Source organism: Capra hircus, chromosome 25, assembly GCF_001704415.2.
Source record: "Capra hircus breed San Clemente chromosome 25, ASM170441v1, whole genome shotgun sequence".
NCBI classification, from domain to species: domain Eukaryota; kingdom Metazoa; phylum Chordata; class Mammalia; order Artiodactyla; family Bovidae; genus Capra; species Capra hircus.
This window is the reverse complement of record NC_030832.1, coordinates 31,446,481-31,518,569: the sequence shown is the minus strand read 5'-3', so window position 1 is coordinate 31,518,569 and position 72,089 is coordinate 31,446,481.

Genomic DNA, 72,089 nt, shown 5'->3' with positions numbered 1-72,089 from the left:
CTTAGCACAGCAAGAGAAGCCCTAGGTTCCAGCCCCAGGTGTTCACATGGCTGTTCCTAGTGGTCCTACTTTGCCGGGATTCCCTACTGCCCACCAATAAGATGGGAGTGTCTGTCTCCCTTGCAGATTCTTGGTTTGTCTCTTCAGTGGCAGTCACCTGCCTGGAGTCTGTCCCAGTGTGCTTGTGCATTTCCTAATTACAGCTTCCAGTTTTATGATAAATGCGGGGAGCTTCTTTTATAGAGCTTACAACTCCTGACAAGAATACAATAAAAGTATGAAATGAACATCTTATTCCAAGAGGAGGATTACAGACAAGAGGACTAGTTGACATGAATACATGTTGGAAGTCATCCAGACAGGAGGAAAATTGAATACATTTCCTAGGTAATGCCCAAACATTGCTTATTTTATGCTGCTGAAAAATGTGAAAATTATATAGTGAATTGTCTCTTACTTACACAAAGACACATCATGGTGTAATACTGACATCGCTTTGGGTTGTATTTCTTGGGGCATGAAATTGAAAGCATTCATTCAACAAACATCCTGGCATCCACTTTGTGCCAGATGCTGAGGTCAGGACAGTTGTGAACACTGCCCTAGAGGTATTCATGAAGGACACAGATAGAGAATGATTCTAATTGTGTGTGTCATCAAGCCACTTCTGATTGGACCAGAAACCACAGAGGGGAGAGTAACCCACTCAACCAGGCAATGATAAGCCAGCTGGGTATGAAAGGTCAAATAAGATTTACAGAGCAGATAAGTAGGAAAGACATTCCATGCAGAAAAAGCAACTAGTCAAGGCCAGTAGAGTGAAAGAACATAGCAAATTCAGCAACAATGTTAGTTCATTCGATTGAAATTTAGGGTCAAGTGAGTAAGAAGAGGAAGAGGAGGCTGATAAAGTAGGTAGGTAGGGTTTATGTCATGCAAGGCCTTAGATGCCTTGTTAAGGAGTTTGGGGTAAATAATTAGGAGGTGTGGCACATTTGAAATTTTTGAGCTGGAAAAACTAAAATTATGATAGGAATATAAGTTGCTTGGCAGAAGACAGAGAGGCAGGTTGACTCAGGAAACTGAGGGGTTATTTCAGTAGTCTTGGAAGGCATTAATGAGGGCCTGGCTGCCAGGCAAGGCAGTGGAAATGGCGAAGAGAAGATGGTTGGGTTGTAGAGTTGTCAGGGTCTGGAGAATTGGTGGATGGAGCAGAATGAAGGAGAAAGGAGGATTTGGAGGATGTCTAGGGGTTTTGCTTGGGCAATTTGGTGGATGAAATTGTTAACAACTGCGTGGTAGGTTCATTGTGGGCTCAACATTTTAATATTGGAATGCTGAATATTTGGAGCCTAGAAGATACATGTTTGAAGAATTTAGAAAAGGCAGTTCTGAAGTTTAAGAGAGAGGTTAGCAGTAGATTATAATTGGAATCACCAACTCAATGGGCATGAACTTAAGCAAACTCTAGGAAATAGTGAAGGACAGGGAGGCCTGGCATGCTGCAGTTCATGGGGTCACAAAGAGTCAGACATGACTTAGCGACTGAACAACAAAAAAAGAAAGCATGAGAGAACAAGATGACCCAAGAGAGACTATTGATTTAAACCATGGAAATACCTATTTTGAGAATGGGTAAAAAATAACAAACCCAAAAACAAGATGGAGAAGGTATCACCCCAGGTGTAGTAGAAGGAGTAACCAGAATATATTGATTACAAGGATGGTGGTGATACCCAACAAGGAGGGCCAAGTGCCCACAGCTCTGTTGCTTTCCACACATGACCATTTTCCACAGATCACTCCTGAGAACAGTTTAGATCTCCAGATTTTCCTTTACTGAAGTCCAACTTCACTTTCCTTGGGCCAGAAGTGGCCTGACATTTTTAGGTTTGTTAAGATCATGGCATCTGGTCCCATCACTTCATGGCACATAGAAAAGGAAAAAGTGGAAGCAGTGAGGGATTTAGTTTTCTTGGGCTTGAAAATCACTGCAGCCATGAAATTAAAAGATGCTTGCTCCTTGGAAGGAAACCTATGACCAACTTAGACAGCAGAGACATCACCTTGCTGACAAAGGTGTGTATAGTCAAAGCTATGGTTTTTCCAGAAATCATGTAAGGTTGTGAGAGTTGGGCCGTAAAGAAGGCTGAGCATTGATGCTTTTGAATTGTGGTGCCAGAGAAGACTCCTCAGAGTCCCTTGGACCGCAAGGAGATAAAACCAGTCAATCCTAAAGGAAGTCAACCTGAATATTCATTGGAAGGAGTGATGCTGAAGCTCTAATACTTTGCCTAACTGATGCGAAGAGCCCACTCATTGGAAAAGATTCTGGTGCTAGGAAAGATTAAAGGCAAATGGAGAAGGGGGCAGCAAAGGATGAGATGGTTAGATATCATCACCAACTCAATGGACATGAAATCAAGCAAACTCCAGGAGACGGTGGAGGACAGAGAGGCCTGGCATGCTGAAGTCCATGGGGTTGCAAAGTGTCAGACATGACTTAGTGGCTGAACAACAACTCCTTTGAGCTTTGGTCCTCTGCTCAAACCTTAGTAAAGGAGTCTTCAGACTCTTCCACAAAAAAGGCCTTATCTCCTAAGGTAAGGATCTGATCTTCCTATTTCTCATCCAAGCACTCACCCAACAGTCACATGACTATAAGTCAGTGGTTCTCAAAGTGTGGTCCCAGGACTGGCAGCATCAGCATCTTTTCTTATAATACAAATTCTTGGGTCTCAGACCAGATCCACTGAATCAGAAACTCTGGGGGTGGGGAGCAGCAATCTGTGGTCTAATAAGTCATCCAGGTGATTTTGATGCCTATTCAGATTTGAGATTCATTTTAAAAAGGAGGGAGGGCTGTTGGTTGTAGCCTTCTAAACAGAGTTGCTGAACAAATGCACTAAGACCCCTGCCTTTCATAATGGATACATGGAGTCTGAAATGAAAAGAGTCTGATGTTTTCCTTCTAAATTACATTATGTTTCAATCATAGATGATATCTGGAGTCTAATATATGCAATGAATATTTCCGAGTCTTCAGATCCTTATTATCAGTTAAATGGAGCAAAATTGACAGAAGGCAGGGTGGTTGGCTATTCCATTATCAATCACTGTTAAAAAAAAAAAAACTGTAGCTTTGTAAAGTAAAATAAAGTAAAAGAAAAAAAAAAAAAACAGCTTCATGCCAAACTCACATCACAGGAATCCGCTTATTCATCTTTTGGCAAAATGATGGCTATCACAGGCTTTCATATTTCTATACTTTACACTAAGGCACATAACATATCAATATATTTTATATTTCATTATTCCTGGTAGCTAGGTCAGTAAAGAATCTTCCTGTAGTGCAGGAGTCCAAGGTTCAATCCCTGGGTCTGGAAGATCCTCTGGAGAAGGAAATGGCAAACCACTCCAGTATCCTTGCCTGGAAAATCCCATGGACAGAGGAGCCTGGTGAACTGAAGTCCATGGGGTCACAAGGAGTCAGGAACGACTGAGCAACTAACACTTTCACTTACATTAATATACAACCCCATTCTGCAAGGAACTTGGAGACACATAACTATAATACACATTAAGATAATAAGCTAAAATGTAATATTCAGATAAGACGCTAGTCTTGGCACAGAAGCGTTCCTGGGAGTCTCCTCCCATGCCAGATGTTAACTATTCTAGCTGCTAGAGGTAGGGCAACTGTTAGGTGACCCAGGGGAGGGACTGTAGTAACAGAAAGGTACTCTGCAGGGGCAGCGACTATCAGTCGCATGGGCTTACTGTCATTTTACTGGAAAGGAGCATTAAAATGATCATAATGCTCTGACATTAAGAGTTTCATAATTTACTAGTGATGAGATTGCTCATGCTGTGCCATTTGAATGTACCTGATCGACCCCACAGTTCAGTTCCCTTCCTGTTCTCCATCCAGAAGACTCCACACCTAAATACTTGAACAGAGAACCTGAAAATCTCCATCCTGTCTAGATGCAGTTCTTTTCTCAAATATGGATTATTTAACTATATGGGTCTACATACAGTTTCAGGGCTCCTCTGGTAGCTAAGATGGTAAAGAATCTGCCTGCAATTCAAGAGACCTGGGTTCGATCCCTGGTTCGGGAAGATGCCCTGGAGAAGGGAATGGCAACCCACTCCAGTATTCTTGCTTGGAGAATTCCATGGACAGAGGAGCTTGGTGGACTATAGTCCATGGGGTCGCAAAGAGTCCAACACGACTGAGCAACTTTCGCTTCACTCACACACAGTTTTCAGTTCTGGTTTTTGCATTCTGACAAATCCACCCTTCATATTCTTGTACCTGATACATAATTTGCAGTGTTAACTGTTTTTACTAAAAAAATGGAAGCATGAAGGTGAAAAGGCACTGGAACAGCAAACTGAGCGATCTGAGCTGTGGTCCAGACAACTGCACAAGCAGAATATCTTCAAAGTTACTTCCTTTCCTTAAGCCTCAGTTTCCTGACCTCTGAAATGAAAATATATAAACGTATCATTATTCTCAGCCTTTAGTAGCAAGGATTAAATCAGCAAAGAGAAGCAGAAAGCCAGCAATCTGTCTGGAAATTTCAGTCCTATCCAAAATGTCTGTTACACTCGTCACAATTTTCTGGAAGATTAAGGTGGGGGCTCCACTTCAAGTGAGCGAGAGTTGACTTACAATTTAGTTCAAGGGCCATGAGAAATTCAAGGGTCTAAATTGCTGTTTCCTTGAAATTATTCCATTCTGGTGAACTCAGATGAAGTGAGGCAAAAGCAGACTCTCGTGGAAACCCCAGTGAAGCAAAACTGCTGATTCTCATGCACCTCCAACACAGCCCTGATAAATCTGCTGACACCACCTAAGTCAGAGCCTTGCACAAGGTTAACAGGAGCCCGTCAACAGGGAGGAAGATGGAAAAGTGTCTCTCGACCTATCCTGGGAGCTAACGCAGGTCATTTTTCTATCAGTCTTTGAAAACAGATCCAGTCTGATGTCACACCCTCATGTCACCCTGTCCAAAGTGAAAGCTGAAACGTCAGTGCTTAGAATGTAAGTTTTAGTCTTTTAGAATGTTTCAGATGAGCAGTCAAGGATACTTCAAGGCCTCCAGAGAAGGGGTGGGGGTGTCCTTAGGGGAGCAATGAATAATAAGGCAGCATTTCTTGAGAACTAAGTGCCATGCAGTGGTTGTACTTTACATATGACATCCTGTTTAAATCTACAGTCAAAGTCATTAGTTTACAGTTGAGGAGACAGAGGCTTTGAAAGAGCTTAAAAATGTACATCTTGGGCTTCCCTAGTGGTTCAGCCATAAAGAATCCACCTGCCAATGCCAGAGACACAGGTTTGATCCCAGTCATGAGAAGATTCAACATGACAAGGAGCAAATAAGCTGGTGCACCGTAACTATTGAGCCATGCTCTGGAGCCCAGGGACCACAACTACTGAAGCCTGCGGACCCTAGAGCCCATGCTCCACAGTGACGATTGCCACCACAATGAGAAGCTCATACACTGCAACTAGAGAGCAGTCCCCATGCAGCAATAAAGACCCAGCACAGCCAAAAATAAATGAATAATAATTTTTTTAATGTGATAGTATATTCAAAAGCAGAGACATTACTTTGCCGACTAAGGTCCGTCTAGTCAAGGCTATGGTTTTTCCAGTAGTCACATATGGATGTGAGATTTGGACTGTGAAGAAGGCTGAACGCTGAAGAATTGATGCTTTTGAACTGTGGTGTTGGAGAAGACTCTTGAGAGTCCCTTGGACTGCAAGGAGATCCAACCATTCCATTCTGAAGGAGATCAGCCCTGGGATTTCTTTGGAAGGAATGATGCTAAAGCTGAAACTCCAGTACTTTGGCCACCTCATGCAAAGAGTTGACTCATTGGAAAAGACTCTGATGCTGGGAGGGATTGGCGGCAGGAGGTGAAGGGGACGACAGAGGATGAGATGGCTGGATGGCATCACTGACTCGATTGACGTGAGTCTGAGTGAACTCCGGGAGTTGGTGATGGACAAGGAGGCCTGGCATGCTGCAATTCATGGGGTCGCAAAGAGTCGGACATGACTGAGCGACTGAACTGAACTGAACTGAACATCTTGTCAGAGATTCTTAATTAACTCAATCAAGAGCAGCTGATATCATCCGGAAAGGAAAGAACAGATCAATTTGGAATCTGATTTTACTGATAAATGCCAGTAGAGTTTTTGTCTATTCTTTCCTCTCTGTTGGGTCAGAACACATTTGACAAACTCCTCTACAGAGGTTAGCAACATTTCAGGGATGTTTGCTAAATAGCCTCTCATTACTCAAAGGGAATAAAGAAAGGCGACCAAGAGTTCCTGATGCAGCGTGAACTCCCATGAGAGACAGGGAACGGGAAACAGGAAGTGGACTTTCAGGAAAGAGGAAATGAAGCTGGGAGATTATCACATGCAGGAGTATCATGGTATCAAACTCATTAAGAAACAGGTTACAGGTTTGGGTGAACTCCGGGAATTGGTGATGGACAGAGAGGCCTGGCATGCTGCGGTTCATGGGGTCGGAAAGAGTTGGGCACAACTGAGCGACTGAACTGAACTGAAGAAACAGGTAAAAAATGGACACAATTTTGGGAATTCAATTTTTAGAAAAGTCCTGAATATTTTGATAACCAAACCACATGGGGGAAAGAATTGAAGGAAAATAAAGTAGGGCTGTAATGTTGAGATCCGAACTCCCCAGGTGGTGCCGTGGTAAAGAATCTGTCTGCCGATGCAAGAGATGTGGGTTCGATCCCTGGGTCTGGAAGATCCCTTGGAGAAGGAAATAAAAACCCACTCCAGTATTTCTTGCTTGGAAAATTCCATGGACAGAGGAGCCTGGCGAGCTACTCCATGGGGTCGCAAAGAGTCGGACACGATTGAGTACATGCACACAACGTTAAGATCAGGACTTTTCCACCTACAAAAGGGGTGTTAGAAAAGGAGCCTTCACCCGTTGAGGAGGACTGAGAAGAGGGGTGCCGAGCCTCTGTGGTGGGCTACGTCATCCTCCCTGATATGCTGTATATTCCTGGTCCACGAGTCAGGAGAGAGGCTCCCAGAAGGTGTGAGAGAAGAGATGGGCTTCACAGTGGGGAGTGGAGACTCTCCTCTCTTCTTTTAAGATTGGAGTCAACCTGGAAGGGAGGGTTCTGAGCTGCTCAGGAGATCCCCTTGGGCAGCGCTACTGTAGATAAACATCCCTCCCTAATTGCCTGGGTTTTCTCAAAGGGATCTTAGCTGTGACAAGTGGAGGCAGTGTTGAGAAAGATCAATGAGAGTTTTGTGAGCAGCCAATACTACTCTTTGACCAGCCCCTCAAAAAGAAGGAGATGGAGGTGGGGAGGAAAAGGAGGAGGAAAAGAGGAAGGGTGCACAGTTGGGCCAACTTTGCTAAATCAGCACAATGAGGCTGCTCAAAGCGGAGACCAGAGGGTGAGCAGAAGAACAGGGACAAGATACTGAAATCAGGTTTCTGCTGGAAGAGAAGAGGCAGAGGAATAGCCAGGCTTATGAATGAAGCTGGCCTGACGGGAGGTACCAAGGCAGAGCACAGTGTATAAGCCCAACTCTGGTGGCCAAAGCCAAAGGGAAACTGACGTCAAACCTTTAAATGGAGCCATTATCCCCCAGGAAAGCATACAGAAGCACACAGGCTTTTGTCTCTAGCACTAACGCAGACAATTGCCTGCTCACCTGTAATCACCCTCACCTACTCTCGCATTTCTGGTCATCTCCTGGTGCATCATGCCATGGCTATTGTACATCCAGAGGGCTTCCCTGGTGGCTCAGACAGTAAAGAATCTGCCTGCAGTGCCGGAGACCCAGGTTCAATCTCTGGGTCAGGAAGATCCCCTGGAGCAGGGAATGGCTATCCACTGCAGTACTCTTGCCTGGAGAACTCCATGGACAGAGGGGCCTGGTGGGCTACAGTCCATGGGGTCACAAAGAGACACTGGGAATGACTTGTGTCTACTCTGTGATGCCTAGGGCCGCTGCTGGGACGACTCAGATGGCAAGGGTGACATCGGAGGGCTAGAATCACGTGGAGACTCTTCAATCACATATCTGGTACCTGGTCTGCAGTGACTCTGACTGGCATCAGTGGCAAATGTTGGTTCAAACGTGGCCTCTCATGTCTTGGGCTTCCTCATGGCATGGCAACCTCAGGGTGGTCCAAGGTGGCTCAGAGATCCAAGAACAAGTATTTCAGCAGACAAGATAAGAGCCACTTGGCATAACACTGAAATGACATCGTGTTACTTCCATTGCGTTCTAAAGATCAAAGCAATCACCATCCTGCCCAGATTCAAGAGGAGAGAACAGAGACCTCACCTCTCCAAAGGAAAGTATGGAAGAATTTCTGGCTGTGTTGTTGGTTTGTTTGTTTGTTTTAATCATGCCCTGTGGAATGTGGGATCTTAGTTCCCTGACCAGGAATCGAACCAATGCCTTCTGTATTGGGAGTGCAGAATCTTAACCACTGGATGGCCAGGAAGTCCCTACAGCCACATTTAAAATTTTTCACTTTCCTCTTCTTGAGCGTCTCTTTCCTGCTCTGACTCTTCGTGCTAAGGTTTCAATCTTCTCTGAATTTTTTCTTCTTGACATATCTGTATACGCATCTCCTGCATTCTTCCCCAGACATAATTTTGGTTATTTTATTTCCAAAAGCTATGGACAAATGGTCCCCATGTTTGCACAACTTGAGCTGGCCTCAACCTGATCTTTGCCCAGTTTATTTGTACTAAGTTTTGTGTATACGTTATCTATTGTTTCCTTATTAAAACTCCTTGATGAAGGTATAATTATCTCCTCATTTAAAAAGTGAGGAAACTGAAGCTTGGTGAGATTAATTTGTGCAAGGTTCTGCAACCACAAAAGTGGTAGAACCTTAATTTAAACCCACAATCATAATTGCCAGGCTATACATCCTCTTGCCAGCTCTGTTCAATGAATACTTCCAGCGCTCCATACTTTGGCATCCAGAACATGATTGTATTTTCTACCACCCCGATCTCATGGTTAGTTGGGGCCATGTAACAGGCACCTGGCAATGAACAGCAAGCAGAAATAATACATGTCACTTCTAGGGCAAGCATTTCACTGCTGGTGCAAAAGTCTCCTATGGAGCTTTCTCATCCCTCAAGCACTGAGACTGGCATTATCTGAGATGGTGACCACTCATTCAGCCTGAGTCCCCAGCTGACTACAATGAACAGAGCACCCTGCCATCCCACTGGGGATGTGAAGCACGAGTGAGAAACCTCTGTGGTTTTAAGCCACTGAGTGTTGAGTTATTGCGTTTTTCCCAATGGCTCGGCAGGTGAAGAATCCACTTGTAATATAGGAGGCACAAGAGATGCTGGTTCGATCTGTGGGTCAGGAAGATTCCCTGGAGAAGGAAACGGCAGCCCATTCCAATATTCTTGCCTAAAAAATCCCATGGACAGAGGAACCTGGTGGGCTATAGCCCAAAGCATCACAAAGAGTTAGACACGACTGAGCAACTAAGAACACATACACACTGAGTTATTACACAGTGTAAGAAGAGGTGGCAAGAATACATGGAAGAACTGTACAAAAAAGATCTTCACGACCCAGATAATCATGATGATGTGATCACTAATCTAGAGCCAGACATCTTGGAATGTGAAGTCAAGTGGGCCTTAGAAAGCATCACTATGAACAAAGCTAGTGGAGGTGATAGAATTCCAGTTGAGCTGTTTCAAATCCTGAAAGATGATGCTGTGAAAGTGCTGCACTCAATATGCCAGCAAATTTGGAAAACTCGGCAGTGGCCACAGGACTGGAAAACGTCAGTTTTCATTCCAATTCCAAAGAAAGGCAATGCAAAAGAATGCTCAAACTACAGCACAATTGCACTCATCTCACATGCTAGTAAAGTAATGCTCAAAATTCTCCAAGCCAGACTTCAGCAATATGTGAACCGTGAACTCCCTGATGTTCAAGCTGGTTTTAGAAAAGGCAGAGGAACCAGAGATCAAATTGCCAACATCCGCTGGATCATGGAAAAAGCAAGAGAGTTCCAGAAAAATATCTATTTCTGCTTTATTGACTATGTCAAAGCCTTTGACTGTGTGGATCACAATAAACTGGAAAATTCTGAAAGAATTGGGACTACCAGACCACCTAACCTGCCTCTTGAGAAATCTGCATGCAGGTCAGGAAGCAACAGTTAGAACTGGACATGGAACAACAGACTGGTTCCAAATAGGAAAAGGAGTACATCAAGGCTGTATATTGTCACCCTGCTTATTTAACTTCTATGCAGAGCACATCATGAGAAACGCTGGACTGGAAGAAACAGAAGCTGGAATCAAGATTGCTGGGAGAAATATCAATAACCTCAGATATGCAGATGACACCACCCTTATGGCAGAAAGTGAAGAGGAGCTAAAAAGCCTCTTGATGAAAGTGAAAGAGGAGAGTGAAAAAGTTGGCTTAAAGCTCAACATCCAGGAAATGAAGATCGTGGCATCCAGTCCCATCACTTCATGGGAAATAGATGGGGAAACAGTAGAAACAGTGTCAGACTTTATTTCTATGGGCTCCAAAATCACTGCAGATGGTGATTGCAGCCATGAAATTAAAAGACGCTTCCTCCTTGGAAGGAAAGTTATGACCAACCTAGATAGTATATTTAAAAGCAGAGACATTACTTTGCTGACTAAGGTCTATCTAGTCAAGGCTATGGTTTTTCCTGTGTTCATGTATGGATGTGAGAGTTGGACTGTGAAGAAGGCTGAGTGCCGAAGAATTGATGCGTTTGAACTGTGGTGTTGGAGAAGACTCTTGAGAGTCCGTTGGACTGCAAGGAGATCCAACCAATCCATTCTGAAGGAGATCAACCCTGGGATATCTTTGGAGGGAATGATGCTAAAGCTGAAGCTCCAGTACTTTGGCCACCTCATGCGAAGAGTTGACTCATTGGAAAAGACTCTGATGCTGGGAGGGATTGGGGGCACGAGGAGAAGGGGACGACCCAGCATGAGATTTCTGGATGGCATCATGGACGTGAGTCTGAGTGAGCTCTAGGAGATGGTGATGGACAGGGAGGCCTGGCGTGCTGCGATTCACGGGGTCCAAAGAGTCGGACACGACTGAGCGACTGAACTGAGCTGAATCTGGATTAAATTATCCGTCTATATCACCTCTTTGATCTTCAGTGTCCCTGACTATAAAATGGGCTAATCATACTACCCACAGGGACTATGAAAGCTACTAGAAATAGTACATGTATGTAAAACATCTAATGCAGGACTCCCCTGGTCCAGTGGTTAAGAATCCACCTGCCAATGCAGGGGGCAGGCGTTCCATCCCTGGTCTGGGAAGATTCTATATAAGGTGGGGCAACTAAGCATCTGCACTACAATAAATTAAAAAAAAATTTTTAAGACAAACATAAAAAAAATCTAGCTCAGTGTTTAAGCCCAAGAAGGGCCTCATGGCGCGCGACGTTCTCACTGTTAGAGAGAAGCAGAGTGCGGGGCACTGACAGGGGTGGGGCCGGGGTGAGCTCAGCCCCACTCACGTGGACAGCCCAAAGGCTTCCCCCTCCATCAGGACCAACCCCCGCCGTTCGCACCCTGCCCAGCACTGGAAGGATGCGGGCAAGGTGGCTCCTAGCTGTGGGGTATCAGAGAGAAAGCGGAGAATGTGGAGAAGCTGAATCATTATGGCCTATCATGAGTGTGGGGCTTCCCAGGCAGCGCTAGTGGTAAAGAACCCGCCTGCCAATGCAGGAGACACCGGAGGCTCGGGTTTGATCCCTGGGCTGGGAAATTCCCCTGGAATGGGGCATGGCCACCCACCCCAGTATTCATTCTTGCCGAGAGAGTCCCATGGACAGAGGAGCCTGGCAGGCTACAATCCATAGAGTCACAAAGACTCGGACATGACTGAAGCAACCTAGCACACACACTTGGACATATGAGTGTGATGTCTGCCAGAATCAGAAATGGTGATACTGGATTAGACTTAAGCCAGTGGATGAAATACAGAGAACCGAGCCAACCGCTTTTCTGCTATTCTCCCCTAATTTTGGTCACAAGGATAACTTTACAGAACTGAGGTTCCCAAAATAGATTTCTTTCATAACCAAGTAACAACCAGGTAGGAAAAAAATCATGTTTTAAAAGCTGAGCTTCATTTCCTTCTAGATGAGGAATTTCAAAAAATATCCCTTAGTTGGAACCAAAGAAGTGCCTCTTATTCAAATGGATGCCAGTCTATGATTGTCCAATTATTCACTGCATTCTGCCTTTGATGGCCCAGATGTTCTCAATTTCTTGTAATAAATTCTTTCATCTGAAAAGTCGTTCTACTCAGAAATGCAAAATCCTCTCTCGTTCGCCAGCTTTTTCTGATGAGCTGGTATAATTGGCCTTCAATTTGCTTATTGTTTTGCAATAGAAAGCCCAAGTTTAATTTCATTTCTGTAAACCTGTAGACAAGAGCTGAACATTCCACCATTTAAGTCATTCTCCTCATTACAATCCACTTTTTGCTCACCCCCATTTCCAAATCAGGATGAGATTGTGGGGGGGGGGACTTTTTTCCCCTCATTTTTCTGCTTGAAAAAAATGAAAAAATTTTTCCTACTGCAAAATATTTAACTTTGATTCAATCATAACATCTCTAGTGTCCCTTTCAAGTCTTAAAAAAAGCAATGTACTTATTAGCACACAATTGATTAACATCTTCAGTCACCAATCTAATCATACCAACCAATATTTATTGAGCTCCTAATGTGATCCCATAAACCGTGTAAATCCTTGTGGGAGATACAGAAATGTATAAGTTCCTAACTGCTTGGAGGGGTTGGGCATGTTCATATTAAAACTGTAAAAACATTGCCAAAAATAAATAAATTCACTCACTCAAAAGAATTAACAAACCTTGAGTAAATACCATGGTTAAATACTAGAAGATCACTTTTTACCCCTGTCTTTACAATTCACATTTTGATGGTGTTAATAAAGCCCCCTTCTTTTTTTCCTTAATGGTTTTGTATCGGGGTCTCTGACCACCAAGTTTGTTAGGAATGGGGCTGCACAGCAGGAGGTGAGTGGCAGGTGAGGGAGCAAAGCTTCATCTGTACTTACAGCTGCCCCCCATCACTTGGCTTACCACCTGAGCTCCACTTCCTGCTCAGTGAATCAGTAAATGTAATGTGCTTGAGCCATCCTGAAACACACACCCCCCGACCCCACCCCCATCCGTGCTGTCTTCCATGAAACCTGTCCCTGGTGCCAAAAAGATTGGGGACCACTGGTTTTGAATTCCGTTCCATGTCCTACAAGAGATTTCATGTCACAGGGTAGAGGAAACTGAACTAATATGCCTCTGACTTGTGTTCTAGACCACAGCACAGAGAAACAATGTCCCATAGTGATTATAGCACCGGCCCTGGAGTCAGACAAGCTGGGTTCAGATCTGAGGTTATGCGCTTGCTGTGTGGCCTAAGTCAGGTAACTTACTCCCTATGGCCCAGTTTTCTTATCTATGATGATTAATCGAATGTGTCAACTCAACTGGGCTACCAGATGCCCAGAGTAAAAACTATTCTGGTGTGTTGGTGATGATGTTTCTGAATGAAATTAACATTTGACTTGGTAGACTGAGTAAAGCAGACTGCCCTCCCCAGTGTGGGCCTCATCCCATCAGCTGAAGGCCTGCATAGAACAAAATGCAGAGGAAGAAAGAATTCACTCTTCTGTTTGACTGTCTTCAAGCTGAGACACTAGTCTTCTGTCTTCAGATTCAGACCGAAACGTACAATCCACTCTCCTGGGTCTCCAACTTGCCAAATGTAGATAATGGGATTTCTCGGCCTCTTCTGAGCCAGTTTCATATAATATATATGGCTCTATTTCCCTGGAGAATTCCAAGAGATACACTGTCTATGAATTTAAGATAATAAGACCTAAATTGTTAGATGGTATAATATAGAGAGAATACTTAGAACAGTATCCGGCACAAGTTAATGCCTCTGTAAATGTTCCCTGCTGTTCATCTCTAAGCTATGGTGTGTAGGGCTTTCTGACCATTTATATCCCAAGATTGCCTCTCCACTGACAATGCCCTCATTTTGGGTTGCACCCTCCAAAGACAGAATTGATGCTTCTTTGAAGCACTTAGATGATGTATTCATTTTCCCCTTTTGTTATCTCACTTGAAATCATATCATCCCCGCTCAGTGGAAAATGATTCTGTTGGGTCACACACAGATTCAAACAGAGAAACTAGAAATAATCAGAAATTACTTATACCAGTGAAATGTCAGGTGAGTCTGCACAGGCCATTCTTCCAAGAACATTTTTTGGTAATTCTGTAGATGAAAGGATTGTGAAGGCTTTTTGTGAGCCCTTCTTTTTTCTCCCTCTTCCTCTTCCAGATGAGAAGAGCTCTCAAGAGACCTTTGTCGAAGAATAAATTTCCAAGGCTACCAATTTGGATCTCAAAAGCCCAGATTCAAAGAAACTCTCAGTTCATCGCAGGCACTGCTATCTAAAATAAATGTCTGAATAGCTGTCAGTTAAGGTACACACAGAGCAGATGAGAAATGGATAGTTACATTATAGATTGCTCTGTGAATTGAAGAGGTCTTTGTCTGAGGACAATAGTAATTTGAGCAAATATTCAGGTTTTCAGTTATGGGGCAGCCAGAGGATCAAGCAAGAAATCAAATTAAATCTAATTGACTCAGCGATGCCAGTTCGGTTAGTACAGAAAGCCAGCACCACCAGACATCCTTCCCCAGGTCTCCTGGCTCAACCCTTGGAAATGGGGCTGGATTATACCCAACCTAACACTTCTAGGTGTCTTTCTGGTTAAGTACAGTGAAGTTTTATTCTTTCTAATTGAGTAGGGTTGATTCACAGCCATGAAATGGCTCCTGTGTGCCTTATCATATGAGAATCTGCTGAAGACTCTAAATAGGTTTCAGTAGAAAATCTTCCCTATTAGTTATTTGAATGTCACTAAATTCAAGCTCTGTTAACAGGATGATCAGGGACCTCTTGTCCATAACCGTGCTATCAATTTAAACAATCTAACAGTCAGGTTTGGTTTTACCCACAGTTGCCACTGGCTACATTTCATTTAATGAGAGAAGAAATAAAAAAGAAATCTATCTGTACCTATGTATCTTTTTGCTCTCATCTGATCTCTCCTCATATGTCTTATTTCAGTTGAGGACATCAACATTCACCTAGTCCGTCATCTTTGGCCCCTACCTCTTGCATCCACATCCAATCAATCACAAACGCTACCAACTCCATTACCCACATAGATTTCCTATTCACTCCTTCCTCTGCTTTCCTCAGACATCTCTCCTATTTAAGTAAGAACCGTCAGGGGTGGGTGAAGTGAAAGTTGCTCAGTCATGTCCGACTCTTTGTGACCCCAAGGACTATACAGACCCCGAATTCTCCAGGCCAGAACACTGGAGTGGGTAGCCTTTCCCTCCTCCAGGGGATCTTCCCAACCCAGGGATTGAACCCAGGTCTCCTGCATTACAGGCAGTTTCTTTGCCAGCTGAGCCACAAGGGAAGCCTATGGTAGGTAGCTCCAGCCAAAAGGCACTCTGGATTTCCAAGTAGAGAGGAATGAATGAGTTGAAGGCAGTAGGGTGGTAGCTTTGGAAACTGACTGAAGTGAGCAGAATGAAACTTGCCAGAGATGGGTTAGCAGGTTGTTGTTCAGTCACAAAGTCCGACTCTTCGGACTTTGTGACCCCATGCACTTCAGGCTTCCCTGTCTTTCACTATCTCCTGGAATTTGCTCAAAATAATGTCCATTGAGTCAGTGCATTGTGTCTCTTCCTCTGTCACCTCTTCTCCTCCTGCCCACAATCTTTCCCAGCATCAGGGTCTTTTCCAGCAAGTAGGCTCTTCACATCAGGTGGCCAAAGTATCGGAGTTTCTGCTTCAGCATCAGTCCTTCCAATGAATACTCAGGGTTGATTTCCTTTAAGATTGACTGGTTTGATCTCCTTGCAATCCAAGGGACTCTCAAGGGTCTTCTCCAGCACCACAATTCTAAAGCATCAATTCTTTGATGCTCAGCCTTCTTTATGGTCCAACTCTCATATCTGTACATGACTATTGGAAAAGCCCTGGCTTTCAATATAGGGACCTTTGTTGGTGAAGTCATGTTGCTGCTTTTTAAGTCACAAAATGTCACAGATGTAAGATAAATAAATCAAAACCAGAGTGTTTATCTGAATGGTCTGATTCAAGGAGACTGGGTCAAAAATGAAGGCATGATCCTGGACAGCAGTTATATCAACATGAAGTGTAAGTTAAAACCGTGCTTTTGAGGCCCCTGTTTTGGTTCAAGTACGATTAAATCTGCAAATTAGGATCAATTGGTTTTAAAGCAAACAAATGAAAGAGCTAGAGGTCAATTCAGATCTAACAGCCTCTTCCCCATGAACACTCCATTTAAGACAGTTTATATACATCCAAGCCCCTGGTAAAGCTCTCAGCCGTTGCTCCCCTAGGGAGAAACGATCAACACATGTACAACTGATCTTTCTGCTTTTATTTCTAAATTTACTCAAGCAAGGTGCTAGGCCTTGATTTGGACAATTATTGATTATGTGTAACTGGAGTTGTACTTAAATTTCTCATCTCACTTTTTAGTCTCAGAAATGCATTCTACTACCCGTCTCGAGTGCTGATGACTATAATCAAGCTATCAAACCAACAATAATGACAATAATGATAATAGCAAAATAATTGTACCACACTTTACAGGTTATAAAATGTGTCCCAAGTTGCTTTCACTTATATTATCTCATACATCAAAGGGCATTTTCCTACATTAACAGATTCATCTTGAGAGTGAAAAGGATAAATAAAGTGAATGCTGATTCGTGAATTAGCACTTTGTGGTCTTTGCGGCAAGTCCTATCTGTGCTCATCCTATGAGGGCTCAGATTTCATTACCATTTCTGTGGCTACTAGACTAAATGCTGGCAACTCTCTCTTTATTGGCTGGCCTTGGGCTTGCAGAATTTATGTGTGTATAGCGGGGTGGGAGTGACTGGGAGCTAACATCTCAGAATGTTCACATCCCTGAACCAATGACTAAAGCGTGTGGAAGTATAACTATTTCTACTCCTTTCTCCTTGACTAGGGTGATTGTAAAGTATGTTGTATAGCATCTTCTGAAGCCTTCCTGCAGGCTTCAGCTTACTTGTCCACAGTGGGAGCTGGGGTTTGGGCTGAGTTCCACTCCCCCCTTATATGACCTATGACCTCCTCATTGCTGTTGCTGTTCAGTTGCTAAGTTGTGTCCGATTCTTTATGACCTCATGGACTATAACATGCCAGGCTCTTCTGTCCTTCTTTATCTCCCGGAGTTTGCTCAGTTTTATGTCCATTGAGTTGGTGGTGCCATCTAACCATCTCATCCTCTGTCTTTCCCTTCTCTTTCTGCCCTCAATCTTTCTCAGCATCAGGGTCTCTTCCAATGAATCGGATCTTCACATCAGGTGGCCAAAGTATCGCAGCTTCAGCTTCAGCATCAGTCCTTCCAATGAATATTCAGAGTTGATTTCTTTTAGGATTGACTGGTTTGATCTCCTTAACTTCCCTATTACCCAACTGTGTGTGTTCACCCCTCCTCTCAGAAACTGTGTCTTGATTGAACCTTATTCAGACAGTGTCAAAATAACCATGAAGAGTCTGAATCAATGGACAGCCTGTGACATACAAAAGATAAAACGGACACTACACTGAACAACCTAAATATTCATCTGTACATCCCTTCCTGCTCTATTATATGAAAAGTCTCTCTCCTGTCCCTGAGACGGTAGTAACTGCTATTGTCATGTATTTGTCAACATAGCTCAAGAATTCAGCCTTGATTGGACAATATGCTGGATGCTGTGAATAAAAATGAAGTCATTGACCTTGACCTCCCAGAGTTCATGGTCTGGAGATTAGAGACAGATACCAAAAGAAAGCATCTACGTACAGTGGACCAGTGACCATGCGCTTGAGGGTGAGCAGAGGAAGGAGAGACCAACTACTTAACAAGGATCTCTTTAAGGTATGAGCAGATAACGAGACACAGGAAAACAGCAGAACCTAGGGAATAGCCACTTCTGACTGCACCAAATCAGAGAAAAAGCCTACTGTTTGCGGGCTGAATTCACCAACGGAAAAATGGGTGAGACATCATCTCACAATCTAAAACACAAGGGCAAAACCAGAAGTACCGATCTTTGCAGATCCTCAGCGATCTCAGCATTTGTCACAAAGCTTGTTGGCCCTATCAGAAAAATTGATGTCTTGCAACCCACTTCTTGTACGACCTGTCTCCGAAGACAGAGTGGAAATAGACAGATCAAGTTACAATCATGTTCTGTTGGAAGAAAACAAACGCTTTCTACAACAATGCATCAGGGAACAAAGCGCAGGGCGCTTCCTCCAATCTCTGCATCTCTGCTGCACAGAATGATGGCTGAGATGTTCACTTACGTGTAAAATCAGCTATCCCCACCCCTTCTTTCCATTTTCAAACATGAGCAAGATAATTTTAGGACAGGAAAAAAACCTACAGCATTTCTTTATACAGATGATAAGAAACAGATGCAAACTTGTTTCTCTAAGAAGCTGTACAGAACAAATATATTAAAAGTTTCCAAAAGGATTATGATACATTTGATGTTAGACTCAACGCTGATTACTGATAGGTTTGTCCAAGATCAGTCAACCACAGAGAATGAGGGCAGGAATTTAAACAGCAAGCTGCTATTTACTTAGAGAGCTATCTTCTTGCTTTCCTGACAGCCATATTCTGCAAGACTCCTTTTATGTAGCATGATTCCTTTTAGTCCTCATAGCAGTTGCTATTACAGATAGGCAATCCTCAGAGAAGGAACAGCTGCAAGATCATTCCAGGCAGCCAGGGACTTAGTGAGTCCCCAAGAATTTCCTTGAATGTGGTAGAATGACGCCCAGGTGTCCAGATACGACCCAGGACAGGCAGAGAAACAGGTCTCCGAGGTTTATGCACATAACTGTCCATCTCTCACCCCCAAGTCAGCTCCATGCATATACTCCTTGTCTTTAATCCCTCACCTCCAAAATGGCAACCCACTCCAGTATTCCTGCCTGGAGAATCCCATGGATGGATTAGCCTGATAGGCTACAGTCCATGGGGTCACAAAGAGTCGGACATGACTGAGCAACTTCACTTTCACTTTCCCTTTCAGTGCTCTGCATATATGTACTCCAATCAGGCTTTCCCCTCTCTAGAAACTGCTCTTGTCAAAAACATTGGCAACCGTCATCATGAAATCTAATGGTTCACCCTCGGTCTCCTTGGTACTTCATGAAAAGTGAGATTGTAGTCGCTCAGCTGTGTCCACCTCTTTACAACCCCATGAACTGCAGCCCACCAGGCTCCCCTGTCCATGGGATTCTCCCAGAAAGAATACTGTAGTGGGTAGCCATTCCCTTCTCCAGGGAATCTTCCTAACCCAGGGATTGAACCCTGGTCTCCTGCATTGCAGGCAGATTCTTTACTGTCTGGGCCACCAGGTACTTCATGAGTCAGCAGCATTTGTGAGTTATTCACTTCCTCTTCATCAATTCACCTTCTTCACTTGACTTCCAACACTCCACACCCTTAAGGTTTCCTCCCACATTGGGTTTCAATTTCCCATTGGCTTCCTCTTCTTCCCAAACTCTTAAGATTAGAGTGTCCCAGATCTTAATCCCCAGTCTCTTCTCTCCACACTTTTTCCCTACCTTGGAGCTTCAAACACCGTTTATATACCAAAAACTCCAAAGGTCATACTTGTAGCCTGGGTATTTGGAACCTAAACTTCACTGGTGTGTTTATGGTTCCAAATACCTAAGCACTCATGTGTACATAAAGATGGCTGAGCATCAAAGAACTGATGCTTTCAAATTGTGGTGCTGGAGAAGATACTTGAGAGTCCCTTGGACTGCAAGGAGATCAAACCAGTCAATCCTAAAGGAAATCAACCCTGAGTACTCATTGGAAGGACTGATGCTGAAGCTGAAACTCCAATAATTTGGCCACCTGATGCAAAGAGCCAACTCAATGGAAAAGACCCTGATGCTGGGAAAGATTGAGGGCAGGAGGAGAAAGGGGTGGCAGAGGATGAGATGGTTGGATGGCATCACTGACTCAATGGACAGGAGTTTGCGCCAACTCCAGGAGATAGTGAAGGACAGGGAAGCCCGGTGTGCTGCAGTCCATGGGGTCACACGCAACTTCATGATTAAACAACAACAGGCGTGCAAGCAAAGGAACAGGAGTTAGAGTTGAAGGAGCTGAGGGATAAGCAGGTGTTCCTAGCAGAGTAGCTCCGGGGGATCCTGAGTCTCTGCCTTCACACATATTAGATGCTTCTGTGGCTAATATGCCCTTTTAGTGGCATCCAGGCTAGCTTCAGGGTGAGCACTCTAACAATGCATGTGTTTTCTTCTAATTAGAGCATCACCATTATTTTGAATACTTGATATGAAAACATTCTGTTGGATTTGAAACCCATTTGCTTTATCACAGGAATTTCAACATTACATTTGCTAGTGTAAAAAAAAAAAGAGAAGTGGTTAGCTCCTTTAAATTCATTTTCGACTATGGCAAATTTTGAATAGCTATAAAAGTGGTTTTAAATTTTTTATCACCTACCAGTATGAATAAATTTTCTTGCCAATAGTGCCTATCAAAAATCTGAGAAGATCACCATTAAAAGGTCATTATCAGGAATTGAGTACAGCCTTGTCAAGCAGAAACCTGACGTACAAAATTATGTTAATGGGAAATAATGGCTAAGGAAGATCCAACCAGACCAGCCCACTCCCAGATAACAACTATAAAGTGTGGGTGCCATAAAAAACAAACAGCCACCTGAAGGTGCTGAAGAGTATACAGAAACAAGTGTATTCCTCTGGGGAGTCCATGCCCACAGGAGAGTTGTATGAGGTTACTTGTTATTTTCAAAGCTTTTAGCCTGAGGTCAAACATGGTTGGCCTGAAGCATGGCGGACTAGGGATATCAATGGAAAACCAAGCTTTCTTTCTTGGGGAACCACTGAATGTGGGTCGACAGTAGTCACTAGAGAGAGAGAGACAAAATACCAGAGATAAACCCCACAGTTCTGCCTTCGCATAGCTCTGGCTAACTCGTGTGCCACGCACACAGAGAAAAGAATCAAAGCCACCCAGGAAAAGACTATGGATCTGAACTGAGATCAGACCCAACAATCAAAACACGGAGATTACAGTTCAAGTCCCACCAATGTAATCTCCCAACAAAACGAGACCAACAAACATTTATTTGGGAAATATAAAAGAATCCAAAATCTCCAAACTGACTGGTCAGAATTTCTAGGATATAATTTTTAAAAAATCGGAAATACAAAGAAATAGGAACACATGAGAAAAAATATGACCTGTGGTCAACCTTGAATTAGCAAAATGAATTTTAAAAGAGATATTTTAACTATCCTCAATAAAGTAAAATAAAATATGCTGGTGATAATCAAAAAGAAATTTACCATAGGCAAATAAAAATAATGAAAAAGAAACAATGAAAAGTCTGTAAATGAAAAGTACAATCTCTGAAACCGTTTAAGTCCCTGGATAGATCTAGCAGCATGCCAATGACACAGGAAAGCGTACGTGAACTTGAGGAAAGTTTAATCAAAACTATCCAATGTTAAAAACAAAAAGAAAAGAAACTGAAAAAATGAGCAGAGCTTCAGGAACTTATTAAGTAATGTAAACTAGTCTAACATATGTGTAATTGGAGTCTCAAAAGGAAAGCAGACAACATATGAGGTAAAAAGAATTTTTGAAGAAATGGTCAATATTCCAAATTTGATGAAAGACATATAACTTCCTATAAAGAGCTGCAGATTAAATCACAACTCTAATTAAAAAAAAAAAAGTCCCTTCCAGCAAAATGATGTATATAAAAGAAAGCACACTGCTCTCTGGATCCCTACACCCTTTTTTTTTTTTCTCAGAGGCACACCATAAAATTGCCATTTCAATGACAGTGTCAGTAATTGTTGAATGCAAGAAGAACATGTTTCCTTCACTGGGAAGCCAGCAGTGAACAGTCCCTGGACGCTGCAGATAACACAAGCCTCACAGGTGCAGTAACACAGCTGACAGGCTGCACTGTGGATACAGAACCCACACCACTCACCAGCGGCAGACAAGCAGAATACAGTGGAATTTAACGCCTGTCACTTATACAGTGTGTTTGTAAATACAGCCTTGATGGGGATCAAGGAGGTAAACTCAGAAAGAAGAGAAGGTGTGGGTGCTGTAGAAAGGAAAAAAAGAAGGGAGCATTTGTGGAGAAGTCATTTGTTTTTATCTCAGAGAAACCAGAAATTCTCCTTGGCAGATGGATATATCTCAGATGAATAAAAATGAGAAAATAAATTCCTTTAATATATTACTTAAATGCACTGTGCTTAGTAGATAAAATTTTTCAAGGGGTGATTTACAGAGCAGAAGTAACAAAACAGTGTTCTTTTTTTTTTTTTTATAGAACCTTTTATTTTGTAGTTGAGTGTAGCCAACTAACAATGTGCAGAGTACATCATGAGAAATACTGGGCTGGGAGAAGCACAAGCTGAAATCAAGATTGCCGGGAGAAATATCAATAACCTCAGATATGCAGATGACACCACCCTTATGGCAGAAAGTGAAGAGGAACTAAAAAGCCTCTTGATGAAAGTGAAAGAGGAGAGTGAAAAAGTTGGCTTAAAGCTCAACATTCAGAAAACGAAGATCATGGCATCTGGTCCCATCACTTCATGGGAAATAGATGGGGAAACAATGGAAACAGTGTCAGACTTTATCTTTTGGGGCTCCAAAATCACTGCAGATGGTGATTGCAGCCATGAAATTAAAGGATGCTTACTCCTCGGAGGGAAAGTTATGACCAACCTAGACAGCATATCCAAAAGCACAGACATTACTTTGCCAACTAAGGTCCATCTAGTTAAGGCTATGGTTTTTCCAGTGGTCATGTATGGATGTGAGAGTTGGACTGTGAAGAAAGCTGAGCGCCAAAGAATTGATGCTTTTGAATGGTGGTGCTGGAGAAGACTCTTGAGAGTCCCTTGGAGTGCAAGGAAATCCAACCAGTCCATTCTAAAGGAGATCAGTCCTGGGTGTTCTTTGGAAGGAATGATGCTAAAGCTGAAACACCTCATGGAAGAGTTGACTCATTGGAAAAGACTCTGATGCTGGGAAGGATTGGGGGCAGGAGGAGAAGGGGACAACAGAGGATGAGATGGCTGGATGGCATCACTGACTCAATGGACATAAGTTTGAATGAACTTCAGGAGTTGGCAACGGACAGGGAGGCCTGGCGTGCTGCGATTCATGGGGTCGCAAAGAGTCGGACACAACTGAGCGACTGAACTGAACTGAACTAACAATGTTGTGACAGTTTTCAGGTGGACAGCAAAGGACTCAGCCGTACATACACACACATCCATTCTCCCCCAACCCCCCTGCCACCCAGGCTGCCACATAACACTGAGCAGAGTTCCCTGTGCTCTGCAGCGGGTCCTTGTTGGTGATCCGTTTTAAATACACCAGTGTGTACATGTCCATCCCAAACTCCCTAACTCTCCCTTCCCCTCATCTTTCCCCCTGGCAACCATAAGTTCATTTTCTAAGTCTATAAGTCTGTTTCTGTGCAAAACAGTATTCTTGATGGCATGCAAGGTAGGGGACCACTGGTATAGATTCTCTATACTAACTTTTAATGCTGGCACAATACATTCAAAAGCTCACTGTTTCAGAAAGGGTTCTGGTAGTCTTGGCTTGCTTCCCTAAGGTCTCCTTCTTCCTGTTCATCCCTAACTCACTTCCAAGGGCCCCATATGCCCAGGTGATCTCCAGAGGTCAAGGGAACCCCTTGCAGTAAGCCCCATCTGACTGTTTCCCATTCTATACACATTTTTCTCTTCAATACTTATCACTGCAGCACGCCACATCCTTAGAGTCCTGCGCTCTTACCAGTTATTCTCATAGGCACAATGAAGATATCAGGTGAATGCAATCCAATCCAACCAATCTCTCAGATCAGACGTCTTTACTAAACAGTTCTGATTCAAAATAAGTCATGAACTATAGGAAACTTGAAAATATGGGAAATCTTTCATGAGGGAGGATCTTGGTAAATGCTAGAGATAAAAATTATTATTAAAACTTACTAGTGACTGTGTTGCAGAATAATGAGGGGTGCTGCTTGACAAAATGTCCCCCACAGCACCACGAAAGAAGATGCCCATTTAGCTGAGGATGAAACTGAGACCCCTAAGGATTGAGCAACTGGGGCAAGATTAGACAGAATTCATAAGGAGGGTGGGGATTTGGTTTCAAATTACTCATTTTAAAGCAAGTGGTTTTCCACTACATTTCCTTTCTCACAAAAGGTGAATTTTAGCAGCAGGAAACTCAGATACCAGAATGAATGGGTTGTTTGCTAATGTAAAGACATGGGCATGGATTCAAATCTTTCTTGACAAATATTTTCTTCAAAATGTGTTTGTTTACATTTGGATCCAAAAGCATGGCTTCCGCCACTTTATTTTTGATTTTTATTTTGAGATTCAATGCTCATTTGAGATTTATTTTAAATTCTGTCACTTAAAATTGATTTCTATTGGAATATAGTTGCTTTACGACATCATATTAGTCTCCACTGCACAGCAGAGTGAATCAGCTGTATCTATGCATACTTCCCCTCTTTCTTTGGATTTCCTTCCCATTCAGGTCACCACTGAGCACTGAACAGAGTTCCCTGTACTGTACAATAGAGGCTTATTATTGTTGTTTAGAGGCTAAGTCATGTTTGACTCTTTTGAGTCCATGGGATTTCCCAGGCAAGAATACTGGAATGGGTTGCCATTTCCTTTAACTTAGGGATTGAACCCATGTCTCCTGCATTGCAGGAGGATTCTTTACCACTGAGCCATCAGGGAAGCCCCAGGTTCTCATTAGTCATCTGTTTTATACATATGATCAATAGTGTATATGCGTCAATCCCAATCTCCCAACTTTCCACACACACCTCCTTCCCTCTTGGTGTCCATGTGTTTGTTCTCTATGTTTGTGTCTCTATTTCTTTTTTGCAAATAAGATCCTTTAAACCATTTTTCTAGATTACATATATATGTGTTAATATACGATATTTGTTTTAGCACTTAGTAAGTAAGTGAAGTCACTCAGTCGTGTCCGACTCTTTGTGACCCTGCGGACTGTAGCCTACCAGGCTTCTCCATCCGTGGGATTCTCCAGGCAAGAATACTGGAGTGGGTTACCATTTCCTTCTCTAGGGAATCTCCCCGACCCAGGGATCAAACCTGGGTTTCCTGCATTGGAGGCAGACGCTTTAATCTCTGAGCCACCAGGGAAGATACTTGTCCTAATTAATAATAGCAACAACAGTGCCTTACATGTGTGTGAATATGTCCTCCATATTTTCAAAGTATACTTGACATCACTAAGCACCTAATATTCTTTTAAGTCAGGAAGGGAAAACATTATCATGCCCATGTTGCTGATAAAACAGCCAGTGCCCCAGGCACACAATGAACTCAACAGACAGAATTTAAAACAGCTTTTCCATCTAGCAGTGTAGTACTTTCAAAGCCAAACCACGTGCTCCTTGAGGAAAGGAAATGTTTAACGAAAGCATAATATTAAATAGAATGGTAGATTGACTCTTTTAAACTGAAATAGGACACTGAAGTGGCATCATTTATTCCAACTCAGCTTTCACGTAACTCCCCTGCATCTTCAAAATAATAGCTCACTCACATATCAAACAAGCAAAAAGATTATCAAAGTTGGGTAAAACTAATATATGTGTAATCTAAAAGAGGAGGTTTTTTTTTTTTCCCTAGAAATTAATAAGATAAGAAACTTGATTTTATTTATTCACTTATTTTTAAAATGTCAGTGACTGAAATTAGATCAGAGGTCATACACTGTACAGGGAATAGATTTCATATTCCTTTGCTGAAATAGTCCAGCAAAGACCAAAAACATAACAACAAAAAACCCACAAGTAAACATACAGTGAATAAAACTAACAAGCTCTGGAGAGAGGAAGAGGCTATCAATATCCAAAGTTGCTACAATGGATTATCTAAAATGTCCAGCTTTCCACAACAACAACAACAAAAATATGAGACCCCCCCAAAGAAAGAGGCCTGTGTGACCTGTACACAGGAAAAAAGCAGGTAACAGAATCTGCCTTTGAGAGGACCCAGATGTTGGATTAGCAAACAAAGATTCAAAGCAACTGTCATAAATATGTTCAAAGAACAAAAGAAAGCCATGCTTAAAGAAGTATAAGAAGACATGGTGACAAGATCTCATCAAACAAAGGATATCAATAAATAGAAAAACATTTAAAGAAATAAAGAACAAAAACTTTCAAAATCTGAAGAAAAACCTTAAACTGCATATTTAAGAAACTTGATGAATTCCAAGTAGAATAACTGCAAAGTGATCTGCACCCAGAAATGTCATATTAAAAAGGCAGAGAGACAAAAACAAACAGAAAATTTTGAAGATAGCAAGAGCAAAATGATTCATCATACACAAAGGAACCCCCCAAAAATTCACAGTTGGCTTCTCATCAGGCTGAAGGGGGTCAGAAGGCATTTGGATACATTTTCAAAGTACAGAAAAGAAAAAAAAAAACTGTCAAATAAGAATCTTATATCAACTAAGCTACCTTTCTAACAGAAAGACTAAAATGACCAAGTAAACAAAAACCAGAGAATCCGTTGCTAACAGACCCACCTTATAAGAAATAAAAAAGAAGTTCTTCAGACCAAATGCTAGGGACCCTAGATAGTACTTTCACTTACACACATACATACCCCAAAGAGCACTGGTAAAAAAAAAAATCATGAGGGTAATAGTTCTAAAATCTGTATACTTCTTCTTTCTTCTCTTACCTGATTTTAAAAGCAATTATAGTATAAAAAATGCTTGTAATTGTAGTGCTGGACCTATGGCATATTAAAATATAATATATTTGTACATCTGTGTCTCTTTGGCTGTCTCGCAATGTCCTAATGTGATGATGTGGATTAGAATCCAAAGTAGTCAATGGAAAAAATAAAATAAATAAAATATAATATATTTGACAACAAAGTTACAAAAGTGGTGGGTGGGAACAAATATGTATTAGAATAAGAAAATCTACAAAACATATGAAGAGGACCAAAGCTATAAATATGAAGATTAACCTCACAAACTGTGTGTGTGTGTGTGTGTGTGTGTGTGCGTGTGTGTGTATGTGTGTGTGGGCTTTCCAGGTGGCACTAGTGATAAAGAACCCACCTGCCAATGCGAGAGACGTGAGAGATGCAGGTTTGATCCCTGGGTAGGGGAGATCCCCTGGAAGAAGGAAATGGCAACCCACTCCAGGATTCTTGCCGATAGAATCGCATGGACAAAGAAGCCTGGTGGGCTACAGTCCATGGGGTTCGCAAAGAATCGGACACGCCCGAAGCGACTTAGCACAGTAGATGGTTGATTTACAATGTTCTTTTTAGTTTCTGGTGCGCAGCAAAGTGATGCAGTTATACACACACACTATATGTATTCTTTTTCATATTCTTTTCCATTATGGTTTATCATAGGGTACTGAATATAGCTCCCTGTGCCATACAGTAGGACCTTGTTGTTTATCCATTCTATAGATAATAGTGAGCATCTGCTAATCCCAAACTCCCAGGCCATCTCCCTCTACCCCCACTCCCATCATGACAACAAGTCTGCTCTCTGTGTCTGTGAGTCTGCTTCTATTTCATAGATAAATTCATTTGTGTCATATTTTAGATTCCACGTATTCTGCTGCTGCTGCTAAGTCGCTTCAGTCCTGTCCGACTCTGTGCGACTCCAGAGACGGCAGCCCACTAGGCTCCCCCATCCCTGGGATTCTCCAGGCAAGAACACTGGAGTGGGTTGCCATTTCCTTCTCCAATGCATGGAAGTGAAAAGTGAAAGTGAAGTTGCTCAGTCATGTCCGACTCTTAGTGACCCCATGGACTGTAGCCTACCAGGCTCCTCCATCCATGGGATTTTCCAGGCAAGAGTACTGGAGTGGGGTGCCATTGCCTTCTCCAGATTCCACGTATAAGTGACATCATATGGTAAGATTATATAAAGAGTCGGGCACAGCTTAGCGACTAACCCTTACCCTTAATAAGTGTAACAATGAATTCTTGGACTTGTAGCACATATATTATAACACATATAGATGTAAATATACATAAACAACTATAACACAGAAGTGGGGAACAGTGCTATATAAAAGTAATATTTCTATATAGCACTGGGGTTGTTAGTATAAATCTGAAGTAGCATCTGACAAGTTAAACTGTACACTGTTAGAGCAACCACTAAACAAATACATTGTTTAAAAAATAAGTGAATGGCTGCGATCCAAAAATCTGCAAGCAATAAATGCTGGACAGGGTGTGGAGAAAAGGGAACCCTCCTACACTGTTGGTGGGAATGCAAACTAGTACAGCCACTATGGAGAACAGTGTGGAGATTCCTTAAAAAATTACAAATAGAACTACCTTATGACCCAGCAATCCCACTTCTGGGCATACACACCGAGGAAACCAGAATTGAAAGAGACACATGTACCCCAATGTTCATCGCAGCACTGTTTATAATAGCCAGGACATGGAATCAACCTAGATGTCCATCAGCAGATGAATGGATAAGAAAGTTGTGGTACATATACACAATGGAGTATTACTCAGCCATTAAAAAGAATTCATTTGAATCAGTTCTGATGAGATGGATGAAACTGGAGCCGATTATACAGAGTGAAGTAAGCCAGAAAGAAAAACACCAATACAGTATACTAACACATATATATGGAATTTAGAAAGATGGCAATGACGACCCTGTATGCAAGACAGCAAAAAAGACACAGATGTGTATAACGGACTTTTGGACTCAGAGGGAGAGGGAGAGGGTGGGATGATTTGGGAGAATGGCATTCTAACATGTATACTATCATGTAAGAATCGAACCGCCAGTCTATGTCTGACATAGGATACAGCATGCTTGGGGCTGGTGCATGGGGATGACCCAGAGAGATGTTATGGGGAGGGAGGTGGGAGGGGGGTTCATGTTTGGGAACGCATGTAAGAATTAAAGATTTTAAAATTAAAAAAATTAAAAAAAAACCTTAAAAAAAATAAAAGCAAAGTGTGTTCAAGCAAGAAAAAAAATAAAAAATAAGTGAATGAATTAAATGTTACATTAAAATATTCACATGAGAGAAATGAAAGAACTAAAGAAGGAAGAAAGGAATGGAGAGGAGATATGAGACATATAGAAAACAAAAGTCATAATGGCACACATAGCAAACTGCATCAATAATACCATTAAATAGACTGGAATAAATAATCCAACGTAAAGGGAGAGATTGTCAGGTCGAATAAACAAATAAGATCCCATAACATGCTACCGACATGTGACTAGGCCCTGGTGGTGCTAGTACTAAAGAACTCTCCTGCCACTGCAAGAGGCTCGGTCCGATCCTTAGGTCGTGAAGATCCCCTAGAGGAGGGCATGGCAACCCACTCCAGCAGTCTTGCCTGGAGAATCCCACGGACAGAGGAGCCTGGAGGGCTATGGTCGCAGAGTCAGACTCGACTGAACCGAATTAGCATGCACACAGGCATATGTGACTAATTTTAGATTCAGAGATACTAAAACAGATAAACGGAAAAGATATATCATTTAAACAACCAGAAAACTCTGGAGTAGCTATTCTAACCTTAAAAAGAATCACTCATCAGGAAGATGTAACAATTTATAAACACACAAGTACCTAACAACTAAGCCCCAAAATACATGAAGCAAAAACTGACAGAATTGAAGGGAAAGACAGACAATTCAACAGTGATAATTGGAGACATCAAAATCCCCAATTTCATATTGGCCAGAACAACTAGGCAGATCAACCAGGAAACAGAACGATTTTGCAACACTATAAACCAGCTAGACCTAACTTACTTTTATAGAACATTCTACCCACTAACTGCAGATACACTTTTATTTTGCACATAGAACATGATGCAAAATAGACCATATGCTTGGCCATGAATCAAACCTCAATTAATTTATAAGGGTTAAATTGTATAAAGTTTATTCTCTAATCACAATTGAATTAGAAATTAACAACCCAAAGAAATTTGAGAACTTTATAAATATATGGACATTAAAAAAACACTCTCCTAAATAACCAATGGGTCAAAGAAGAAAACAAGGGAAAATATAGAATATGCTGAGATAAACGAAAATAACAACACAAAATACAAAAATTTACTAGATGATGCCAAGTCACTGCTTAGTTAGTGGTAAATGTGTCACTATAAGTGTGGATATTACAAAAGAATAAAAATATCAAATCAATAACCTGATATAACAGATGACACTAGAGAAGAGTAAACAAAACACAAAACAAGCAGAAGGAAGGAAATAATGCTTCAGCTTTCCCACAGGTGACTCTGTAAACCATTCTAGTAATCTTTTGGAGAGAAAATGGAGCTAACTAGAGAGTTCAACACAGAGCAGAATAATTCAGTTCAGTTCAGTCAGTCAGTCGTGTCCAGCTATTTGCGACCCCATGGACTGCAGCATGACAGGCCTCCCTGTCCATCACCAACCCCCAGAGTTTACTCAAACTCATGTCCATCGAGTTGGTGATGCCATCCAACCACCTCATCCTCTGTCCTCCCCTTCTCCTCCTGCCCTCAATCTTTCCCAGCATCAGGGTCTTTTCAAATGAGTCAGTTCTTCCCATCAGGTGGCCAAAATATTGGAGTTTCAGCTTTAGCATCAGTCCTTCCAATGAATATTCAGGACTGATTTCCTTTAGGATGGACTGGTTGGATCTTCTCGAAGTCCAAAGGACTCTCAAGAGTCTTCTCCAACACCACAGTTCAAAAGCATCAATTCTTTGGCACTCAGCTTTCTTTATGGTCCAACTCTCACATCCATACATGACCACTGGAAAAAACGTAGCTTTGACTAGATGGACATTTGTTGGTAAAGTAATGTCTCTGCTTTTTAATATGTTGTCTAGGTTGGACATAACATTTTTTCCAAGGAGTAGTATCTTTTAATTTCATGGCTGCAGTCACCATCTGCAGTGATTTTGGAGCCCAAAAAAATAAAGTCTGTCACTGTTTCCAGTTTCCCCACCTATTTGCCATGAAGTGATGGGACCAGATGCCATGATCTTAGTTTTCTGAATGTTGAGCTTTAAGCCAACTTTTTCACTCTCCTCTTTCACTTTCATCAAGAGGCTCTTTAGTTCTTCTTCACTTTCTGCCATAATGGTGGTGTCATCTGCATATCTGAGGTTATTGATCTTTCTCCTGGCAATCTTGATTCCAGCTTGTGCTTCATCCAGTCCAGCATTTCTTATGATATACCCTGCATATAAGTTAAATAAGCAAGGTGACAGTATACAGTCTTGACATACTCCTTTCCCTATTTGGAACCAGTCTGTTGTTCCATGTCCAGTTCTGTTGCTTCTTGACCTACATACAGATTTCTCAGGAGGCAGGTGAGGTGGTCTGGTATTCCCATCTCTTTAAGAATTTTCCAGTTTGTTATGATCCACACAGTCAAAGGTTTTGGCATAGTCAATGAAGCAGAAACAGATGTTTTTCTGGAACTCTCTTGCTTTTTCAATGATATGACAGATGTTGGCAATTTGATCTCTGGTTCCTCTTTTCTAAATCCAGCTTGAACACCTGGAATTTCACAGTTCACGTACTGTAGGAGCCTGGCTTGGAGAATTTTGAGCATTAATTCAGTAGCATGTGAGTCGAGTGCCAATTGTGCAGTAGTCTGAGTATTCTTTGGCTTTGCCTTTCTTTGGGATTGGAATGAAAATTGACCTTTTCCAGTCTTGTGGGCATTGCTGAGTTTTCCAAACTTGTTGGCATATTGAGTGCAGCAGTTTCACAGCATCATCTTTTAGGATTTGAAATAGCTCAATGGAAATTCCATCACCCCCACTAGCTTTGGTCGTAGTGATGTTCCCTAAGGCCCACTTGACGTTGCATTCCAAGATGTCTGGCTCTAGGTGAGTGATCATACCATCATGATTATCTGGGTCATGAAGATCTTTTTTGAATAGTTCTTCCATGTATTCTTGCCACCTCTTAATATCTTCTGTTTCTGTTAGGTCCATACATTTCTGTCCTTTATTGTGCCCATCTTTGCATGAAGTGCTCCCTTGATATCTCTTATTTTCTTGAAGAGATCTCTAATCATTCCCCTTCTACTGTTTTCCTCTATTTCTTTGCATTGATCACTGAGGAAGGCTTTTTTTTTAATCTCTCCTTGCTATTCTTTGGATTCAAACGGATATAGCTTTCCTTTTCTACTTTGCTTTTTGCTTCTCTTCTATTCACAGCTATTTGTAAGGCCTCCTCAGAGAGACATTTTGCCTTTTTGCATTTCTTTTTCTTAGGGATGGTCTTGATCCCTGCCTCCTGTACAGTGTCATGGACCTCTGTCCATAGTTCTTCAGGCACTCTGTCTATCAGATCTAATCCCTTGAATCTATTTCTCACCTCCACTGTATAATTGTAAGGGATTTGATTTAGGTCATACCTGAATGGTCTAGTGGTTTTCCCCACTTTCTTCAATTTAAGTCTGAATTTGGCAATAAGGAGTTCATGATCTGAGCCATAGTCAACTCCCAGTCTTGTTTCTGCTGAGTGTAGAGAGTTTCCCCATCTTTGGCTGCAAAGAATATAATTAATCTGATTTCGGTATTGACCATCTGGTGATGTCCATGTGTAGAGTCTTCTCTTGTGTTGTTGGAAGAGGGTGTTTTGTATGACCAGTGTGTTCTCTTGGCAAAATTCTATTAGCCTTTACCCTGCTTCATTCTGTGCTCCAAGGCCAAATTTGCCTGTTACTCCAGATGTTTCTTGACTTCCTACTTTGGCATTCCAGTCCCCTATAATGAAAAGGACATCTTTTGTGGGTGTTAGTTCTAGGTCTTGTACATCTTCATAGAACTGTAGAATAGGACTTTATATGAGTCAAGTGAAGAAAGTGAAATTCACTCAGTCATGTCCAACTCTTTGCTACCCCATGGACTGCAGCCCTCCAGGCTCCTCTGTCCTTGGGATTCTCCAGGCAAGGATACTGGAGTGGGTTGCCATGCTCTCCTGCATGGAATCTTCCTGACCCAGGGACTGAATCCAAGTCTCCCATATTGCAGGTGGATTCTTTACCGACTGAGCCACCAGGAGAACCCTATAAGAGTAAAAGTTTCTAGTAAATGGTGACAAAGACAAAACGGAAGTTCCCCAATATGTCTCCTGTGCCTGGAAGATAATCTGGCATCTAATTTACACTTAAGAACAAATGCATTAAACTCCACTTCAGTATTGTGGTTTAGTAAATTTGTTTTGCTTTATGGAGGAAAGTGTTAAATTTGATTTTTAAAAAACATATTTCTCTATGATTAAACGTGATTTCTGAAGGTTGTTTTTACTTGTATTTTGCTTTTGATATGGCCAGATATTCAGCTTGTTTTTCATAGTTCCTAATGTTTTCAGAAAAATAAAAATAAATTAGTTCCTTACAAAAAAAAATGACAAGTGCATTAATTAATTAATCTTTTAGGTAGGAAAAAATTGCAGGAGTAGTCACTGAAATATGTGAAAATTTTGCCTCAAAAGAAAGGTTGGAGGAATAAACTCTCATCATAAAGTCACTAGCAGAGAAGGGCCACCATCTGTATTGTGGGGCAATGTGTCTATAGCCCAATGGGATAGTGTGGTTCTCCAGCAGTGAAAGCACCATGAACTACCATTGATTGATTTGGCCTTATTTTGAATCTTTGATCCTTTCCAGTGTACCCCACACTCCCTCCAAAAAACCCCTCCTAGTATTCAAAAGTCTGGGGCTTCCCAGGTGACCCTAATGGTAAAGAACCTGTCTGCCAGTGCAGGAGACCTAAGAGATATGGGTTCAATCCCTGGGTTGGGTAAATCCCCTAGAGGAGAGCATGGCAACCCACTCCAACATTCTTGCCAGGAGAAATCCATGGACAGAAGAGCCTGGCGGGCTACAGTCCATAGGATGGCAAAGAGTCAGATACAACTGAAGCAACTTAGCACTCACACATTCAAAAGTCTAGTTCAAAGACAGAAAGCTGGAGATTTAATACAGTGTGTGGCTTGTGATTAGAATAATCCCCCATTGATAATTCATATATTCAGCATGAGGTACACCAAAGGCCATCCACATTCTATATGCCAAATATTTCCTTTCTAGGGAAAAATAAACTTTGTAATCCTAAACTGATCACATTTCCAGCTATCTCCTATTACATTAGTGACTCAGCCTTGAGCTCCCACAACAAACTTAATTCTCATTACACTTAGTAAAAAAAAAAATCCAGCCCGTGCTTATCTACAAGGAAGAAGGTAAGTTGCACAAAATCAAACAGCAATATATTGCTGCTGTTCTAAAAAAGAATTGCTGCTCTAGAGAATTCTCTCTTCCTAAATGACTATTAAGGCCCCATGCTCCAGAAAAGTCAGAAGAAAAATTACCTCCCAGCTTGCGCATTTATTTTTATGGCCATGGTTGATTGTTCCCTCCCACCTCTGCCTCCAACATACCCCAGTGCCTGTCAATTCCCAGACCTAATCCTACACCAGTTTCCAAAGTCCCACCTGGGCCAGTTTCCTGAAATGACGTGATATGCTCGGCTTTTGTCAGGCAGCCACGTCAAGAATTATAAAGTGAATGAGTCTATCTGTCTTTATAAGTGCGTTGTGAACTTTATAGTTTAATATTAAACTTGCATCATAAAAAATGGCTCATAAATGGCTAATAAAAGCCTAGTTTACAGCTTATAAAGTGTATCAGTACTTTACACGGGTTGGCTTAGGAAGATTTATGTGCCAGCTCTTTGTCTCTTGGTTAAAGATTATTTCCATACCCCCCTCCCCCCACCAAAAAATAACATTAAAAATAACTATTGAAAAATGGCCCTTTGGTTGAACTCTGTGTGGTACCGAATTTGAGGCATTCAAAAAACTCAAACCTGGTGGGCTGGTGCTAATTAATGTCACAGGAAATGCCTGGGGTTCCTGAGAAGCCCAGGGTGGATGATAGCTTGGGGTCTCCTTGGGAGACACAGCAAGTTCAGACAAACTGGCGGTAACCCTGACCTGAAGTCAAGTCTACACCACCCTTAGTAGGAAATCGGGCATTAGTCCCAGTTCTGAGGGCACAGAGAGCTTTATGAAAACAGCAGAAAGGCCAATACCCTAAGCTGTCAACCAGAGAGGCAGTGGGCTTCAGTCAAGAGCACTTGGAAACTCTTTTAATGACTTCCTCAAGATGGCCCGCGCCCTCCTCCTGCCTGCCTCCCTGTCTGCTCTGCTTAATGCGCTCCTGATATATGTGACTGCAATCCAGTCACCCCCTCCACCTTATTTCACTTTTTATTACCCAGTGCGCTGCTTTATCCAGGTTTATATACTTCATTATGTTCTCCGCTGTCACTTCTCTTATTTCATCTTTGATTTTCACTCGAACTCAGTGGCTGGCAGCTGTGTTGCCACCGCCGTCTCCCTACCTACCTCCCAGGGCCCCTCTGTGGTGCCTGAGATCAAGGTCTTCTATTCCATACTGACTTCTTACTCAAGACATTGGCAAGGAGGCAGCAGTCTGTGACTCAGCACCTCGGATGTGAGGGTAGAAACCCGGCTCCCTGCCTCGGTTTTGTCACCATGTAGCTGGGATTCTTTTGAGCAAGGGTCCAAGAAATCTGGGTTCGATTCCTGGGTCAGGAAGATCCCCTGGAAAAGGGAATGACAACCCACTCCAGTCTTCCTGCCTGGAGAATTCCGCGGACAGAGGAGCCTGGTGGGCTGCCAGGTCACAAAAGAGTCTTACATGACTGAGCCACCATCACTTTCACTTTTACCCCAACCTCTGGGATGATTTGACATGGAGCTGATGCAATAATAGTAGAAATTAAGTGCCCAATAAATGTAATGCTCTTGAATCATCCCGAAACCATCCCCCCCTGACCCCTGGTCCATGGAAAAAACTGTCTTTCACAAAACCGGTCCTTGGTGCCAAGACAGTCGGGGTCAGCTGCTTTGGGGCCTTTAGTCGACTTTTGAGAAGATCAAATATAAAAGGGCAGTGATAGAACTAAATGATCTCCAAGGTACCCAAACGATTCTCAGAGGCTGCCTGATCTACCAAGTTTGGACAAGAGCTTTCTGCTTCCCGCCCAAGATTGTTAATCAAGACAAAATGAGATTACAACAAAAATCCAAGATCTTTGGCTATTCTAGCACTCTTTCTAAACCTGCAAGATTCTATTAGTTGAAAGGTGATTTCATCACCTTCATTGTAAGTATACAGTTGCATTTTTCCTATCTCAAGATCAAGTAATAAAGAATTATGCCCCTCAACGGATACATGTGTATGTATGGCTGAGTCCCTTCACTGTTCACCTGAAACTATCACAGCATTGTTAATTGGCTATGCCCCAGTACAAAATAAAAAGTTAAGGAAAAAAAGAATTATGCCCCTCCTGCATTTTTTAGGGGATCTCTTCTGTGTTTCCTCAAGACAGGTATTCAATCACCCTTGCATTTACAAAATGAGATACCAGAGAGAAGAGGTCAAAGAAATAAAAAGCAAAGAGTCTGCCTTTCCTTACCAACTTATTACATCAAAAATGGCATGCCCGAGGGGAGGAGAATGGCTTCAGGCCTTCTTGAAGGAGAAAAGAAGGCAGCAATGGCTCTTCATAATCCTTAAAATGACATTAAATGGGTTTTAATTTCAAAGATTTGGAAAGTGAGGCACTTCTCTTTAATGAATTGCTTCATGTATGCCAAATATTGGTGACTAGAGCTGCTTGGACACACAGGGAACAGCATGAGCTCAAGTCTCTCTCCATTTTCATTCCGGAATGTTGACAAGAAGCCAAATCTTTAATCATCAATTAGAGCAAGTACAAATTAGGGTGCTCCATGAGCTGCCTTCTTTGTTTTGATTTAAGGAACTTCTCCTTCTCCAAAAAAAAAAAAGTTCAAACAGAAGTTTCATGGCTCTGTCCCCCTCCTCAGACAATGATCAAAAAGAGAGAGGATCCTAGACCAAGGTCAATTATTTCCCTATGATTCATTTACCTGAATCTGAGAAGAGGTGGAACTTTTATACGATGATCATAAAGCTGGGAGATGGTATGAGATCTTCCTCTGTCACCATGTAGCTGGGATGTTTTGAGTAGGGGTGCAGGGATCCAGGTTTGATTCCTGGATTGGAAAGATCCCCTGTAGAAGGGAATGGCAACCCACTCCAGTGTTCTTGCCTGGAGAATTCCATGGACAGAGGAGCCTGGTGGGCTACAGCCCATGGGATCACAAAGAGTCAGACACGGCTGAGCGACTGATACTTTCACTTTTCAGATGTATTGACAATGGTGAGATATTTCTGACCTGGCCTGGTTTGGCCTTTATCAAAAGCTTTATAGTGAACGTTGATGTTAAGATGGATTTTGTTTCCATTTCTCAGCATCAAAGAGAGATCTTTTATGACCCCATGGACTTCAGCACAACAGGCTTCCCTGTCCTTCACCATCCCCTGGAGTTTGCCCAAACTCATGTCCATTGAGTCAGTGATGCCACCCAAACATCTCATCCTCTGCCACCCCCTTCTCCTTCCACCCTCAAACTTTCCCAGCATCAGGGTCTTTTCCAATGAGTCAACTATTTTGCATTGGTGTCCAAAGTATTGGAGCTCAACTTCAGTATCAGTCCTTCCAATGAATATTCAGGGCTGGTTTCCTTTAGGATTGACTGGTTTGATCTCACAATCCAAGGGACTCTCAAGAGTTCTCTCCAGCACAATTCAAAAGCATCAGTCTTTGACACTCAGCTTTCTTGATGGTCCAACTCTCACATCCATACATGACTACTGGAAAAAACTACAGCTTTAACTCTATGGACCTTTGTCAGCAAAGTGATGTCTAAACTCTAATCCTGGAGCAACACTTAGAGTTTCCCCAACCCCACCATATCTGTTCACAATTCCACAGCTTTGCATACTCCTTCTCCTCTCTCTGAAACATTAATCCCTGATCTATTTGGAAACCTTCTGTTCTTCTATTAAGGCTCTGCTCAAACACAGAGGCCAGCCCAAAAGCTCCAAGTATGCTGGAATCCACAGGTTTACTTGTGTTGAAGACACAACCATCTCAGCATCCAGTGAACACTCTCAAACCCAGTTGTTATTGTTGTTGTTGAGTTGCTAAGTCATGTCCAACTCTTTGTAACCCCATGGACTTTAGCTCACCAGTCTCCTCTGTCCACAGGATTTCCTGGGCAAGAATACTGGAGCTGGTTGCCATTTCTCTTTCCAGGGCATCCTCCCAAAGGGACCAAACCCACATCTCCTGCTTAACAGATGGATTCTCTACTACGGAGCTGCCTGGGAGGCCCTCAAACCCAGAGGGGATTGCGAAAATCTACGGGACAAACAGACGCTTCTCCATCAAAGAGTTAACCACCATCTAGTTGAGGAGTAAGATTCATTCCACAGAACAATATGAGAGAATGTACAATCAAGCCCCAATTTGGGCAGAATAGATTATAAATGCCAAAGGAAGGGAGAGAAGGGGAAAATGCAACCCAGCTGATTCTGCAAAAACTCCCGCCATGGCTCCTATGTATACAACAGCTGAAAATGGTCTGTTGCCACCCACTCTACTTCCACCAGCAGATTATTGAAATTTTCTCCCCACCCAGTGTAAGGGATTGAAAAAAAAAAAAAAGGCAGGAGGAAGAAGAAAGCACAGGATTATAAACATTCTCACCTAGGAAGGGAAGCAGAGGAGAAATGCAAATGAGGTTGTCAAAATTTGCTTCACTTCTTTCCCCCAAGCAATTCTACTTCTGGGTGTTTATCCTAGAGAAATATTCTGAACGCACAAAGAGTCAGTGTTGTTAGTAATGGAGAAAAATTGCAAACGAGTCCATCAGTAAAAGACTGGTTGAACACATTTTGTTATAGCTGTACTGTGGAATCCGATTGCAGCCATTAAAAGAGAATAGTGTGTTTCTTTATGTACTGTCATGGAAAGACCATCAAAATCCATTATTAAACAGAAAAAAAAGATAGCAAGCTGGAGAAACACTGCTATGGCATGATGGAGTTTGTGTAGAACACAGAGGCAGAAAATACTCCATCTCTGTGCAATCTTTCATTCAGTCAGTCAGCCATCAACAGTTATCTGTCAGCTCCTATTATGCACCAGGCAATGTCCCGAGTGCTGGAGAATCCACAGTAAACAAAACAGCAAAAATCCTTACCCTCCCAGAGTTTCCATCATAGGAGGAAGACGCAGACGTGAAGCAAATAAGTAAGATGATGGGAAGAAGCCTGAAGGAAAAAAAAGACCGTGGGATGGTAAGGGCAGAGGGGAAAGAGTGCCTGGGGCAGGGACAGTGCTATTTGAACAGAGTGACAGAGAGAGCAGAGGCCTGAAGGAAGTGAGGGTGTTGTGACCATCTAGGGGGAGAGTAGTCCAGGCAAAAGGGAGAGCTATTGCCAAGGGCAATGTGGTACTGGTGAAGACTCTTGAGAGCCCTTTGGACTGCAAGGAGATCAAACCAGTCAATCCTAAAGGAGATCAACCCTGAATATTCACTGGAAGGATTGATGCTGAAGTTCCAATACTATGGCCACCTAATGTGAAGAGCCAACTCATTGGAACACACCCTGATGCTGGGAAAGATTGAAGGCAGGAAGAGAAGGGGATGACAGAGGATGAGATGGTTGGATTGAATCATTGACTCAATGGACATGAGTTTGAGCAAACTCCGGGAGATAGTGAAGGACAGGGAGGCCTGGTGTGCTGCAGCCCATGGCATCACAAAGAGTCGGACACGACTGAGTGACTGAACAATAGCAACAATTACCAAGGGCAAAGTGACTGGGATGGGGCAGAGTCAGGAAAGAGGGGAGTGGAAGGAATGGGACAGAGAGGTGGAGGGGTACTTCCTACAGAGCTTCAGAGGCCATTCCTTTTTTTTTTTAAATTTCTTAAAATATGTACTTATTTGGCTGCACTGCATGCAACCTCTCAGCTGTGGATCTAGTTCCCTGCCCAGGGACTGAACCCAGGCCCCCCGCATTGGGAGTTCGGACTCTTCACTGCTGAACCACCATGGAAGTCCCCAGAGGCCATTCTGATGACTTCAGCTTTCTTCCTGAATGAATCAACAAGCCACTGAACTGCATGGCAAAGCATGATCTGAGTTCACCTTCAACCAGGCCTCTCCAGCTACTGTGTTGAGAACAGATCACTGGAGAGCAGGAATGGAGATTTCTGGAAGTCCGGTTAGGATCCTAAAACATGACCTTGTAAGAAACACTGGTGACTTGGGCTGGAATGACAGCAGGGGAACTGGGAAGAACTGGTTGAATCCTGGCTGCATTTTGAAGGTCAGCCCAATAGGATTTCACAATGGCGTGAACGTGGAGTACAGAAAAAGAGGCTTTCTTTTTGGCAAAGCACACGGAGGAATGAAGAGGCCATTAACTGAGGTGGGGAAACTTATGGGAGGAACCAGTTTAGGGAGGTCTGTGTAGTCACATAATGAGAACAGAAATGAGTGGATAATTTGTTTTCCCCTAGATTCCCTCATTTCTTTTTCTTCCTGTCCAAACTAGCAGCTAAACTATCATTCCAAGAGCCAGGGAGTTGAGTGGGGCAGAAAGAGAAGTTGTCTGCAGTTCAAGGGTGGGTCTCATGGTGTAAAGGACTGATGGAACCCTATTGAGGCCATGGTCTGGGGTCTTTGAGCAGGACAATAGCAGTGTATCTCCAGAGAAAGGACACCCCTACCCCCCACCCGGGCTGAGGAGGAAGAGAGAAGTCTGCAGGGTCTGGACTGAAATCAGGTCCCTGATTTCAGCAGTCCTGTGGGGGAGGCAGCAGAAACTTGGGGAGACGGTGGGGTGGGCTGGTCCTTAGGCTCAGATTCTGTCACCCCTGCAGACTCTCCAGCCTGTGTGGAGTGGGGGGCAGCCGAAAGGGCCATAATTTAGGGAAACGACAAGGGCAGGGACAAGGGACGTCTGAGAAGTAACATATGGAAGCCAATGACCAAAACCCCAAGGGCACCTGCCATGCCTTGGAACTACATAAAACCCACCAGGTAGCCCAAAGTGATGGCAATTAAATTTTCTGCCAGCTTGACAGTGCAAAGGTTTGGAAACAGACATTACCCTGAGTGATAGAAAGTGAGAAACACAGTATCTCTTCAACATCTGAGTTTGTGAGGTTATATTTATGTCCTCCAGACAGACTAATGCATATCAAATGGTCTAGGAGAGCACAAACTAAGCAGCTTTACTCTCTGAGTTCTGTGTTGTTGATTATATATATACGCACACGAGATAGATAGATAGATATGTCATAGATAGACCTATATATCTGTGTCGAGGTTCCCTGGTGGCTCAGCAGTAAAGAATCCAGCTGTAGTGCATGAGCCACAGGAACATGGGTTCGATCCCTGGGTCAGGAAGATCCCCTGGAGGAGGGCATGGCAACCCACTCCAGTATTCTTGCCTGGAGTATCCCATGGGCAGAGGAGCCTGGTGGGCTACAGTTGGCAGGGTCTCAAAGGGTCTTACACAGCTAAAGCCACTTGGCACACACATGCATATGTTTGCGGCATGCTTGTGTAATTAGTATTATTTTTTTTATCCTCACTTCATTTCAATGCCCAGCTATTGAGAAATCCTGGTTAAAAAAAACAAAAACAAAAACCTTTTTGTTCACCAGTCATCCCTTAGCCACCACATTTTCCTGTACAAATGGATTTTTATCCCATGCAATAATAAAAGGTTTCTCAAGGAAGGGAATATAAATTCATTTTTCTTGTAAATGAAACTATATATTTTAAATATGCCAGGTAAAATAACTGCATGAAGAAATTTCACTAAAGCCACTCGTCAAGTGAACATCATTCTGTGCACACACACACACCCTCCTCCAACAAATCTGATTTGAAAGATCCATCTGCTTGGCATAGCTGATTGCATTTAAGTACACCACGCTTTCAGACATAAAGATCTATCTCCACAATAGCTCTCTTGTAACATCATCTTGTTCTGAGACTAAGACTCTTGAGCAGGAGGGAAAGATGTATAGTCTGACTGCAGAGAGTGGCTGCAGGAATGAGATGAATGGTAGACCAGTTACTTCAAGGGAGGAGGACCTTTCCTCCCTATTGAGGAAAGGTAGGAATCGGTCATCTCCTTGAACCATTTAAGGGCTTTCCTGGTAGCTCAGATGATAAAGAAGCTGCCTGCAATGCAGAAGACCTGAGTTTGATCCCTGGGTCAGGAAGATCCCCTGGAGAAGGGAATGGCTACCCACTCCAGTATTCTTGACTGGAAAATTCCATGGACAGAGGAGCCTGGTGGGCCACAGTCCATAGGGTCACAAAAAGTCAGACAGGACTGAGCGACTAACTCCTTCACCTTCACTTTTGAGCCATTTAAAGAGGGAGTGATCAGTAAACTCGGTCGTCCTAGATGATTACTCAATAGTCCTAAACATGCCCTAAGGGCTCAGGGAGTCCTGCCAGGCACACAGACCCATGTGCAACAGAAATTTGGAGAATGAAAGGCTGCAGTGTGCAAGATTCCCAGAGTCCCCATCAGCATCCTGAATCTGACTCCTGGTCAAGCACCTCGGCTCCTGCGACAAACCTTAGATCTGTAAGCCATCCAGGTCCAGGAAACCATGCAGACCCTGATTGGGCAAGCTTCTTTGTGTCTGAGTTGACCGTAATCAAACCTTCTAATGGGATTCTCCAGGCAAGAATACTGGAGCGGGTTGCCATTCCCTTCTCCAGGGGATCTTCCCAACCCAGGGATCGAACCCAGGTCTTCCGCATTGCACACAGATTCTTTACCATCTGAATCACCAGCAAACTCCTAAAAGCTTCCTAAGTGAAACCTTTCCAGTTGCTCCAAAGAACATGGGGCTAGGTGTTGTAAACACTTGGCTGTCTCATGGATGTAGAATCTGCCCACAAGCCCCTTCTGAGAGGAACTCTGATCCCCTGAAGAATCAGATGTCTTCTGATTCTAAAGAAATAAGTCCCTTATAAAAGAACAATCATGGACTTCCCTGGTGGTCCAGTGACTCCACGCTTCCAATGCAGGGGGCAGTTTCTTATCTCTAGTCAGGGAACTAAGATTCCACATGCCAGAGCATAGCCAAAAAATAAAAATGTGTTAAAAACAATAAGGCCAGTATTCCCTGCAATGGCTACCGAGGCACACCCTCCATGGTGGATTCCAAAGCACCCTTCCTCTCCAGGTCCGCCTCACCAACAAATGCTGTCCCCAAGCATAGGCTATTCAAGTAGGGAGAGATCAATAAACCGTTTCACCACATCTTCACATCACACCTACCCTCAGGATGGGCTACATAATTTGTGAGATCAAGTGCAAAATGAAAATATGGGGTCACTTATTCAAAAAACGGGCTTCTCAGGTGGTGCTAGTGGTAAATAACTTGACTGACAGTGTAGGAGACATATAAGAGATGCGGGTTCGATTCCTGGGTTGGGAAGGTCTCCTGGAGGAGGGCAATTCAACCAACTCCAGTGTTCTTGCCTGGAGAATCCTACAGAGGAAGCTGGCAGGCTACAGTCCGTAGGGTCTCAAGGAATCAGATATAACTGAAGCAAGTTAGCTCACACGCGCACACATTCAAAAATTATTGAGAATCTAATACAAATTAAAAGTTGTAAAGAATTTCAAGACAGGCCTGGTGGTCTAGTGGCTAAGACTCCACACTCCCAAGGCAGGGGACCAGTGTTCAATCCCTGGTCAGGGAACCAAATCCCATGTGCTGTGACTAAGAGTTCACATGCCGCAAATAAAAGATCCCACATGCCGTAATTGAGATTCAGCACAGCCAAATAAACAAATACACACCACTGAGTTGTACCCTCAGAAAAGAAAAAGAATTTCAAGACAGCATCATTAGAGCGTTAAACCAAGTGGAAGCCCTTTCTGGACCCTGTGAGACCGCACGCGCTATATGCCCATGAGGCCAGCCCTGTCGACCCTGTCGGCCCAAGGCCCACCCCTGTTCAGTAATGGAGTAGCAATGCTTCCCTCCATCTCCCCACTGTAATGGTCCTGGGTCAGACCAGAGGAGAACCATCCAGTCCTGCCCAGGATGCAAGGGATGACAAGCTAGACCAACTGAATTGTCCTGGAGTCAGGCTATGTATAGGGAGGGAGAAAGACATATTGCCAGAAGGGGGAACTTCCCAGGTCATAAAAGGAAAACAAAAAACAAAAACAAATCACTCGGGGAATGAGTTGGGGATGTTAAGGAGGTAGGAGGGGGAGGGGAACTTTTGACTATCTGGAGTAAGCATTGGCCTTACTGAAACTTCCCAACAAGTGGAGAGAGCATTATGTTAGACAATTGAGAAAACTGAGGCGCAAACAATAAGAAATTTGCTTCAAGTTATGCAGGTAGAAAAGTCCCTGACACTGGGAAAGATTGAGGGCCGGAAGCAAAGGGGGCAACAGAGGATGAGATGGTTGGATGACATCACTGACTCAATGGACGTGAGTTTGAACAAACTCCGAGAGACGATGAAGGACAGGGAAGCCTGGTGTGCTGCAGTCCATGGAGTCGCAAAGAGTTGGCCACAACTTAGTGTTTGAGAAATACTAAATGCAGATAGCAACTCATGAACAGGTGTTACTGTGTCAACTTTGTCTTCTGGAAACCACATTGAGACAATTTTTGGATATCCTCACTAACAACCTTAAATCCTCAAATTTGAATTTCTACAGGAACAAACAAAAACACGAACTACTTAATACATTTAAATGCTGTTATGGACCAGACACAGAGCTGAGGGCTTTTGCATGTGTTTTACATTTAAACCTCCCCCAGACACTAATATGTGGGCACTACCGTTTCCTTATTTGGCAGGGGCTAAAGTTTAAGAATACAGGCTTCCCGGGTGGCTCTGTGGTAAAGAATCTGCCTGCCAATGCAGGAGACACAGGAGACATGGGTTCAATCCCTGGGTCAGGAAGATCCCCTGGAGAAGGAAATGGCAACCCGCTTTAGTATTTCTTGCCTGAAAAATTCCATGAACAAAGTCTGGCAGGCTGCGGTCTGTGAGGTCACAAAGAATTGAACATGACTGAGTGACTGAGAGTGCACACACAAAGGGTAAGAAAATCACCCACTGCTCCCCTATCTAGGAAAGGGTCAGTCACATTTCAAATCCAGAAGCAGCTGTCTCCAAGACCATGAACCACTGTTTCCTTCTGTTTTCTTAAACGGTGAGACAAATGCTTCTAGAACCAGGTCAGAAGGAGAGAGGGTGCATGTCGATACAGATGACCTTTCTTTAAGACCTTGCCTCCAAAGAGTATAAAGAATGATTCTGCCTGCATTCACAGGCATTTACAAAACTTGATGTTGCCAACATGCAGGACTTCTAAAGACTGTTGCCACTGAGAGTTTGGGTCTATATTAGAAACAAACACCACTGGCATGGAAACAGGCTAAAAGGATAAAACTTTGTTAAAAGAGGTGGCAATCAAGAACTCTAAAACAGGCAGGAAAACTGGCCGTGGGTCCAGGAAACATCATCAACCAGCTGGTGTCACTGGGTCTCTGGGGTTTGTTCCTTTTGTTGGGCGAAATGAACTTAATTGGGAGAAGTAATTTCTAAAGGCCTAATTAAGCTCTACGGTTTTCAGAACTCCTGTTATCTATAAAACTTGCCATACCGCTTAGTCCTTTCTTTGTTCATTTGCTTGTTCATTTGTTTGGTCGGTTGGATTCAAAGGCTTCTGGGCTTACCTTCCTGGGAAAATTGCTGTGATCAACTGCTTATAGTGAATAAAAACATCCACCACGGATTTCCCTGATGGTCCAGTGGTTAAGAATCTGCCTTGAATGTAGGGACATGGTTCAATCCCTGGCCTGGGAAGATCCCACATGTCTTGGAGCAACTAAGCCTGTGTGCCACAACTATCGAGCCCACACACTGCAGCTGTGGAAGCCCGCAGACTAGAGCCTGTGCTCCACGACAATGAGAAGCCCAGGAACCACAATGAAGAGCGGCCCCCACTCGCTGCAACCAGAGAAAGCCCAGGCACAGCAACAGAGACCCACCGCAGTCAAATAAATAAATACATCTTTTTTTTAATGTTTATTTTTCTATTTTTTAATATAAATTTATTTATTTTAATTGGAGGCTAATTGCTTTACGATATTGTATTGGTTTTGCTATACATTGACATGAATCTGCCACAGGTGTACATGTGTTCCCCATCTTGAACCTCCCTCCCACCTCCCTCCCCATCCCATCCCTCTGGGTCATCCCCGAGCACCAGCCCCGAGCACCCTGTATCATGCATCAAACTTGGACTGGCGATTTGTTTCACATATGATAATATACATGTTTCAATGCCATTCTCCCAAATCATCCCACCCTCGCCCTCTCCCACAGAGTCCAAAAGACTGTTCTATACATCTGTGTGTCTTTTGCCATCTCACATACAGAGTTATCGTTACCATCTTTCTAAATTCCATATATATGCGTTAGTATACTGTACTGGTATTTTTCTTTCTGGCTTACTTCACTCTGTATAATAGGCTCCAGTTTCATCGACCTCATTAGAACTGATTCAAATGCATCTTTTTAATGGCTGAGTAATACTCCATTGTGTATATGTACCACAGCTTTCTTATCCATTCGTCTGCTGATGGACATCTAGGTTGCTTCCATGTCCTGGCTATTGTAAACAGTGCTGCGATGAACATTGGGGTACACACGTCTCTCTCAATTCTGGTGTGTATGCTCAGCAGTGGGATTGCTGGATCATAAGGTAGTTCTATTTCCAGTTTTTTAAGGAATCTCCACACTGTTCTCCATAGTGGCTGTACTAGTTTGCACTCCCACCAACAGTGTAAAAGTGTTCCTTTTTCTCCACACCCTCTCCAGCATTTATTGCTTGTAGACTTTTGGATAGCAGCCATTCTGACTGGTATGAAATGGTACCTCAATACATCTTTAAACAAACAAAAAAAGACTTTCACCAGATGAAACACTGAACTGCTTTCTAGATGGCAAACTCTAAGGGCCTGAAATCTCCTTTCTAGTCTATTAATAAATGCTATCACTGCGAGGCCACTGCGTCTAACAAGACTATTGATTCCAGGCAGACCCATTATTCAGACCAGGACTCAGAAGACAGTGGTGGAAATCCCAGCACAGCTGTGGCCCAACATCAGCCTTCAGATGGCAACATTCCCCCACCGTCCTTTGCATCCCTCTCCCATCCCAGCTTGTATTTGTCTTTTGACGTTTTTTGGCTCAGTGATGGTTCTTCAGGGCCTTGCTGGCCATTGGTCCTGAGCAGGCACTAGGCCTCTATATTTCTCACAGAATTGTTTCTCACACACAATTTCCATTTGTCCTCTTGGCTTCATGAGCATCTGGCCACTCCAAGGAGCCACCCACCCACTCAAGCTTAATCCCCCAGGACACCCTTGGCTGTGGTCTCAGACAGCTTGACCTGATTCACTACAAGAGAGATGTGGAATTAATGGACATCAGGAGGTCTTGGCCTCATTTCTTAACTTTGCTTTAGTTTCCTCCCAGCAAACTGGAGATCACAATACACCATGCTAGCTTATGTTAAAAGATTAAATCTCTAAAATGTTTTGTTGAGTCACTGAGTCATGTCCGACTCTTTTGCGATCCCATGGACTGCAGCCTTCAAGGTTTCTCTGCCCATGGGATTTCCCAGGCAAGAATACTGGAGTGGGTTGTCATTTCCTTCTTCAGGGGATCTTCCTGATCCAGGGATCTTCCCAGCCCACAGATTGAACCCTTGTCTCCTGCATTGTCAGGCGGATTCTTTACCACTGAGCCACCAGGGAAGCCTCTAAAATATACAACCCAAGATTAAAATGCCAGTGATGGAAAATGATGAAGAAAAGAAAGAGAGGTGAGAAGAAGGAAGAAGAAGAGAATTCCAGCAATAAACCCAAGAATTTTCATCCAGAAAGTTACCCTGTTACCAATGGGTATGGAATGAAACAGCTGAGATCAATTAAATTCACTGAAATTTGAGATCAGTCATTTTACAGAAAATGATTTTGATGAAATTAATTCAATCTGCAATTCTGGTTTTTAAGCAGCAATAATGATTCCCTTGGCTAAAATGCCAGGCTTTCAGAAGAGGAGGGAAACTTTATTATTACCGAGTGGGGTATCCCCCAAGAGTTCTGGCTTAGATCTGTAGCTGAGCCAAGACATCTGGCAATTTCAAAAATTGAACTTGATCTTTAACAAATATAGACACAAATGTGAAGAACGTAAAATCACTCTTCAGAATGAGCCTTAATGGGCTGCACTGCCTTTCAGAAACGTTTTCTAATGAGCATTCGGACACGAAGTGATTCCAATTTGTGATGTATCTGAGGCAAAACCGAGAGGAGAAATTGCATTTGCTTTTCCCCACTGGGTTGTTAAAGGCCCCAGACTGACAAGCCTGGAAGACTCAGTGGTGGGTCATGTTCTTCGTGTTCCAACCCCTCGCTTGCTGGGGCTGGGCATGGGGAAGGGCCCAGCAGGATGGAGCCTGTTATGGAACCAATGATCCACACACAGCCCAGGCAGCAAACAGTGAGGGAGGCCCCATCTGTGCCAGGTACTGTGCTAGGCACTGGCTGAGAAAGAGGAGCAAAGGTCACAAAGATGAAAGGGACACAGAACTCATGGGCCAGGAGTGAGCAGTACACCCAGCCTTCTAAAATCCTGGTCTCCATTCTCCCAAGTTGTTGGGACCACTGGCTTTTGAGATGCTCTCTGACTACCAATCTGTATCCCAGCTATTTCTTGAGCTTCTTGGCATGTGACAGCCTGCACATTTGATTCATGTTTTGCTGATGCACCGAGCTGATTCTAACATCTTAATGTTTGCCTCCAACCATGACTTGGCATCAATTTAATTCAGGCAGAGCAGACTCTAAGCCTGCTATGTGGATCTTAGATAGATCCAATGTATGATCGAGATTTTAATTGCAGGTCAACGTAAAGTCTTTTTCTCTTTAGCTTTTCCATTTCAGCAGCTCCAGTTAGGAACCCATCACTGGCCCCAGGCCAGGCCCTTAAGCAACCTCTAGAGATGGATTGAGCCAAAGAGGCAACATCAAGGAGAGAGAATCCCTAGGCCTTGGGTATCTTCATGAATTACAGGGGAGCACCCTACTCTGTTTGGTAGGGCTAGTCTGTAGAATTCCATTATGCAAGTTAATAAAGGTGCCCCTCAAGGCAGGTAGAGCTCCAAGGGTCTTGGGGAGCCTCTGGTTCTTTGGCAAATAGAACCCGGACTGGTCCTCAACCCCACCCACTCCATAGCCATTGTCCTTACACAGGTCACGACCTGTTCTACGCAGTGGCTCTGTTTCCGGCAATGGTGACCCTTCTTGGTTCCTTCCTAGACTCTTTCCAACGTACTTGCTGCTGAAAAGTCCATTGACAAGATGCCTCTAGCCTCCAAAATGAGGCTGGGCCTCTGTTCATCACCCTCTGCTTTCTCTGGGGCATTGTCTGGACTTTCCTAGAAACCATTGTCTGACCCCTGACCCCACCAGGCTGCCCTTCTTTCAGTCCCCTGAGGCTAGTGTTCAGGATCCTAGAAAGATTGTTAACGTGTGTGTGTGTGTGTGTGTGTGTGCGCACACGCTCAGTCATGTCCAACACTCTACGACTTCATGGACTATAGCCCACCAGGCTCCCCTGTCCATGAAATTTTCCAAGCAAGAATACTTGAGAATGTTGCCATTTTCTCCACCAGGGGATCTTCCCAACCCTGGGGTTGAACCCTTATCTTTCATGTCTCCTGCTGGCATGTGGACTCTTTACCACTGCACCACCTGGGAAGCCCACGATTATGAGTAGTTGTCACCAGTAGAGTGGAGAGACCAAGGACCTTGCTTTGCAGTCAGGCTGTCTACCTTGCAGTTCCTGCTCCATCCATTCTTAGTCATGAAAGCTTGAGCAAGTTTCTTATGAAGTTTGTGCCTTAGTTAACTCTCCTGTAAAAGGAGAATAATAATAGTAACTTCACAGAGTCTGGAGGAGGATTACCTGAGTTAGCACACAAACTGTGCTAAGACTAGAACCTGCTCCCTATGATACGTAACATGTAGCTATTATCATTATGATTATCTCATGAAGATCTTTTATAATAACAGATGTCATGAACTGTCCTACTATGAGCCCTCAATATTCCTGCGTGGTTGAAAACTGTTCAAAATAAAATTTGGGGAAACTTCCTGGTGGTCCAGTGGTTAAGAATCTGCCCTGCATTGCAGGACACATGGATTTGATTTCCTGGTTGGGGAACTAAGATCCCATGGGTCTTGGAGCAACTATTCACCCATGATCCACCTCCCCGAGAAGGTCCATAAGGATGCTGTGCGGTGCTTTCCTTTTGAGCAAGACAGAGTGATGCAGATTGAAGTAGCTGGCACTGAATTCAATACACCTAGGTTCTTTCTAGCTAGGATGCTGCTTAGAAGGTTGAAGCCCCCATGCCGCAACTAGAGAGTCTGTGTGCTGCAATGAGAGATCCCGTATGGGGCAACGAAGTTCCCAAGTGCCAAGTGAGGGGTATGGGTCAGCCCCTCCTACTTGGCTTTAGAGCTAAGAATCAGGTCTGCATAAATAGGGCCGTATCATACATGAAGTGAAATGAAGTGAAATTTGCTCAGTCATGTTCAACTCTTTGCGATCCCATTGACTCTACAGTCCATGGAATTATCCAGGCCAGAACACTGGAGTGGATAGCCATTCCCTTCTCCAGGGGACCTTCCCAACCCAGGGATCGAAACCAGGTCTCCTGCATTGCAGGCGGATTCTTTACCATCTGAGCCGCCAGGGAAGCTCCTCATACATGTACTTATTAATATATGCATTACGGGTACCTAGATGGGATCACATTTCACGTGCTATGAAAAGCTTCTTTTATTTTTATTTTTTTAATTTTTATTTTTACTTTATTTTGCTTTACAATACTGTATTGGTTGAAAAGCTCCTTTTAAACTGTGAGCCTCATTCTCCATATTTATGAAAATTAGCAATAACCACACGAGACAACACATTTAGCGTGTCTCCCTGTTCTCTCCCCACTTTCTTCCAAGTCTCTACACAAACTCTCGTTCTTCTGTCACCCTTATCACCTGCTTTCCTTCTCTCTGTCCACCTCTCCCCCAGAGCATCAGAGCAAAAGGAGAAGCAAGAAAATTCACCCATGATCCACTTCCCCAAGAGGGTCCATAAAAACATCATGCTGTGCTTTCCTTTTGAGCAAGATAGAGCGATGCAGACTGAAGTACCTGGCACCGCATTCAATACACACAGGTTTTTCTAGCTGGATGCTTCTTAGAAGGTTGACCCAAAGCAATTATCTCTTATCTAAGACTCAGGACACACGAGCCTGTGTATGAACCTTTCCTGTTCGGGGTGATTTTTCCCTGCCTGGCATCACTCGGTTGTCCTTTCGCTACACCCTCGGTTTTGCTGATGGCAAATCAATGGCACATTTTTCTTAAACAGCCTGCACTTGGTATTTTACTACCGACCACGAGGGCCCCCGCCTTTTAATTACTCCTGCTGAGCCCAGCACTATATATAACACTAATGTTTCTGGGACCGCCAGCAATTAAAACCAAAAATAAATAACACATTACAAGCTGCAAACCCAGCTAGGCCCGGGGAATGCTATGGATGGATAGAAGGCTTTTGTTTTTAATTGCTCAAGTTTCTCCAGGCCCTGCAGAATGTAAACACCTGACAAACAGCTGCTGGCCAGGAGCTGGAGCAGAGGCGGCCTTGACTTCGGTCTCTTTTCCGCTGTTCTTTTCCTTGTTTGGGGCCCCCCAGGGAACCGACTGAAATTCCTCTGCCTCAGTGTTTCACTCCGCAAAAGGGAGATGTTCAAGAACTCGGCTGAGTGTGTGCACATCCATCGACGAACATGCTGTTCTGGGGCATCTATCAAAATGAAACAAGCTATATTGATTTCTGCTGCTATTTTTGCTTTTCTAGCTTGAATAGAATACCGAACAGGCAGTTTTGACGAATACTTATTCCGTCTATTGAATGGGTGACTTGTATACCAGAAGTTGTCTTTAACCAGGAAGAGCAACTATAAGATCAAACAGTTAAAGCACCCTTTGAAGTCCAACTTGGACAAATATTTTTATTTTTGGTTAAAGGTACTTTTCATGCAGTACCCAGGTCAGAGGGGTTGGCTGTGCTGTCAACAGCTCCCGAATGTGGGCAGCTTCACCAAGAAAGAGGGCAAGCCTCATTCAGCTCCTGCCTCTCACCGTAGCCTTCCAAGCAACTCTGACTTCTTTCTACCTAGTAGACATAAGACTGGGGCTTCCCTGCTGGCTCAGTGGTAAAGAACCTACCTGCCGATGTGGGAGACACGGGTTCAATCCCTGGGTTAGGAAGATCCCCTGGAGAAGGAAATGGCAACCCATTCCAGTATTCTTGCCTGGGAAATCCCACGGACAGAGGAGCCTGATGGGCCACAGTCTATGGGGTCACAAGAGAGATGGACAAGACTCAGCAACTGAGCAGCAAGACAAAGTTAAAGGATCAAAGGGTCCTGACGTTGTAAATGCATCTGACATATTGTGCAAAATTCTTCTTAGAAAGACTGCACCAATAGAAACTCTGTTTTGCCAAAAAGGTCAGGAATGATTCTCCCTGTTGAAGCTGCTGGATGTCTCCTTAATGGTTTCTCCTGGAACTAAGAACCTGTGGACTCCAAACCAGGAGTTCTCTGCCTCAACTCCAAGCAGCCTTCTTGGTGTGGCTGGGCGATAGCAGGTAGGTACGAGCTGCTCCCAATCCAGGCAGGATTGGGTGCATTCCTCACCAGCAGATGGCTGCATTGTGGTCCAGTCCCCTCAGTCTTACTGCCTAGAACGCCAAGAAATGAAAGATGCAAAATTCAAACACACCAGGGCAAATTCACATGTGTGTCCTTTACCTGTGGGTGGTGGCGCTAGTGGCAAAGAAGCCGCCTGCCAGTACAGGAGTCAAAAGAGACGTGGGTTCCCGATCCACTGGGTCGGGAAGATCCCCTGGAAGAGAGCATGGCAACCCACTCCAGTAGTCTTGCCAGGAGGATCCCATGGACAGAGAAGCTTGGTGGGCTACAGTCCATGGGGTTGCAAAGAGTCGAACAGGACGGAAGCGACTTAGCACGCATAGGCATGCTGGCGGTTTTGCTGCAGGCAAAGCATCTCTCTTAAAAGCAACAAATAATCAGCCTTGACAGCAGCAGTACTGAGCTAACGCTGACTCATGAATGTCATCATTGTTCTTTCCTGCTATGGGCATTAGTCCATGTTCAGCCCTAAGCCAGAATGTCTGCATAGAGAACAAAGCTGATTATCCTCGTGATGGCTTTATTGGAGACGAGCTACTAATGCAGGTAAACAAAGTGCAAGGCTGGGGGAAGAAACCTCCAAGGACAAGAGCAGAGGCCCTACGATTACAGTGTCCACTTGTTCCCACTGCTTCCTCCTGCTGGGTCCCTTCAAGAGGAGGGAGTCGTGAATGGTTTTTGGTTCCACGAGGAGTGCCAGTCTGCCTTATTTATTATGTTCAAGCATCATCATGTGTCGACTGCCAATGAGCCAAAAAAAAGCGACCAGCTCTCTCCTCCAACTCCAGCCCTGCTTGCCCCTCTCCTGCACCTGTCAAAGCTCTGGGCACCAATCGCCCTGCCCAAGGGAGGATGGAGAGAGAAGGCAGGGGCCGTGCTGTCAGCCGCCCAGCTGTCCGGCTGGCAGCTCAGGCTCATTGCCTCTCCGTGTCTTTTCAAGTCACAGCCATCAACATCCTTTTCTCACCCTTGTCAGGTCCCTGGCCCCCACCTCCACCCTCAGCCCCCACTTCCCCTTGGGTTGGCCAGCTTTCCTCGAACAAATGTTTTATTTCTCGCATTGATGGATATCTTGGCATTGCAGCCCCTGTTACACACCAGATTGAACACCATGCCCATTTAATCTGAGGGGTGATCATTTCTTTCTTGCAGAGATGAAGTGTGGATGGTTACAGTTCCTACCCAGTGCTCATGGGGCTGTTCGACCTTTTGGCCTTTGGGAGAAGTGTCAGGAAGGGCCAGAAGAGAACAGAGGAATCCCTTCACTGGGGTGTGAGGACGGCTCAGGGAGTGGGGTGGGGTGGGGAGGTCCCTGTGACCCCTGGAGGGAAAACCAAGAGCCTGTAAGTCATCTTCCATAGGAGGTGGAAACTCGGATACCTCCAGGGCCAGACAGATAAGACAGATGCAGAAAACTAGCCTTTGTAAAATAACAGGGAGGGTGAGGCACAGGGGAAATGCTGAGTACACACCCTTCCAATGGGCATACACATTCAACCTGGAAAAGAACTGCGATTCTGAAAAATCCATTCTTGGACCACTGTCTAGAGGCTACTTGTTTGTAGTCCTGGAAGGTGGCAAGTGTCTGGCTTACAGTGACAGACACCTGGGTGCCCGTCCTCAACTCTGTCACTTAGTAGCTGCCTGATTGCGGAAATGTCACTTCTAAGCATCCACTTCCCAGCTATGAAAGGGACATGATGTGAGTCATAGCAAGGTTGGGAAGTTACAGGAGCTCTTCCATAAGGAACCTGGGGTCGGAAAGATTCCCTGGAAGAGGAAATGGCTACCCACTGCAGTATTCTTGCCTGGGAAATCCCATGGACAGAGGAACCTATTGGCCTACAGTCCATGGGATCACAAAGAGTGGGACACAACTGAGCAACTGACTCTTAGCACAATGCCCGGCTCCTAGGGGAGCAAATAGGTGTTGGGTTCCTTCCCTCTGAAGTCTCCCAGAGACTTTATTTCACTAGGCAGACAATCATAGCTGAGGACTTATTCCCTAACAAGCCAGGCAAGTGGATCTCTTATAAATGTATCAAGCAGTTGGGATAGGTATATCTGGGAACATCTGTTCAGTGAAGGAGCTTCATTATTGTCTAATAATTCCTAGTGAAAAATTCTTTCTCAAGTGATAGACCTTTGAAATAGATAAGGGCTCAATAGCATCATTCATTCATTTATTCATTCATTCGCAAACTCTTACTGAGCACCTATCAGATGAAGAATACTGTGACTTCTGCTTTGCTGCTTCTGGGTCTTTTAACTTCCAGCCCTGGAGCCTATTACAGGCAGTTCAGATTGATGTTCTGATTTCACTCAGATCACAGAAGTACAAGGAATATCTTTTCTTTACCCAGCCATAAATATTGATCAGATGACTTTTTAAATCATCTAATTGCTGATTGCGCATCTGCTTAGAAATGGCCCCAAAGCAGCTGCACGGGAACCTGAGCTGTAATTTTGCTAACACATCCGTCAACATTTACGCCCAGCTCTACACCACCTACAGAAACGTACAAGGCACTTAAAACCACAGCTGGTTTTCAGCACTCACACTGTAATTCGCCAATTACCACAGCTTAAAAAATCATTCCAGGGTGGACCAGGAATTATGTAAACCACAGATATAACAGTGATTATACCTGGCCCTTCTGGGTGGCTCTCACCTCAGCCACAGGAATCACTCTGCAAATACTAATTAGTTGCATTCATTGGGGATACCCCATGTGGAACGCGACAGTCACTGGACCAGAAGAGAAGCCCTGAGCCACTCTATTGATGCAACAGGAAGGTCAGTGGCTCAGAACCCAGCTCTGCTCCACGTGGTGCCTCAGAGAACAGAATGAGGCAAGAGAGGTGGTTCTAGCGAAAGTGTTGGGGACCAAGGGAAAAAGAATGGAATAATAATGGCTTCACGCTTGTCCTCATGCTTAGTTACTCAGTTGTGTCCGACTCTGTGATCCTATGGACTGTAGCTCACCAGCTTCCTCCATCCGTGGGACTTCCCAGGCAAGAATACTGGAGCAGCTTGCCGTTTCCTTCTGAGGGGATCTTCTGGACCCAGGGATTGAACCCGGGTCCCCTGCATTGCACACAGATTCTTTACCATCTGAGCCACCAGGGAAGCCCAGTAACGGCCTAAAGGGGCTCCTAAAATTCAGAGAGAGGAGGGAACCCTGGGGTGATGATAGGGAGGAACTGAGTCAACATCTATCCCAAACAGACTGTCTGGACTTGGTTCAGATTCGCCGTGACCACTGGACTTGAACATCAGGATGGTTGTTTACCTGATCTCCTGCCTCCAAGTAAACACACTCAGGGCTATCAATTTTCCCACATCACAGATTCAGTCACGTGGAGTCTCTAGCACCCTTTAACCCCATTACTGCTATTATTTTGTATAAGGATCAGGGCAAGGTCCAGTGTGCCCCTTGTTTTTGTAATAAAGTTTTATTAGCACACAGGCATTGTCATTGATTTATGTAGGGTCCGTGGCTTTTTTTTTTTTTTTTTTTTTGCTTCACTGCAGATTTGTATAGTTGCAACAGAGATCACATGGCCTGCAAAGCATAAAATATTTTCCATCTGGCCCCTTAGAGGAAAAGTTTTCCAGTCTAAGGTGGGGCTTTTAACACTTTTCCTCCAAAGTACTTCAAACCAAAAAAAGCATTCATGCTTGGCTTCTTACAAGTGCAAAAATACTCTGATATCACCATGTTTACCTTAAAATCATATGACTTTTGTGCTACAATGTACCTATGTTTGTCTTCGTATAAAAAAATCACAGGTATTTTGCTCAGGGAAAATTGATGACCGAAGAAAATGTACAGTGTCTGTTTAACGTTTTAAAATGAGAAGGAGGAATTCATGAGTTAAATTCTAAACCTCTCAGACTAGGATGTGAGGGTCCGCCGTGCAGACAGTCTAGAAGACTGAGAGAAAGAGGATTCAGGGAAACAGAAGACACTCCAGGAATTTTACGCAGGGCATTGATCACAGTGGGGACGGAAGAGCTGAGACACGAACTGACCGCGAGACAATGAAGACACGGTCCCAGCGGGAAGCAGCGCCGCTATCACCGCCACCCAGGGCAGGAAGCAAACGGACGAGGCAGAAACATTAGCACCCGAGAGTCAGGTCTATTGACAGGAGCTGGAACCACGGTGGACCTGCGACCAGGCTGGAAGCGATGCCGTGATGGAGGAGCAGCAGCAGCTACCCTGGCCTCTCCGGCCCCATGCCCGCCAGTCTCCCTCTGGCGCCCCCTGCTGGCTGAGCCCAGCTAGAAGCCACGTGGTCCCCGACCTAAGAACTGGAGCTCTGATACATTGCAGAGAGAAGGGCGGGTCTGAGAGCAAATAAGCACAGATGGCCATGAGGCAAGGTTACTGTCACTAGGAAGAGTCCATCCAGGACGTCAAAGAGTGACAGAGCCTCAGTGAATTCATTACAGTGAAGCATCTGGCTCTCAATATGACCCAAAGTCTCCCTCTGACCATATATTACTGACCCCCAGAAATATTCACTCTGATGAAACTCATCTAATGAGCTGCTACTAAAAAACAACAACAACAACAAAATAAAACAAAGTAACCATCTAGCTGACAAGACACGGAGAGGCCTGAGCATCATTTCCCTGTATGAAAACTGTAAGGCAACCTGAATCATCTATAGACATGTTGGAGCACGGAGGCCAAGCCAAGGGTTGCTTGTTTTAGGATCAGTATGTTTCTAGACATTGGGTTTCATAAGCTGAGTGATCTCCATGGCAAAGCTGCCCATGCCATCAAAAACAGACCCATTTCCTCTTTAGGTCAAGGTCCCTCTGCACAGAACTATTCTATCCTACAGGAGCCTTGCCTGTGTTCACTCAGCGACCCGTCCATCATGCTCACATGACTGGCTAGTGGGTGACTCTTTATTTAGATGGGCTAAAACAATCCATCAGGTCTCAATCTGGCCTGGGAGACAGTCTGCCTTTTTGAGAACACACATCTTTCTTTTATTCATTACATGTTGCTATTGAGACTGAACTCTCAGAAGATAGCCCTTTCCTGAAGAAGGGTATGCAGGATGGGGGAATCAAACAAGGTTTGCTATGGCCACTCACATGCCACACACAGGCCCTCCCACACTGTCTTCCTGAGTTTTCTTGGTCCTTGGCTATAGAAGACAGTTCACAGGGTGCCGACCACTTCCCTTACATTCTCACCCACAGACCTTTGCTGACCTGCTTTCCTTCAAGGAATGTCCCTTCTCAAGCTCCCTCCAATGGTCAACACCCATCTTGGTGCCCATCTTTTATTGATATGTCCTGACCACCAAGTCAAGCTAATTCAACAGCCATGCCTCAAGAGTCTTAGAGTATCTTGTTGGAATCTTTTTTATGCAAAACGCTTTTCTCTTATTATGATCAGAGATCTTGTTTGGACTCCAAAATTACCTACCAAAGGACAGGAACCATGTCTTCCTCACTTCTATGTCCCCAACAGTGAATGGTATACAGTAGGAGCCCAGTTGGGCTTCCCTGGTGACTCAGTGGTAAAGAATCAAAATCTGCCTGCCAACACAGGAGACACAGGTTCCATTTCTGGGTCAGGAAGATCCCCTGGAGAAGGAAATGGCTACTCACTCCAGTATTCTTGCCCGGGGAATCCCACGGACAGAGGAACCTGGTGGGCTATAGCCCATGGGGTCGTGAGAGAGCCAGATGCAACCTAGCAACTGAACAACAGCAGCAGCCCAATTATCTGAATGAATGACTCTGACACATGGTCTGGTTTCTCTATGAAGACTTTCCCCTAACTCATCCTATTATTAGATAGTGTTAGTTTTTAGAATGTTCTTCCTCCTCTTAACCTAAAATCTTACTCTGTTCATCCATTTGTCTTAGGTGATGCCCTGGTGTCACACAGAATAATTCTTTTTCTCTTTCCATGTGGCAACATCTTAGATATTTGAGTAAAGGTCTCCTTTTCTTTCAACTACACCTTCTACACCTTGATAGATGGGCTGTCTATCATGCCCATCACACCAGCTCTGTCTGACGACTGTCCATTCCTGGGATCTTCCCTTCACATCTATTGAACTTCCCATTCAAATTATGCTGACATTGAACTGCAGATGGTGACTGCAGCCATGAAATTCAAAGACGCTTACTCCTTGAAAGAAAAGTTTATGACCAACCTAGACAGCATATTAAAAAGTAGAGACATTACTTTGCCAAAAAAGGTCCATCTAGTCAAGGCTATGGTTTCTCTAGTAGTCATGTATGGATGTGAGAGTTGAACTATAGAGAAAGCTGAGCACTGAAGAATTGATGCTTTTGAACTGTGGTGTTGGAGAAGACTCTTGAGAGTCCCTTGGACTGCAAGGAGATCCAACCAGTCCATCCTAAAGGAGATCAGTCCTGGGCGTTCATTGGAAGGACTGATGTTGAAGCTGAAACTCCAATACTTTGGCCACCTGATGTGAGGAGCTGACCCATTTGAAAAGACCCTGATGCTGGGAAAGAATGAGGGCAGGAGGAGGAGGGGATGACAGAGAATGAGATGGTGGGCTGGCATCACAATGGACATGAGTCTGGGTAAGCTCCGGGAGTTGGTGATGGACAGGGAGGCCTGGCATGCTGCAGTTCATGGGGTAACAAAGAGTCGGACACGACTGAGCGACTGAACTGAACTGAACTGGACATGATTCCTAGATAGACGTGTATGTTCAGTACCATCATGTCATCTGGGAAATTATTTTAGACGACTGCATTCTCCCACAGCCCCTACTTCCCCCGAGACCTACTCTCCTGAACAATGCAGGCTCCTGGACCCCTCTTTTCCAGACCAGCTCTCGATTAGGGCATTCCTGAGCTCCATCCAGAGATGCTACAGCTGGGCCCCTCAGTGGGGGATGGAGCTGTCTGTGCCCAGACATCCTCTCAGTTGCCACAGGAGTCTTAGTTCATATTCCATTAAATTAGCTAATATCACAGTGCACTGATGTGTTTGTGCATACGTGCCACGTTGCTTCAGTTATGTCCAACTCTTTGTGACCCCATGGGTAGCTCACCACGCTTCTCTGCCCATGGGATTCTCCAGGCAAGAATACTGGAGTGGGTAGCCATTTCCTTCTCCAGGGGATCTTCCAGACCCAGGGATCAAACCCAGGTCTGCTGAATGGCAGGCAGATTCTTTACTCTCTGAGCCACCAGAGAAGCCCGGTAGGCTGAACAATGGCTGCCAAGACTTTTCAACTCTAATCCCCAGAACCTGTGAATGTTACCTTGGCTAGCGAAGGGGATTTGAAGATGTGATTAAGCTAGTGATCTTGAGGCGGGGAGAGGCTCCTGGGCCATCCAGGTGAACCCAGTGTGACCACAAAATGCTTATAAAGAGGAGGCAGGGAGGTCCAAGGAGGAAAGAGGGGATGTGAGGATGGAAGCAAGAGGCTGGAATGATTCAAGGAAGGATCAAGAGGCAAGGAATGAAGCCAGCCATGGGAAATCGAGGAGAAATTCTCCTCTATAGACAGCAGCAGGAATCAGCGCTGCCCACGCCTGACCTTTAGCCCAGTGAGACTGATTTTGGACTTCTGGCCTCTGTAACTGTAGGAGAATAACTGTGTATTGTTTTCAGCTGCTACATTTGTTGTAATTTGTAACAGCAGCCTCAGGAAAAGAATATAGATGGGAAGAATAAAGGAGAGGAAAAAGACAAACTTATTTCTCTTTCACATTTAGAAAAAAGCAAGAAATACCTTCCCTAAAAATGCCTAAGAGAAAAGATCTTTTCAGAAAGACCATGGTTCATCTCTCCAGGTAGAGCTCACTGTCCTTGGAAAGGGACTCCTTTATGAGAATATATTGTATTGTTAGTCGCTCAGTTGGGTCCGACTCTTTGCGACTCCATGGACTGAAGCCCACTTCAGTGCTTCTCTGTCCATGGGGATTCTCCAGCCAAGAATACTGGAGTGGATTGCAGTTTCCTTCTCCAGGGGATCTTCCTGACCCAGGGATCAAACCCGGGTCTCCTGCATTGCAGGCAGATTCTTTTCCACCTGAGCTACAGGGATGCCCATATGAGAATATACTTCATCAATTTCATCAGATTCTGGCAAGGACTTCCAGCCCTCCCTCCCCTCGGCCCCCACGCACATGCCTTCTGGCTCTTACACATTGTACGTAAGTGTACACACTCCCGCTGCTCTGCTGACACCTGGAAACTCTGCTTTCTAGGGTTTAGGGCCCCTCTGCATCTTTCTAGGCATCTGACACTCACTACACCCCATCTCTCCCCCAGCGGCTCCTGCCTAAGCCGAGGTAACTCAAAGGGCTTCCCAACCAGTGTGTGGGGGCGGGGAACAATAGCTGGAGCCCAAGTCTTCTTGGTCCTTGTGCAGCGCTCTGTTCACCACCCACGAGGCCTCCTTGTCTACAGGTCAGAAAGACTAGGATTCTTGGGGGAGTTGTCTAGGGAGACAAAAATGACTCTTCCTAAAACCCTGCCAGCCAGAGAAGTCCAACTGCATTCCCATCTGCAAATCCTGCTCAAAAGTACCCCAGAGGTTGTCTTTTCTCCCTTATTGCAGGCCAAGGCTTGCCTGGCATGTGTCCTAATTTCTTTCTGCCTCAAAGAAACCCCTCCTGACCGAAGAAGGCTGGTTCTCCTATTCAAAGGAGTGCAACCTCTCCACCTCAGCAAATGACATGACATTTGCATAAAGGCCGACTTGAGATGCTCTGGAGCGAGTGATGCATTCAGAAAGCCCCTTGCTCTGTTCCTGTCCATCAGCCTCGCCGGAGATCCTCTGCCCGCTGCCTCTGTTTCAGCACAGAGCCAGCACAGGGAGGCAGGAACTGGGCCAGCTGCCTGACGACTTTAATGTTAAAATGTGTTGAACATTCACAGGCCACAGAACTCTGCTAAGTGAACCAAATGGGCCTCCCTAAAGCCATATGCTCATTCCATCGCATCCCAGCTGCAGCCCTCCTGCAAAAAGGAAGCAGATTTGCTGGGGAAGCACTGGGGTATTTTTTTTTTTTCCCTTCCTGTTGAACTGCTAATATCAGATGCTGATGTCACAATCAGAGCACTGGCAGAGGAAAGTCAGCAGCGAGCAGAGCATCCCCAGAGAGAGCCAAAGTCTATCCTAACAAGCACTTTTTAGAGGCATCTTTAAACTTTGGCATCCCTGGTGCATACTTAAAGGATGAGATCACTGCTGAGCATGAAGAGCTGTGGCAGAGACTGGCTAGCTCTTCCTCTAAAACTTTCCCATTCGGGGGCAAAGGGGGGAGAGGATGGGGGAAAGGATAGTTAGGGAGTTTGGGACTGACAGGTACACAGGGCTATTTTTTAAATGGATAATCAGCAAGGACCTACTGGAGAGCACAGGGAATTTTGCTCAACGTTATGTGGCAGCCAGGATGGGGGGTGGGGAGTGTGGGAGTGTGGGGGAGAAGGGATACTTGTATATGTATGGCTGAGTCCCTTTGTCATCCATCTGAAACTATTACAACATTGTTAACTGGCTATACTCCAGTATAACAGGCTTCCCTGGTGGCTCAGTGGTAAAGAGTCTGCCTGACAACGCAGGAGACACAGGTTCGATACTAGGGTCAGGAAGATCCTCTGGAGAAGAAAATGGCGACCCACTCCACTATTCTTGCCTGGAGAATTTCAGGGACAGAGGAGGCTGACAGGCTATAGTCCATGGGGTCGAAAAGAGTCGGACACAACTGAGCGACTAAGCACATTTCTATAAAAATAGCCTTCCATGTAGAACATTTTCAGTGATTTTACTTACCTTGTCCCATCCTCTTTCTGGTCAGGAAGAAAGGGCTCAATTCTCGATTACATCCCTGAGGATAAAAGGAGCTGAAGAGAACTTCTTTATAACGTTCTAGCATCTCTGTGGGCTGCGTGGGGGACAGGTTTCAATCTCACCTAACTTGGAGGTCACACAGAAAAGAGTGGAAACCATGGAAGGAAGTGATGGCTATCGTGGTGTGTGAGCACTGCAGGGAGACAGTAAACCTACGGATCCAAGGTGCCAAGACACTATGGACAGGTGTAACAGAATCCCTAAAGCCCCCAAGGAAAAGCAGCTGGAGTGAGATTCTGTGGGAAATAAAGACTGTAAAACCTGCTGTGTGTAGGGTGGGAGTACACAGTTGTAAAAAAGACAAATCCATGGGAGTAGAATGCACAGCATGGTGACAACAGTTAATAAAACTGCACTGCATATTTAAGAGTTGAAAAAAGAGTCAATCTTACAAGTTCTTGTCACGAGAAAAAAAATGTAACTGTGTATGGTGTCAGGTGTCAAGTAGAATTATCACAGTGACCATTTTACGATATATACAAATATTGAATTAGTATGTTATACACCAGAAAATGGTGTTATATGTCCATTACACCTCAATTTAAAAAACTTTTTCTGTCCTCAAAAAGAAAAAACAAAAACCAAAAACTAGTCTTCTATGATCTAGGGTGATCAACTGTCCTAGTTTTTTGAGGACTGTCCCAATTTTACCACTGAAAGCCCTGTATCCTAGGAAATCTTTTGGTTGGTGGGTTGTTGTTTTAGTCGCTAAGCCATGAGATGACATGCAAGGTAGCCTGCCAGGCTCCTCTGTCCATGGGATTTCTCAGGCAAGAATGCTGGAGTGGGTTGCCATTTCCTTCTCCGGGGGATCTTCCCGACCCAGGGATCAAACCAGTGTCTCCTGCATTGCAGGCGGTCTCTTAAATTGCTGTTGGATTCTCTACTGGCTGAGCTACCAGGGGAATCCTTTAGTCTCTGGCAAACAGGACTGGTAGGCAATCCTAGTGATCTCCCCTGATCCCTACTATCACCTGTCAGCTTTATACAGAGGCTCCCAAGCCATAGATCATGGTTCTCAAACTTCCACTTATACCAGCATCACCTGAAAGGCTGGATAAAACACGGGTTTCTGGGCCCCAAACCCCACAGTTTCTGGTTCAGTAGGTCTGGGGATGAGGCTCAGGAATTTCCATGTCTAACAGATTCCCAAGTAAGACAGGTGCTGCTGGGCCAGGGGCCACACTTTGAGAACCTTGCCCTAGGTCAGAGGGTCTCAGACTTTGCTACAAGTGAGAGTGACTTGGAGAGTTTTGTTTTGTTCTGTTTTGTTTAAAGTCCTGTTATCCAGGCTATTCCCCAGATCAATCATACCAGCATCTCTGAGGATGAGTCCTGGTTGGCAGTAGATTCCTAAGCTCTACTCTGTCTCCTTCACGTATGCTCAGTCATGTCTGACTCTTTGGGACCCCATGGATTGTAGCCTGCCAGGCTCTTTCAGCTCTATGGGTAATTCCAATTTTCAGCCACATTTGAGAACCAGTGAGCTGGACCATAAAGAAGGCTGAGCACTGAAGAACTGATGCTTTTGAATTGTAATGCTGGAGAAGACTTTTGAGAATCCTTTGGACAGCAAGGAGATCAAGCTACTCAATCCTAAAGGAAATCAACCCTGAATATTCTTTGGAAGCATTTTTGCTGAAGCTGAAGCTCCAATACTTTGGCCTCCTGGTGCAAACAGATTGGAAAAGATCCTCATTCTGGGAAAGACTGAAGGCAAAATGAGAAGGTGGCAACAGAGGATGAAACAATATCTCCTCTAGAGTTATTATTAAGATATAGGCTTTTATTCAGTCTGTCTGGGAAAGAGCCTGGGATTCTGCATTTTTAACATGTTGCCAGGTCATGATGGAGCAACTGATCTGAGCAACCGCAGTTGGAGCAGCAAGGCCCCAGCTCAGTGATCCTGAGACTTCCGTGTGTATCAGAAGCACCTGAAATATCTTGTAAGAACATGAAGATGGCTGGGTCCTACACCCCAAACTTCTCATGCAGTAGGCCCAGATGGGATCCAAGAATCTGTATTTTTTAAGCAGTTCCCCAAGAAAGTTCTGGCTGCTCATGCCAGAAGAAGAGAAAGGAGTGGATCCTGAGGGACAAACTACAAAGGCTCATGACTTTGATAGAGATCCTGACCCATTTTAGGGACCCACTCAAGCTCCTGAAAGGAAAAGTGAACACCTAAGATGCCCCAAGGTCTCCCTTTGATGCTGAGAAGTGGAAACAAAATCCATCTTAATGTCAGTATTCACTATACAGCTTCTGATGCCAAATCAGGCCAGTTCAGCAATATCTTACCATAGTCAATACATCTAGAGGTTCAAATTTACGACTGCCTTCCACATGCCTGAAAATTCTGTCCTGACTGCAACCCTAGGAGAGAAGCACTATTTTTTTTTCCCTTCACATTGTGTTTGAGGAAACTGAGGCACAGTAACGTGCCCAAGGTCATAAAATTAGAATCAAGTTTTGAAACCAGATAGTCTGACTCCAGTGTTCACTGTCATGAAGATCACCCTGGACCGTCTCCCTCAGGGAGCAGAGAAAAAAACAGTGACCTGAAAAGAAACATCCAGACCTTATTATTTAAGATAATTAGAACAAATATCCTGTCTCCTTCCCAAGTCTGGTATTCACTGAGGCTTCAACCATTTACAGGGAAAATATAAAACCACAAGGGAAAAAAAGGACATGGAATAGCCCATCAAAACCTTAAAGGATCATTGAAGGTCCCCAAACGTCTGCTTCATAGCAGAGGCCTGGGAAACTGTGAGCAACATTTTCTGTAGCCCCCATCCACCAGATGATTATGCCCAGAGCAGATCAGGAGCAATTCCCTACCCACCTGCGACTCTGAACAAGTCACTAAACCTTGCTTAGCTTCAGTTTCCTCATCTAGAAAAGCAGGACTCAGAACGGCACCTGCCTCCTAGGAGGGTGGTGAGAGTTAGACCAGGTATTGCATGCTGACAGACGTGGTCCACTGGAGAAGGGAATGGCAAACCACCGCAGCATTCTTGCCTTGAGAACCCCATCAACAGCGTGAAGAAGGCTGAGCGCCAAAGAACTGATGCTTTCAAACTATGGCGCAGGAGAAGACTCCTGAGAGTCCCTTGGGCTGCAAGGAGATCCAACCAGTCAATCCTAAAGGAACTCAACCCTGAATATTCATTAGAAGGACTGATGCTGAAGCTGAACCTCCAATACTTTGGCTGCCTGATGCGAAGAGACAACTCACTAGGAAAGGACCCCGATGCTGCGAAAGACTGAAGGTAGGAGGAGAAGGGGATGCCAGAAGGCAGGATAGCTGGATGGCATAACTGAGTCCATGGACATGAGTTTGAGCAAACTACAGCAGACAGTGAAGGACAGGGAAGTCTGGCGTGCTGCAGTTCATGGGGTCACCAAGAGCTGGACACGACTGAGCAACTGAATAAATTGCATGTCAAGCACTCAGTCTGGTGTCTGCATTAAAGATGTGGTAACTACTCTGAGCTATTACTGGCATCTTTTTTTAAAATCTACTTTGAAGGATTATTATGAGGATTGGAAATAATATATGTGGTGCACCTGGCACTAAAACACAAAAGGTGCTATTGTTAATATCCCCACCGTGGACACGCATCATGTGACCTGCAAGGAAATCAGAATTTTTGGAGCACGTATCTGCGTCCAGCATTCACTCCTTCAACAGTTACTGTGGGGGTGCTTCCCCGGTGGTTAAGGCTCAGGGAGCACGGGTTCAATCCCTGGTGGGGAAATGAAGATCCCACGGGCCACGTGGTGCAGCCAAAAAAAGAGAACTATCCTACAAAATTCTACTCTGTGCCCTGTGACCTAAGTGGGAAGGAAATCCAAGAAAAGAGGAGACATAAGGATACATATAGCTGATTCACCTTGCCATACAGTAGAAACCAATGCAACATTGTAAAGCAAATATACTCCAATTTAAAAAATAAAGACATCACTCTCATTGTCACACACACACAAACAATTACTATTGGAAATGGGTCACATTCTATGTCTATTTTGAAGATGGAAAATATATGGATGGATCGGATATGGAACATGGGAGAAAGAAGACTCTCAGAGCTGATCAAGAGTACACAGTCTTAGGCATCATAGTGAAAGTGAAATGGAGAAAAAGGGAAAGAAGGAGGTGAAGCTGGAGACACGGGCAGGGTACAGTTCATAAGGAAACCTGTGCATGAGATGTGTGTTCTTCTCTCAAAGGCAATGGGGAGCCATGGAAGGGCTAAGAGCAGAGGAGAGCTGACTGGAAGATGAGACCGGGTGCAGTCACTGCGAGGCACATGGAAGGTTAGTCCCCTGAGCAAGAATCAAACGTGCACCCCATGTGGAAGCTTGCAGTCTTAACCACTGGACTGCCAGGCAAGTCCCAGAAAGTCTTACACAATAGCTTGGCTGAAGCACAGTGGGGCCTGAATTTAAGGCAAGCACAGGAGGAATGGGCTGGAAGGGAGACAGGAGAGTGAGCTGGTGTGTTGGCATGAATTGTTGGTTGATTGAATGGAAAGGGTGAGAGGACAGAGGAGTCCAAACGGAGTCCCAGGTTTCCAACTAGGTAGCCATGGTAGAAATTGCCAGTCATCAGTCCTTCTTCATTCTGGTACATATATACAGTGAAATATTATTCTACCATAAAAAATTAAATAATGCATTTGCAGCAACATGGGGGGGATTATCTTCACTAGAGATTATCATACTATGTGAAGTAAGTCAGAAAAAGACAAATACTATGGATATCACTTATATGTGGTAAAATATGATGCAAATGAACTTTTGTGTCCCTACGAAACAGGAACAGACTCCTAAACACAGAGAATGAATTTGTGATTGCCAAGATGGAGGTGTAGTGGGGGAGGGATGGATTGGGACTTTGGGATTAGCAGATGCAAATGATTACATATAGAATAGATGAACAATAACATTCTATGGTACAGTACAAGAAACTACATTCTATATGCCGTAATGAACCTTAATAGAAATGAATATAAAATATGTATATATATATAACTGAATTACTTTGCTGTACACCAAAAACTAAACAACACTGTAAATCAGCTATTACGTGCATATACTCAGTCCAGCTTTTTGCAACCCCATGGACTACATACCACCAAGCTCTTCAGTCCGTGGAATTTTTCAGGTAACAATACCAGTGTGTGGTGCCGTTTCCTCCTCCAGGGGATCTTCTCGACCCAGGGATTGAATCCATGCCTCCTTTGTCTCCTGTATTAAGGCCTCTGGAAGCAAAGACATCGTCCTGGATGATGGAAAACCAACTACTGGAAAAACCATAGCTTTGACTAGACGAACATTTGTTGGCAAAGTAATGTCTCTGCTTTTTTATATGCTGTCTCGGTTGGTCATAGCTTTTCTTCCAAAGAGCAAGCATCATTTAATTTCATGGCTGCAGTCACCATCTGCAGTGATTTTGGAGCCCAAAAGAATAAAGTCTGTCACTGTTTCCACTGTTTCCCCATCTATTTGCCATGAAGTGATGGGACCAGATGCCATGATCTTCATTTTCTGAATGTTGAGTTTTAAGCCAACTTTTTCACTCTCTTCTTTCACTTTCATCAAGAGGCTCTTTAGTTCTTCTTCACTTTCTGCCATAAGGGTGGTATCATCTCCATATCTGAGGTTACTGATATTTCTCCCGGCAATCTTGATTCCAGCTTGTGCTTCATCCAGCCCAGCGTTTCTCATGATGTACTCTGCATAGAAGTTAAATAAGCAGGGTGACAGTATACAGCCTTGATGTACTCCTTTTCCTATTTGGAACCAGTCTGTTGTTCCATGTCCAGTTCTAACTGTTGCTTTCTGACCTGCATACAAATTTTTCAAGAGGTAGGTCAGGTAGTCTGGTATTCTCAACTCTTTAAGAATTTTCCAGAGTATTTTGTGGCCCACACAGTCAAAGGCTTTGGCCTAGTCAGTAAAGCAGAAATAGATGTTTTTCTGGAACTCTCTTGCTTTTCGATGATCCAGCGGATGTTGGCAATTTGATCTCTGGTTCCTCTGCCTTTTCTAAATCCAGGTTGAACATCTGAAAGTTCATGGTTCACGTGCTATTAATGCCTAACTTGGAGAATTTTGAGCATTACTTTTCTAGTGTGTGAGATGAGTGCAATTGTGCAGTAGTTTAAACATTCTTTGACATTGCCTTTCTTTGGGATTAGAATAAAAATTGACCTTTTCCAGTCCTGTGGCCACTGCTGAGTTTTCCAAATTTGCTGGCATATTGAGTGCAGCACTTTCACAGCATCACCCTTTAGGATTTGAAATAGCTCAACTGGAATTCCATCACCTCTGCCAGCTTTGTTCATAGTGATGCTTCCTAAGGCCCATTTGACTTTACATTCCAGAATGTCTGGCTCTAGATGAGTGGTCACACCATCATGGTTATCTGGGTCATGAAGATATTTTTTGTACAGTTCTTCCATGTATTCTTGCCACCTCTTAATATCTTCTGCTTCTGTTATGTCCATACCATTTCTGTTCTTTATTGAGCCCATCTTTGCATGAAGTGTTCCCTTGGTATCTTTAATTTTCTTGAAGAGAGCTCTAGTCTTTCCCACTCTATTGTTTTCCTCTATTTCTTTGCATTGATCACTGAGGAAGGCTTTATTGTCTCTCCTTGCTATTCTTTGCAACTGTGCATTCAAATGGGTATATCTTTCCTTTTCTCCTTTGCCTTTTGCTTCTCTTCTTTTCAGCTATCTGTAAGGCCTCCTCAGAGAGTCATTTTTGCCTTTTTGCATTTCTCTTTCTTGAGGATGGTCTTGATCCCTGCCTCCTGTACATTGTCAGGAACCTCTGTCTATAATTTTTCTGGTTCTCTGTCTATCAGATCTAATCCCTTAAATCTATTTCTCACTTTCACTGTATAATCATAAGGGATTTGATTTAGGTCATACCTGAATGCTCTAGTGGCTTCCCTACTTTCTTCAATTTGAGTCTGAATTTGGAAACTGGAGTTCATGGTCTGTGCCTCCCAGTCAGCTCCCAGTCTTTTTTTTTTTTTTTTTTTTTTTGCTGACTGTATAGAGCTTCTCCATCTTTGGCTGCAAAGAATATAATCAATCTGATTTTGGTATTGGCCATCTGGTGATGTCCATGTGTAGAGTCTTCTCTTGTGTTGTTGCAAGAGGGTGTTTGCTATGACCAGTGTGTTCCCTTGGCAAAACTCTATTAACCTTTGCGTTGCTTCATTATCTACTCCAAGGCCAAATTTGCCTGTTACTGCAGGTGTTTCTTGACTTCCTACTTTTGCATTCCAGTCCCATAATGAAAAGGACATCTTTTGGGGTGTTAGTTCTAGAAGGTCTTGTAGGACTTCAAAGAACTGTTCAACTTCAGCTTCTTCAGCGTTACTGGTCGGGGCATAGACTTGGATTACTTTGATGTCAAATGGTTTGCCTTGGAAACGAACAGAGATCATTCTGTCATTTTTGAGATTGCATCCAAGCACCCCAGTCCAGAAATATGATATTATTAACACAACCAGAACAGATTCCTTTCTCAGGGGGAAATTTGCATTCACCAAACTTATGGCCCTAATATCTAAAGCCAAATAGTAGTTTCTCAATGTGCAGTGAGAAAATGTATAACTATCACATAGAGGGTTTAAGGAGCATAAAGCATAGCGAGAAGAATTCATCTGATGCCCTGAATGTTTGAGCACCTCCCTTTAAAGCAGAGTTGACCTTAGCAAAGAGTCAGACATGAATGAGTGCCTGAACATGTGTGTGCGGATGTGTGCATACACACACACACACAAGGTTGACCACAATTTTCAGGAACATCTTTTCCATGCTGGAGGCATTCTGGTCCAACACCAGAAACACTTAAAGGGATTTCCCTGGTGGCTCAGTGGTTAAGAGCTCACCGGCCAATGCAGGGGACACAGGTTTGATCCCTGGTCTGGGAGGATTCCACAGGCTGCAGAGCAACTACTGAGCCCACGCGCCCTAGAGGCTATGCTTCGAAACAAGAGAAGCCGCCACAGTGAGGTGGAGAAGCCGCCAAGGCGAGGTGGAGAAGCCGCCACAGTGAGAAGCCCTCACACAGCAACGAAGACCCAGCACAGCCAAAAGCAAATTAATTAATTCAAAAAGAAGCACAGAAAGATCTCTGTTAAGGGGTGACACTGGGCTTCATTGGTGGCTCAGACAGTGAAAAATCTGCCTGAAATGTAGGACACCTGGGCTCCATTTCTGGGTCGGGAAGATCCCCTGGAGAAGGGGATGACTACCCACTCCAGTATTCTTACCTGGAGAATCCCATGGACAGAGGAACCTGGTGAGTTACAGTCCATGGGGTCACAAAGAGTCGGACACGACTTAGCGGCTAACACTTCACAAGGGTCCCACTGCCTCATGACAGGACCTGCATTCCCAACAGGGCTTCTCCGGATTGCCGATGTCTCTCTTTGAATGTGTGAACTGCTATAATCAGGTGGCTGACTGCTCTGTCTCTTTAAGGTGACTTTGCCCTGTTCCACTCTGATCTATTATGTATCCATATTAAAGTTTAACTGCTCAGAAGGCATCCTGATTCCCCTCACTTCTAAGATCTTAAGCAGTGACTCATGTTAGATCCCAAAGACTGACAGAGCAATGAACCTAGACTGATCTCTGCCTGTGGCACAGAAACCTTTCTCCTGACTTCATAGTCTAATGTTATGTTTAGTACCAGTGAGACTTCAAATTTTAGGCCGCAGGGAAATTTTTCAGAAAGGCCCCACATAGCCCTCGTGCTTAGCAAGTAAGCCGTCATTTCCCCAGAAAAGGACTTTAGGTCAGGATCTCGAAGGAATTCCAAGACCGGCTGGGCATCGTTATGCCTCTGCTGGTAGGGGCCAGTGCCTGGCTTAATTCATATTTGAATCTCATGGGGCAATCACTGGCACGGTAACGTCGCAATTCCCTTCACTGTTGTCGTCTTCTCTCTTCCCCCTAGCAGGCAGATGAATTATACCATATTTGGA